Source organism: Mya arenaria, chromosome 4 (assembly GCF_026914265.1).
Source record: "Mya arenaria isolate MELC-2E11 chromosome 4, ASM2691426v1".
NCBI classification, from domain to species: Eukaryota; Metazoa; Mollusca; class Bivalvia; order Myida; family Myidae; genus Mya; species Mya arenaria.
In genome coordinates this window covers 56,895,853-56,967,941 of record NC_069125.1, presented here as the reverse complement: position 1 = coordinate 56,967,941, position 72,089 = coordinate 56,895,853, and the positions used below count along the sequence as shown (strand labels likewise).

The following is a 72,089-nucleotide window of genomic DNA, read 5'->3' as shown; positions in this document are numbered from 1 at the left end:
GCTCAATTTAGGCGAAATTGGTCTGAAAATTGCGACCACCTAGCTTGCATTGTTTGTAATAACATGAAATTAACATATTCTGTGTGCACTTGAAATACTGGTTTGGCCGACAAAAATGTTAACTTGGTGCCATTTGGGAGGGAAAAGGCCATACTTATAAATAAATTGGTTCATTTCAATGGGGATTTTTTTATTAATTTATAGAATTTTGCTGGCTTCCTTATTTTAAGAACATAGAATTATTCAATATAATCATAGCATGGGACTTATATCAACTTTGTAACGTTCGAAGACAAACAAGTGATGCTGACAGATTCTATTTGGATATTATAGTATTTGAGTTAAAGATTGGTTGCATTTCTTCGTGTGTTCATACTATTTATTTTCGGACATTTGGATGCATGCCGTCCTGTTTTCATACATGAGTACACGAATTAATGATGTGATAACTTATAATAAGTAAAGATCACAATTCAAAATTTAGTAGACTCTTCTGTAAATGAGTATTTGTTGTTAAAGAAATGTTACCGTCAAAAGTCGTTTGTATAAAGAATAGCCGAACTTTGTAATTGTGTATATGATTGGTTGAATGACTCTGCGCTTATCCAATCAGAGCGCTAATCAAAAACGATCGCAATATAATGAAAAGGCAGAGACGTCATCGACGCTTGCGGTGAACAAAATGTTTATATATATCGTCAGATCTGCTCTTCACGATATGGAGCTGCAGTAAATAGGGTAAATCTTCGACTGTCATTGGCCCGCAAATATGTGCGAAAACCAATGAATTATGAACAAAACAATACAAAGATACAAACATTAAAGTGTGATTTATTTTCATCTGTGTTAAGAAAAAGTGTTTTGAAATGATTTTTTAATTTGTTGGGATTTCTTCTAGATTACCACCAGATGGATTGGATTGTATTGCTTGAATAATCTCTATACTACAGAACTGAACTATGGTTATGATAATAAGCTGATTCATTGTCAGTTGTGCGACATAATGTCCATATCATCATGTGCAATATTCGTATACTAACACGTGGGCTAAATTTTTTAAACACGGAAGACGAATGACACCCAGATTAATTGCTACCTGATTTCCCGCTGCATCAAATGCTTATTTAAACTTGATGACAAACACAAACAAATTATGCAATGTGACTGCTGAGTGTTGCAATGCGTGTAATAATGTGTTTCGAGAGTTATAAACACCAGTAAATTTTATTTGCATTCATCCATAAGGATATACATTATTCGGTGGTAATTAGGAACTGGGTACTCTTAATGGCACTTTTAAAGGTAAGGGGTCTTTCCACTTTTCAATATTGAATTATTTTTTAACCCATATATTGTGTTTCCTAGCCAATATATAAGCACAAAGCTACAGAAACATGCTCAGTAGCAACATGTTTAAACGGTTTAGTGGCAATTGGTAAACGCCAACGACATAGAACACAAAATCACAACAAGAAACATAGAACAGCACAAAACTCTACAAACAGCACAGTGCATAAATAATATATATATATATATATATATATATATATATATATATATATATATATATATATATATATATATATATATATATATATTTGGTACGTTTATCAAGAATTGTTAGGTACCGCCTTGGAACGGTCAGTAAAATGTAAATTTACTGAGGGTTTAAACCAGTTTAAGTGCACAAACCTCACTCTTATCCCAACACTCCTTAATAAAGATAAAACCAGTCTTAATTCAGTTATGTGCAAATTTTGAGCACGTTTTATTTATTTTTTTATGTATAACGTCGAAATCTTCTACCTAATTTGAATTTGCGATCCATATTGGAAATACGCAATTAATAAAATTCGTTTCATATCATTAAAGTGGCTAATGGAAAGCCAAACAGGGTTATTTTATAAAGCATTGGTCACAAACATCTATTTACGGGCTCTAGTGGGCGTATCAATGAAGGTGCTTTATAATGTAATTTATATCATTTTCATGGACATTTCATTTATTCAAACAGTGAGTACAAAGTATATGCATATCAAGCAAAGTAACATTTATCCGTACCCATTTCATATATAATGTATATAGTTCTACTTTCTAAGTAATAAAAAATAAAAGGATCTATTTTATAGTCATTAAAAATAAACATATGTGGCTCTACTACAGTCCAGTTGAAAAAAATAGACAAAACAACAATGTATGTTTTATCAATTCTAAGTTTATGATCTTAAGTTAAGTGATTTGTAATTTGAGCGATTTAGCCTCACTCGATAGTTAAACATTTTATATTATATCGCTTTGAACGCGAAGAAATATCCATGATTTCAATTGATTTCAATGAAATGAAAAATAATAATAATAATAATAATAATAATAATAATAATAATAATAATAATAATAATAATAATACAACATGCAAGTATATCACATATTGTCGATGTAAGTTATACATAGAATTATAATTCTAGTAAAACTTTATTAGAAATGTAGTAACAATAGATAATGTTCTACAACTGTCTGTTTAGACTTTCTTAAATCTGATATGTTTGTGTTATTATAAATGCTTAGAGCCAGTCTAAGGCTATTGTTAAACCCTGATACTGTTGGTATTATGTTTGTTTGTTTTCTTTTACAGAGGAAAGTAATTCAAGGAACAATAACAATATATTACGCGTGTCGAATATCTTCGGGAGCGGTATGTATGATGCAAACTGCCTCCTTCGAGGATTGTTTTAGAAATAATTCATTATTATAACGGTACAATTGACACTGATATCATAAAAGCACTAAAAGCAGTGCTGAGCTCAGTATGTTTTAACTTCTAGACAGTTGTGGGCATTCGAAATTAAAGGCCGTAAGAAAAACTTTACCGTCTATTTTATTAAAGGTTACAAGATGTAATTAGCACACGCTCATGTTCCTATTTAAGGTCAACCTTTACCAATCAACAAACAACAAGAACTGTATTCAAACTTGACATAGAGTTATAACATATAACCAACGACACGCAGAAAATGTATTTTATTAAACGTTCGAAATCGGCATGTTAAATATGTATACACAAATAGTGATCATGTTAATTCATTATTTTGAAAGTACTCATGCTTTTTTGGTCTTTCAAACATATCAAAATATCGCCATTTTATTTTCAGTTACTAACATCTATGACGTCGTATTTCCTGTTATTGTCATTTTACAAGTAAGATCCATTTCAGCTTGTTACGGTGTAAATCATCTTATCTGGAAACTCTCACATCCTCATTTGCAATAAACAAGGTATATCGTGTTTCTGGAGAAGTTGAAAAACAGTTGATAGTACTACTTAACATGGCTGTAAGAGCGTAAACAAGTGCTGGCTTATATATTTTCGAATGTGAATGTGTCATAGAACTAAGACAAACACTAATAAACAGATATTACCGTACCGACGTAAATGTTATTAAGTTCAAAGATTTATTACAATCAGAAAGTTGTGTTGTTTTGAAAAAAAATAGCAACAATATTGTCATAAAGCATTTGCTGCAAGAAACTTACTATTTTACAATAAGTAATATATGAGCATAAATATATATACATATGTGCCTTCCTAAAACTTAAACATTGATTTCTGCCTGAAATAATTATTTATTGTATTGCAAGTTACTCTCCTTTCGCTGTATCTTTCTACATGTACATAATACTCATCGCCAACCATATGAATGTATTAACCATTGTATTTGTATACTGTACTCATGGGCTTATGCCTAATGTAAATATGTGTTTCCACAATAAACAATATAAAAAAGGTTTTTAGTTTGCATGACCGAAATGACCCGTATTAAACTTTACCCTTAGACTTACTGTTTTAATCTAACATGATTTTATAAAGATCGGATAGAACATGTTGCTGCCATTGTGAGAACCTCTTTCGACACGGTGTGATACTGCTCCATTTCGTAGACGGGATGAAACAACAGTGGCCCTGCTAAGCTTGTATACACGTACATGTATGGCTGGTTATTATATTACGTACTATTAATCAGTAATTTCTAATTCCTGTACCCGAATACCAATAATTTAACATGCGTATTATATATATCATATTAATGTTGTTGCATACTTTGTTACCTGAATTAGTAAATAAAACGAGTTTTGAGTTGAGTTGAGTTGAGTTGAGACAACGTTATACAGGACTTACCAAAACCTCTGTTCTTAAATCGTTTTACTCTGCACACTTCATAGTATGCTTTGTTTAATCGACCTGAATTTGGGATGTTTTTCTACACAAAAGTACCAAATCAAATTACAATGACATGGTAAAGCATTTAAACCGTATGTCTCTGTTAAAGCATCGGTATAAAACGCGACTAAGTTGTTGAAAATTCAGATTGAGTAAATGTTTATCCTGCTACATAAAATTGCATGAAGCTGATGAATCAACATTGACAAGAACAATGCTATTCGTTATTTGTATTAACATTGAGTCATCGTATTATCCAATCTTTGAGATGAATATGTACACTTACGTTTAAAAAGAACATTTAACACATTTTTGAAGCTTTGGTTATATTTTATTCATACAAATTCTTTCACCGGTTCATAACAATCGATTTAAATGCACCAACGGACCAATTGACCTATTAAAAAATATATCGTTAATCATCTAGATTTCAAAAAATGCTATTTGAACCTCATCCGATAAGTAGTATGTACTACTGAGAGTATGTGTTTATTTGGGATTAATGATTTTGTTAAAAAATGGAAGTGTAAATGATAGACAAAAATGAAAAAAGTCGTTGCAACTATTAATTAAATCAATAAAACACAAAGGCCACAGGGTGATTCGAACTTAGAGCCCTGACATTCATTTGTAATCAATCGTGCACTCAACCTACTGTACTATTCCGGCCAGTGAGCAAGGTTTTTAATTTAAAAAACTCCGAAAAAAATGTAATCCGAATCAAATATCGGGTAAATCTTAGTCTAGTGCGGCCTCTGATGATCCAAGTTCCTAATGGTAGAGCGTGTATGAGGATATGATTTTAATCATATTGCGGCTCATTTGTATGGAGAATAAGTGGGACTTCCAAGCAATTTTAAATACCTTAGAAACAATTATCGACCATTCGACATTACTATGAATGTTAGAGACCACTTAATAAATTGTCTATATATGTTGAAGTCTATAACCGCGATAAGTAGCCAATGGTCTGAGATGGTATAACCATGCATTAATTCACTGTCATATGTTAATTGAAAGAAATAAGGCACGTAACAATGAGTAAGCACTTCCGAATTGGTGTATTTTACCCTATGGAGCAATATTTCATAGAAGGATTATCTTCTATCATACTTTTTATCAACCTTTAACGCTCTTATGAAAAGAATCCGTCGTTTGTGTTACAAGCGAACTATCATCTGAACGAGAAAATGTATTATAAATATCATTGGAAGAGAACCATGGAATTATCTTAACTACAACTGCACACGGATGTATCATGTCTCGTGTGGATACTATGAATGATATCAGGGTATTTGCATTTCCAGTCAATATTGTTTTGTCTGTTCAACTCTGTAATGCCTATTACTCACACAATTATGTTCTATCGCATGTATTGTTATTACATTTTAAATAAAACAACACTTTATTCAACATACTTTGAGTGCAATTTAAGTACTAGAACAAACGCAATCAACAAAATACCATTTATTTCTGGTAATATGTTTTCACTTTATATTGTATCAAAGGAATTCCTGACGTGTGTTCGACCTTCTCTTTAACTTTCAGATAACTGCAAACAACACAATCAAATGCATGGAGAGGAGTATTGCTTCATTTTGCAAAACCATGTGAATTGTACGTAAATCATATTTAACGACGTCTGAACTTTCTATGAAAGAGTCGTTAAAGTGTACAGAACAAGGGCCTCAAGAGCCTAAACGTATTACTTTTACAGGATTATATTATGTACTTCAGCGGTGGGTATTCATAACACACATGTCGGTGATGCAATTGGATTAGAAACACTACAGGAGTATAAACAGCGAGGTATGTACCAGCGCATTTATCATTTTTAATATCAAAGAGTGCAATGATATAAAAGCGGAAGCCCTCCAATCTTTGAATCATTGTATCTTCTGGCGAATTTAATTGTTATCAATAGCTATCATTTTAAGACTAACCTCACGATTATCTGAAGAATAAATGTGTACAGCCCTGACAGGTGCGGACGATATTATCATACGGTACCCTATCTAAAGTGTCAGTACAAGAATTGCGTTTTGAAAATCATCATATGAAAAGGGTAAGGCCATGGATACAGATGTGGTGATAAGGTACAAGAAATATTTTGCGGTCCATCTCCAGTATTTAAGATGATTTTATACAAAAAAATATAGCAAGTTTAATTAACGATTCGATATGAGCGATGCCAGTCAACGACGCGGTTGTTTTCCAAATGGTATATTAAATCGAATATCTGAGCAAATACTAACTGTTTATGGGTTAAGCAGCCATTGTTGTTCGCATGTTTTTCAAAAGTAGATCATGTTATAAGCTACATGTTTGTTGATACGAAATGATGATATACATGTTACAATTCGTACATTTTACGCTCGAAAACGATAACGACAGCTGTCGACAACATTTGCATGCTTTAACATTTCACATTTGACTGATCACCGAGTTTTAAAAAAACAAAAAACAAATCTCCAATCGTATGTTTTTTGCATTAGTTCAATGTTTAATGAAAACACTTCGCAATATTTGAGAAAACGTACTCCACACATGTGTCTTACTCTTCAAAAACGCTCACACCATTTGCATTGACAAGTAAGCGTGAATGCCTACACAGTATGCTTTGATTTTCTTTTCAGACATTGAGCGGGGTGAAGGTTTCAAAAGATGTGCCGGGATGAGATGGATTGGTACCCTTAGTTATGAGCATGTTTTATATCGTTTGCCGTACAAAAACTATCAAGTTGCTAAGTGAAAGGTTTGATTGTGTGTGTACTTCAAAAGTAACATGTTATGTACAAAATAATACAATGAACAACAGGACAAGCCCAGTGGTAGAAAATTCAAAAATAAATCATTTTTAGGGGCACAAGTCAAGGGCCAAAACGTCAATGAACTATAGACACACCCATTTAAATTATTAACATCGCATTCACAATTGCAACCACCAAAAATAAAACTTACATCACATACATAAATACAAACACAACAAACAACAATGCCCACGTCGAAATTGCTTTACTTGTAAATGGTTGGATTACTGCCTTTGAAAGTCAGCGAAACAAGAGTTCATTGGAACTCAAGTCTGCTGGGGAGCTAAATTTAGTTAACATGGTCATTACCTCACCCGAGCATTCGAACGACACTTTTGTTGATACTACTGGAACAAATTATTGTATTTTGTCACAAAGTTCACATTTAACTGTTTCGACTGAATGAACGGGAAAATATGTATGTGATCACTTTATGTTGAGACATTGGAATATAAAGCATTAAGAGAGAGAACATATTAAAGCAATCAAGTTTAACAAAGTGCAAGGAGTGTCAGTCGTTCATATAAATTCTGCATAAAAAGCGTATATATATGATATATTACATTTAAATGGTACAATGTACCCTCTCATATGATTTAAATGCATTCTAAAGCGTTAACTAATAATGGAGGAAAGAGATTGAGCAGTATTTACGGAATTGTAATGGTAATGTGTAATATTATATAAATAATTCAGAAATCCTCACTCTTCTTCTAAGTTATACATTTTATCCTTAGTAGTATTCTTCACCATGTACTCGCTTACGCTACCATATACATCATAATAACACATGATTTGCATTTATTTCAGTACATAGCTTCTCGTAATTTGTTTTTGTTGCTGTATATATTGCATAATTGTTGCTGTTTCAAATCTTCTATATACGTAAATATATCAGAATCACCCTCATATAGGATTAAAGAGAATATGCAACGTTGATAATATCACAATCATTTTATTGCTAAATGTTTGACAGAATCTTGATAAATGTTTGGCAATACTCACTAATAATTGAGATTCGTATTTCTAACATTTTCGTCTCTGTTACGTTTGAATGGTTGTTGGTTTTATTTCCGGCGCAGACGACACGCTAGCCAGGTATTTTATTTTTCCGTGGAAATAAGATGGCACAATAAACAAGACGAATTTCGATGCAAGTCATCAAAGACGCGACTTGATAGGTTTAAGTGTGAATATATACGAGGGCCATCCATTAAGTGCGTTGACTGCCATGATTAATATTGATAAAAAGATGATATTGAAGTAAAAGTCTTCAAATAAGCAGAATATAATGTTATTAATATATTTCAATAGTAAAATTTTCATATTATTGTCATGTACTTAAAAACATGCAACCTAGGCAACGGATGTCAGGCAGTACGGAGCACTTTGAATAATTCGCAAAGTTTTGTTACATTCATCGCCGTAAACCTGCGAAATCTTTTAAAAAAATAACGGTATTGTCTTCAAAATTCACATGATGTCAATTTAAACTTTCATGACGTTTACCGCCAAATTTCAACGTCATATCAGGTATACTGATATTGTTGTGAAGCAAACACGTAGCACTGTAGTTTCAATGCTCAGCGTCACGGATGGCGACGTCAATATTATAAACAATTATTCGAATCAATGTCAGCAAGATAGATTTAAACATTCTTATAAGTAATTTAAAATGAATTGATAAATAACATATTATTCGAAGAGACCACCATTTTGTTCTAAAAACGGTAAAGAGTCTATATTACATCCCCACCCACACCACACGAATGCTCTTATTTCTATTCACTGTAATGATTTATTATTGATAATTATTGATGAATGAATGATATTTAAATCACCCTCTCTACCATTTGTATTCACATGTTCACTGAATTTCTATCAACATATCTTTATGATACTAGACAGGTTGTAAGTATTTAGTCAATTTAATCGTTCTTCATTTAAATCACGTGTTTGACTTCGACCACTCATACAGTTAAGGAGATAAACTCCAATTGTTTTGTAACATGTCTCAAATGTGACAATGATTTATCTTAAACTCTGAAAATGGCCTCTGAATTGTGCTACAAAATACCAAAATTGTCCCCCAAACGTAATTTGTTTTCTCGACAATTTTGAAACGCAACTTTAAGAGACCGGTATTTTTTTTTTCAGTCACAGCTATGCCAAAATAAGTTTCCATCAAAATGTTCTATTAGAGAGGAGAAACTGCGTTACACAATTTGTGCAGTGCAAAGCGGTTATTTTAGTACTTAATGCACATGTGCACTTTTCCTTTGAAGGTACAGGCAAAGAAGAAAATCAGTTAATCAAGTTTCTTTTCCCCTTAATTTAATGAAAAAACGAAAGTATAAATAAATAAACTAACTGTTCGACCCGTCAAATGAGAAGAAATTCAACAATGCATAAGTCATTGATGCTCCTTGGTGTTTGGGTAGACACAATGGTATGCTGCACACAGAAAAAACATAAACTTAACTTCATACAACAGTTATTGGCCAGCAAAAGTTCAAGCGTTATCAATGAAAAATTCCGAAATGTGTTTGCAATTCGCTGACCAAAATAATTATATTCGGTTTGGGAAGTTCAAATTTATGCGAATAAACCTACGAAAAGAGATATATAATGGACAAAACAACCTTATCCTATGCCAGTGTTGAAATTTTCATAAACTGTTCGAAGCAGGATGCATTTGCTTCAGTATGGCTTATGGTATTTACGCCATTCATCTAAACTGATGCGCCAGATCCATTTAGGTTCAATTTCAGTCGAGGTAAAAATGATTTCTACTGATTATGTAAGTTTACTCAACATTTCCAAATCGTCATGCATAGTCATTCCAAGATCCTTGGACGAGCCACTGACAATGTTACCATTTAGACTCATGTCGGGGATGCTGTTTTACTATTTTTTCATTTGTTTATGTACCTGATATATTAATAATATTTTAAGATGTTTTATATTCAAGCATTGGCAAAGCGTACTATTTTGAACGCTTTACCGTGTAACGATTTGTAGTAAGGATCTGATATGCCCACTATGAATGTTGGCCCTGAAGGGCCTCCGTTCAAAATATGTATGGCGTTGTTTTTTTTTAATTATCGCCTTAATCATTATCTTCTATTGAAGGTATTAAGGGACTTTCATTACTGCATCTTCGTTCATTAAAATCCGAGCTTTCTCCCTAATGAACAGTATTAGGTTAGCCATCAATCTTAATTCGTAAATGAGTACCTTGAAGCACATAGTTAATTATTATTGCGAAGCCACGAAGTTCCGGAAATAATTATATATAATCATAATCAATATTAATTCATGGAGGTATTTTGAAAAGCAATATCGCTATGACTTTCATCTGTCGAAGGAAAATATGATCACATGAACACTCTTTAATAAAAAATCTCAGATCTCAGAATTTCTGCATCGAATAGAGACAAAGAAACCGTTGGCACACTGGATGAGTATGATTTGAAACAAATTTACTTTAATGTGTTATACTAAGCATACTAAGTCATTTACAAAGTCCCACTATTTATCCGAAAAGCTACAGAAACAAGCTCAGTAGCAAAAGGTTTAAACTTCAGCCCGGTTTAATGGCACTGGGTAAACGCCAAAGACATAGAACATAAACTCACAAACAAGAAACATGGAAGAACAGCACTAAACTCCACAAGCAGCAAAGTACATACTATATATTAAAAACTAGGTATGTTTATCAAGGATTGTTAGGTATCGCCTTGGAACGGTCAGTAAAATGTACATTTACTGGGGGTTTAAACCAGGTTATGTGCACACACCTCACTCTTATCCCAACAATCCCAAATAAAGAAAAAAAAGGTAAATCTTATCAAATTATGCATTTACTTGAGGAAACTCAACAATGCAACAAATAATAACGCTTTTTTATAGATTAACACCAAGTACGTCTATGATTAGAGATCCCAACTATATCTGCAGACGAAGGAATACAACTCAGAGCACCAAATGCAAAAACTTTTCAAAGATACGATGCAGTCATTGTTTGAAATTTTTATCATCACACACAGTCTGCCATCAAATAATTGGTTTAAAACTGTGTAATCATAGAGTTTAATAATAAAAAGCATCATTGTACAAACACACCAGTGATTATTGCATTAATGTATTAAACCAAAGTGTACAAGATCATACTAATTATAAAAAAGAAATGCAGATAAAACAGAAATAAAAAGATTGAAATTAAACCGCTTCTCATCAATATACAATACCATCAGCTTTTTAGCTTGGAGGCGTGATACAGGAAACAGGACTATGCGCGTGTTGGTTTCACTCGTGGCTAATCGATTAGTGGTTACAGCCAACTATGCAATCAACATCTTTTACAATACTATTCAATAAAACGACATCAACTAGGTAAGGCAACTATTTGTTTCTGTTGTTGTTGTGATAATAACAAATAATTAGATACATTGATAAATTCATTTATGTTTTATCGACCAAATGGTGGTTCGATGAAATGAAGAATACATTCCAACATATTATCATTAATCTATACTATTTTCGTTTTACACACACTCAAATCACATAATATTTTATATATTTTTGTTTCCAGTTAAAAACAACCGGATTTTTTTATTACATGTGTGTAATAATATCCCTAAACATTTTGTTTGTATTTCTTTAATTGGAAACAACAATTGCTTAATTGAACCATTCAAGCAAGGCATGCGTGTTTCGTCATTTTGCTTTTATAATGAAGATTTTTCAATAAAGCATTTATTTTGCTATTTATGTTCATGAAAATCATTTTTTAAACCATTATCATCTTCTGTACTTAATTAAACAGAAAAATGGCGTCATGAATATTTAACTTCATATAACCGAGTTTGTCGTCATCATTTAAAAGAAGAAATCAGAAAAAAGTGTTTTGGTTTTACAAAAAATAATCTCAGTAATGAATGGATGAAAAAAGAGTTTTAAATTCTTAGGGTACTACATTTTTAAAATGCAAATGGTGTACGGCTCATCTTCAGCGCAGCTGAAACAGGTAGGTCTATTTTGTTATTTATTAAAAAATACTACCTTAAGAATGCATGCGATAAAATGAAGACGACACTCGTCATCATATAATAAACAATTGTATTCAACTCGCACAGGAAAATATTAATATGTAAGAACGGTTAGGTATAACATGATTATTGTACTTGTTCTTGAAATACATGGCATAAAAGTTTAAATGGTACAGCGAAGAGCAGCCAAATTCACACAGAACTAGGGTAGAAATTACGTAGAAACATGCAAACCGATACTTCAAACTTTCACATGAAGAATCAAAATGAAGTTGATAATCAAAGATAGGTAGCCAACACTCGTTCCAGTCCAGTTACACACCCACATTTTATTCAAGTACAGATATTTCCGCATGTAGCTTGTTAACAGTCACAGATTCAAGACGGAATTGTCAGCCCAGCCCTTCTAATGGGACTAGCAAGGTGGTGATGTATTACATGTATCCCTGATATCATTACGGATGTCAGAGATAGGGAACTCGTTAACAGTCACAAACTGATGATGCACCTATTCATTGGTTAATGATGTTTTTCTCTTTTTTGTATATTTGTTTTCTGTTCACGTTTCAGCCCTTGCGCACCGTAATGAATGTCATGATTGACATATGTCCGTTTACATGTCTTTCCGTGGGGGGAATTAATCATAGTGTCTCTTTCAATTAGTCGTATTCTCTTAACAACCTACGGCGTTTTCCACCTACTTTGGTCCAAACATACATTACTTAAATGCCTTGTATATGTTGCTATGTTTTCTTATAGGTATTTTAATCATTAATTGCAACTTGAAGTTCAACTGATGTTTGTTAATGTCTTACCAGTGAATTGATTTAACTCGCACATTCAGTCGGATGTTCCCGGTTAAACTAAATGAAAGGACAGTACCATATAGGCGTTTTATGCTTACCTCCCTATCGTGAATAAATTCTCAAACAGGGTTTGAAAGTCGATACGAAAAACTAACATAATAAATCAAAGATCAAACGTCTTTAAGACAGCCAAAACTATACATAGAGTTAAACACGATTACTTAAGTGTCATATTTAAAAACATAATTGGTTGGTTGTTGTTTTCGTTAAAAGAATCACGGATATCTAAAATGTAGTTGATTTAAATGGATTTATAATTTTATTTCTGTTTGTTTATCTAAAATATAATGTATGCTTAAAGTCTGTATTGCCAAATAAGAAAGGCTAAGGTATTATGGACTTACTGTTGACGATTGCATGATAACAAATCGTTGAAAGATCTATAAAAGACTAATCAAACAATTAGTACCTTTAAGATACGAGTGTTCGCTAAGACGTTACGAAACGACATCATACAGTATCACGCGAAAACACCTCATTTGTCTTAAATATGTTTGCGTTTCTGACCTATTCATGAGTGTTATATTAAATACTAATGAATTAATTAACATCCCTTTCTAGCAATTACAAGATATATTTACTAAAGAAAATTGCTTTTCTACGAACAAAAGAAATTACTCGCTAAGGGTTTAGCTGATTAGTTGTTCCTGTTGCGAACTGCATTTTTTATGATTTGATGAACATTCCCGACAAAAATTTGCTCCGTCTACATTCTAATAAGTATTGTTATTGTTCTCGGCACGGCAAGCATTTATGAATGCGATTGGTATTTTTTTTTAAATAAGGCATGTGAACCAATGATGGACATGTCAGAAAACATTAAAGCTAAATGTACCTATTGTTATTGCGTCACCAGTATATTAAACCATTTGTTTCTGGTAGCTGACTAACATGAAATAAAAAGTCAACCAAGGTTTTGATATGTTATCCTATTATATTGTGAAGGTATACTGACCAATTTTCTCTTAAAATCCCAAGCCAGTCCACCCTTATTCCCGATAAGGCGATGTAAATCAGACAAGGTGGGTTTTTAAATAAAGTTTATCGTGAAGTGTGTGCCGTAATACGCAAAGCATGTAATTACCAATGCAAGTGTTAAAGCACGTTTTCCGCTTAGGTACCTGTGCCTGTGTCATTTGCATTTGGGTTTTATTTTCATGCAAAATTTACCATACGTACTTGTGGGTTCCACGTGCAGGATACGATTTCAATGAGTCCATTTTCCTCGTTGTACAGGGAAAATAAGACGTCATCTTCATCCTACCACGCCCTACATCGGTAAAGCTTCCTAAGCTTTGAATCAAAAACACAGACTACATCCTAGAATTCTCAATAGTAGTTTCGAGGATTGATCTGTCCATTGACAGTTCCTCAAGTGAAATATTACCTACGGCAAATATAACCCTTGCACCATCAAGTAGCATTCAGTCATTGTAAACGTATGTATTTTGCAAAACAAGGAACATATGATAAGCGGTTCGGCGCAATGGAAATTAGCTTCAAGTCCTGATTCATTGTGTTGGCGCCACAGGTTACGGCGTTCTCTTTATAATGAGATGTTTCTCGTAAATACCTTTATTACGCCTTCTCATTACAACACTGCTGTTATATCTGGGGGTGGTGTGCTTTTTTGGTGCCGCACCTACAAAATCATCATCTTCAAATTCATAATTGATTATAAATGATAAAAAAAACATTTTACTGTGAAAACCCAGTGTACACATTTGTCATTTCATGTTCTTTGAATAGGATGTGGTATAACTAAAAACCTTTCTGGTATATTTTCTTCTTTAATTGCAGTTTACCAAATAATAAAGGAAAAGGACATATTTTCATCAGTTCAAGAACAAGAAAAAATCGGTTAAACATAGCCTGAGCCCAACCGCAAACAAAATTCCACCTGTTTAAGCGGAACCGCCCACTTTCTGGTATCCGTCATTAATAATTATAAGTATCTTTTTTTGGTCAATGGGGCAGATCGACATATTCGACCAGAGGGCCAAGTAGAAGCCAATAATGCGGTTTGCTGTGATAACTGCTAAGGTATTAGGCATAGTCTGCATACCACACACAGGTATTAGGCATATTCTACATACCACACACAAGTATTAGGCATATTCCGCATACCACACACAGGTATTAGGCATATTCCGCATACCACACACAGGTATTAGGCATATACACCACACACAGGTATTAGGCATATTCTGCATACCACACACAGGTATTAGGCATATTCCGCCTACCACACACAGGTATTAGGCATATTCTGCATATCACACACAGGTATTAGGCATATTCCGCATACCACACACAGATACTAGGCATATTCCGCATACCACACACAGGTATTAGGCATATTCCGCATACCACACACAGGTATTCGGCATATTCCGCATACCAGACACAGGTATTAGGCATATTCCGCACACCCCACACAGGTATTATGCATATTCCGCATACCACACACAGCTTTAGGCAAATTCCGCATACCACACACAGGTATTAGGCATATTCCGCATACCACACACAGGTATAAGGCATATTCCGCATACCACACACAGGTATTAGGCATATTCCACATACCATATTCCGCATACCACACACAGGTATTAGGCATGTTCCGCATACCACACACAGGTATTAGGCATATTCTGCATACCACACACAAGTATTAGGCATATTCAGCATACCACACACAGGTATTAGGCATATTCCGCATACCACACACAGGTATAAGGCATATTCCGCATACCACACACAAGTATTAGGCATATTCCGCATACCACACACAGGTATTAGGCATATTCCGCATACCACACACAGGTATTCGGCATATTCCGCATACCACACACAGGTATTAGGCATATTCCGCATACCACACACAGGTATTAGGCATATTCCACATACCACACACAGGTATTCGGCATATTCCGCATATCACACACAGGTATTCGGCATATTCCGCATACCACACACAGGTATTAAGCATATTCCGCATACCACACACCATACCACACACAGGTATTATGCATATTCTGCATACCACACACAAGTATTAGGCATATTCTGCATACTACTCACAGGTATTAGGAATATTCTGCATACCACACACAGGTATTAGGCATATTCCACATACCACACACAGGTATTAGGCATATTCCGCATACCACACACAGGTATTAGGCATATTCTGCATACCACACACAGGTATTAGGCATATTCCGCATACCACACACAGGTATTAGGCATATTCCGCATACCACACACAAGTATAAGGCATATTCCGCATACCACACACAGGTATTAGACATATTCCACATACCATATTCCGCATACCACACACAGGTATTAGGCATATTCCGCATACCACACACAGGTATTAGGCATATTCCGCATACCACACACAGGTATTAGGCATATTCCGCATATCACACACAGGTATTCGGAAAATTCCGCATACCACACACAGGTATAAGGCATATTCCGCATACCACACACAGGTATTAGGCATATTCCGCATATCACACACAGGTATTCGGCATATTCCGCATACCACACACAGGTATAAGGCATATTCCGCATACCACACACAGGTATTAGGCATATTCCGCATACCACACACAGGTATTAGGCAAATTCTACATACCACACACCATACCACACACAGGTATTATGCATATTCTGCATACCACACACAAGTATTCGGCATATTCTGCATACTACTCACAGGTATTAGGCATATTCTGCATACCACACACAGGTATTAGGCATATTCTGCATACCACACACGTGTATTAGGCATATTCCACATACCACACACAGGTATTAGGCATATTCTACATACCACACACAGGTATTAGGCATATTCCGCCTACCACACACAGGTATTAGGCATATTCCGCATACCACACACAGGTATTAGGCATATTCTGCATACCACAAACAGGTATTTACTGTGTTGTTGTTCATGCAATTTAATCAAAAGCAACAAGAAATTAACTCTTACTGCGATCGTACTTACCGACACAAGGTCACAAGCCAATTCTAAATCGATAAAAACAAGAGACGCATAGAGCACACACTGTCCACATAACTTTCACAAACATTGCTCACGATTTGAAAGTGACATACAATGCAGGTATGAATAAATATTACAAATGTTCGCGAATCTTAAATGGCTTGAGTTTAAAACATTGCAGAGTAATCTATTTACCGTTGCCTTTATTGAAAAGTATTTGGCAACGTTCTTGTCCTGTAGCTTATTAAGTATGATAAAACAGATATAAACATACCAAAAATACGAATGAGTATGTCACAAGTCAGGACAAGTTCACAATACTTGAAGCCTAAACGAGCACTCGCAATTCTATCAAACGATACGCTGCTTCAATATTTAACGATATATGTGTTTTTTTATTGCAAATATATATTTGCAGTAATTTCGACTTTGAGGTATCACTTCAATTACAAATGGATTTTTTTAACAAAACATACATTGATTGACTGTATCAATTCCTTTTGTCTTTGTGATCATAAAGACAAGCTTACTTAGTGTAACTAACATAATAATGGCAATTATGGCTCGGAATTAAAATTAATGTACTACAGTTATGGTTTGTATTACCTTTTCCGTAATGCTTTTTTGAACTCGATTCCTCAACATTCAAATCAGATTGTTCAAAGAACGGTCAGGTATGTTTGTAAACTAACTGAAATTGATTAATCTCAAAACTAAATAAAAAAAATGAATTGAGATACGTTTTCATTTTTAGCCTTCCCAACCAACAGTTGCACGGTGGAAGGCCCTGCAAATATAAATGAATTACACATCGAGGCAAGACGGTTTGCATGAACGTACAGAACAGGTGAAATTTATCAACACTGTGATTATAATTGATGAGGACATTTTTATGGATGAGCTGCATTGCAGTATTGACTGAAAAATATGTTCAAAATGAGTGTATTAAAACCGATCATGACATTGTTTTGCAATTACAAACAAACACTCCACTTGAGACACACAAAGACACAAAACAACGAGCGCATTTCATAAATACCATCATCAAAAACTTGTTTTAAGTAACTGCTGGGGTAACAACCTTGGTAGGAAGCAAAAGGGGATTACGGTCGTCAAATAATAATCATATACAAAAGCTTCACTAGGTTTAAGACACTAATTCTAAAGATTGCTTGTTGTAATGTCCTTGTACTCATTACACTTTTGTCACGTGTAGACACGAATACATAAATGCATTTATTAACACGATGTATTGTTGTAAACCTTAATAAAGTATATTATGCTCTGTTATTTTCTTTTCTTACATTAAATTTTGGATTGCGAATCGTTATGTTAGATATAATTCATTAATTTATTAAATTGGCTTATAAATTACACTTTAACATATTTTATCGTTTCTGCAATACTAGTATCAGCTTAAATGCAGTGGAAATTGTGGTTGCAGTGAAATGTATATTAGTAAACGAATACAAATGATACTTGATACTTGTCATCTACATGTATATAAGTAACTTAATGACACCAATTCTACTTATCTATTAAGTGTGTACGCTGAGTATCTTTTCAAATAAGTCAACTACCATTTTTCTGAAATAAAAATAACGGAATGCCGTCCCATATGAATATATAAGGTACGTTCAACATAGTCCTGAATTTTTACGATGGTAATGATAAAGTTATAAGACAATTGGTATCTCTAAGTGTTTCAAATGATCATACGATCATATATAAGCATTTCTTATACTATATTCTGCAAAAAACATATTAAAAGCATGGTGAAGATAAGTGATATTCATCTCTTTTAGCATTTGATATTGTTTTGGTGGTAAAGATCTGAGGCTCTTGTCATTCAAAAATGAGGGCTAAACCAACAATTTCTTAAACATTGATCTGATGATAAATAAATCTGGAAATATTCTTGTAAATAATATTGAATATAACTATCATTTCAATCGCATTAGAACGAAAAGTTATGACGAAATAACGAATTCGTGAGGATACATGTTATGTCGTGTCCAGACAGAATTTGAAAGTCGGGTCCTTTAGATTCGATATTCTTAAACCAAGTTATGCACGCAAGATAACATACATTAAGGTCATTGGAATGCATTCCAATATTCTCAGGCTGTAAATTGCAACTCTCCTAATTACACTGGCTAGACTAAAAGTCTCTTAACAAGTACATATTGATTATTTCACTCATTTACTTTATGGATTTGAAATGAGATACCCATCAGTTTCAATCACAAACGAAGTCTGAGACTATTCATGCGAGTTTCCTTTAAAGTGCATCTTTTCTCCCACCTCAGATAAGTAGATCCAATAATTTAACCATGCTAGATATTCTAACTTGCCCACGGGCGAAGATAAAATGCCCGTATGGAACTCCTTTTAAATGGTCACCACATTGCAATTACCTCCCTTGTTGAAGACCGTCGTCAGTTGCATCAATGAAATCTTGTCTTATGGTAATATTTAGAATGCAGATTAATTATTTCTCGCTTCAAATGTCACCATAAAACAGTTTTCACGCACCATTCAAGAAATAATGCTTCATTCTCCTTAGAACTATTTAAAAAGTCCGATTTGAATATTAACATTAACTGGATCACTGCGCGGATATCCATGACAACCACGTGCTATCGCATATCCATACGCAATTATTTTCACTAAGCACAAAAGAGTTCCAGCAAAAAATACATTTTTACTTAATTTTGTTTAATAGAGGTGGGAGAAAAAGCATCTACCGTAGCCGCTCGTGTAAGATAGGTTCATCCCGACCCTCGCGCAGGGGTCAATATTTTTTTATTGGTTTTCTGTTGTTTTATATGATGTTTTTTGTGTGTGTTTTAAAACGCTGCAATACATGGGGATACCGTTTGTTTTGCTGTGAATTATCGTAGTTAAATTACTGCTTTGAATGTATTTACAGCCAAATTGAATTATAATGCTAAATTGTACAAATTCGAAATTCGAAAGAGCTTCAAATCCTTTTTTTTCTATTTTTAAAACAATTGATGTTTAATTATCGGACTTCCTTGCTAATGCCATTATCATTGAAAGTAAAAACTTGTTATTCTGTATGAATTTTCATTGGTTGCCGGATCTTGGAAAGGTATAAAAAAGATTTCGTTTTGAACGCGCTTTATTTGAGTAAAGTCGGGCGAAAATCTGGTTCCCATTGGCTTTACCAACATTAGCAAATCATACCGGCATTTGAAAGAAGAAGTCGTCTCCATTTATCCTACATACATTTGGACCGTATGATTGATATTTTAGCCGCAAGCTTCGATTCTAGCCTGGAGTGGTACAGTTCTGTATTGCTGTGACTGTATCGCTTTGATAGCATTGATTACCTTATGCTGATCTGCAACCGGGCTTATTATCTGAGTTGAAGCCATAATGCAATTGTTTAGTCAGTCTACCGGTTGCAACGAAATATTAGATAAATACCTTACAGGTTGTTGTTTTTCAAGCTGCGCCTAGTATCCGGTTTTGATATAAACATTCAACTCATTTCTTCTTAGCGCATGTATGAATTAGGTTATCGCCCTTGGTTAATGGCGGGCACGTGCTTTTTGCACTAAGCAAATTTTCAACTACTTAGTGTACAACAGGATTATTCTAGTTTTTGTGTGTGTGGATTTATAACACAATGGCCAGCACTTCTAATAGGTTTTCTCCTTTGTGGCAAAATGAAAAGAAGCGCAAACGTAGAGGGACAAGTGCTTCATCATGTCCGGACACGTGTCCGGATATCGGCCAGTATGATGGCCAGCGTGGTTATCATGGCGGACGTGGCACCTCGTCTGTATTCTCTGAGACGGCACCACCGCGTAGGGAGTTTACTTGTATGTCGTTGGACAACAAACTCGACTGTTTATTTGACCTCATTACTTACACAAGTCCAATTTACAATAAACTGGATAATATTGAGCAATGTTTGTTTCATACAAAGGCTACCACCAATGTCATTGAGAGCCGCCTTCGCCTTTTGGAGTACAAAAGTATAGATAACGAGGCCAGGATGTTGAAAGGGAACTTAATTTTCAATGGCATTGCCGACCCCAACGGGGCCGAGAACTGTGTTGACACCATCCGTAAGTTCTTTAGTGAACGATTGTTTGAGGACGTTTCTAAAATCGGAATAGTGCAGGCGAACAGAATCGGCCGCCGCCGTGGTGGCCCGGGATCTCGTCCAAGAGGTGTGCATGTAACATTTTCAGACCTCTGTGATGTCAATTTCATTATGAGCAACGTTGGGAAACTCAAGGGCTCCCCCTACAGTGTTATACGGGACTACCCGCTTGAAATTCGCACTGCCAGGCAGCAGCTTTGGCCGGATTTTAAGGACGCACAGAAAATATGTGGTCCTAGAAATGTCCAATTGCTTTTTCCTGCCACTCTTAAGGTCAATGGAGATGTTGTTCGTGATTTATTTCCTGGCTGGTACGATATTCTTCGTGGATCGAGGAATGCCAACAATGTTGCTCGTGTCGGTGAGCGTCTGTCCGCCCTCAAGATCGAGTCTGTGCAGCGACAAGTCAGGTTGGCGACATCGTATGCGTCCCAGCCCACCCCTAAACCGCCGATGGAGTCTTCACGAGTGACATCCGATGTGGACAGCAGTTCAGGCGACGAATCAGGATGCGATATCGACCTTGACCCGCAGGGAGGTACTACTGGACGTGCGATGCCTCGCAACGGCACGGGTCCTGTCCTTACAGCCCCCGGCTATCTCCTTAATGTCCATCCAGCCATGGACACACAGGGGAGCAAAGAGTCCACGTCGCATGTATCCAACCCCACGGAGACGTGCCTCAAATGTGGAGGACCAAGCATCACTTCCGGTTCGAACCCCAATTGCTCCCCCGATCTCGAGTTGGCTCAACCTAACAGTATTCCTCATACGGAGAGCTCCAAGCTCTAGGGTTGCGCGGGGAGTGTGGCATTCTGTGACGTTTGTGTAACACGCCCGTGCTCATCTTCGAAACTCCATTGTGCCCTATCTCTTCTGAAGAATTCAAATCTTTGATTAATTCCCATAACGAATCGAGGAAAAGTGATTCTCGTAGTATACAGCATCCTGAAAATAGAAATAATAATTTGTCGAATGACCTCTGTTATGATGCTTTAGATTTAAATATTGGTTCACTCAACGTGTGTGGCCTAAAGACAAGGCTTAACTACCCAGAATTTGTTGATCTAATTAAGAATTTTCATATTTTCTGTGTCCAGGAGACTAAAATTGACAATTTTGATATCATAAGTTTGGATAATTATCACTTTTATTCTAAACCAAGGTCACAAAAGTATCTCCGGAAATCCGGGAATCTCGGTTTCTTTGTTAACAATAGTTTAAATCATAAAGTGGAAATTATTCAATCTTATAATGAATATGTTCATTTGCTAAAGTTAAGCTTATCAAATAACGATTGTATAGTAATAGGCAACATCTATGTCCCACCCGATCAGTTTAGTTTTTTTAACGAAGACGAATTTTTAGAATTTCAAAATGATGTCTCTGACAAGTGTATAATATACAAAAAGATTTTTCTGACAGGAGACTGTAATGCATACACATCTAATATGCCCGATTTTGAAGATTTTGATGATTTTCTATCAAAGCACTTCAGATTAGACGAAGAAACATTAAGTTCTCTTAATACATCACGAGTTTTAACTGACCTGAATCTGCCATTGTCACGCAATTCACAATGTCGTAAAATTAACAACCATAGATATAAGTTGTAAAATATATGTAAGTCCAACAATATTTATTTTTATTAAATGGACGTCTTGGTAACGATGCCCACTCTGGAAATTACACATTTCGTAATAGTTCTGTTATCGACTATAGTATTGCATCATCTCATTTACTCTGTTCTGTGAATGATTTCGAAATAATTGAAGTCGATCCACTTTTTTCGGATGGTCATAGCTTACTGTCAACAATTTTCACTATCGATATTTCCACAATATATATATACACAAACAAATGTAAACATTACCTCTAGCTCGCGAAATACAACCCGTCATCCTAAATGGCAGCAGGAAAAACACGAGGAATTCGTGTTCAACCTGAACAGTACCGACAAAGAATCTATTGATAACCGGTTTCGTAATCCCCCACGGTCAAATACGCGATTATTTTTCAATATAATTACAGAAGATATTGCTAATCTGTTCAAAGAATCGGCTTTTAAAACATTCTCCCAAAAAATAAGTAGTAACACCTATCCAATAAAATATACATATAGCACGAAAAGGCCGTGGTTTGGCCTACAGTGCAAGAAGGCGCGGTCGCTATACAATAAAGCACGGAAACCTTATAATATGAATAAATCGACTTCGAACAAAAAGAAAAATTACATACTGCGAGTAAGCATTATAAAGTTACAATGAATACGTATGTCGCAAAACACAAGCATACAGCAGAAAACGAGAACTCCATTCAAAACATCCTAAAGATTACTGGAACCACTTGAACAAGGTTACCAACGTATCTAAACATAAGTCACCCGCTATAGACGAATTTTATCATCATTTCAAAAAAATCAATGACGTCGTTGACGCGAATGATCATATATCGGATAATAACCACCCGAGCTTCTCTAGCGCCGAAACCGATCTGTTAAATAGGCCAATAGAACATGACGAAATTAACAAAATGATACTGAAAAGTAAGAATGGTAAAACATCGTCGCAGTTTGATAATATTATCAATGAATACTTTAAAGCCTCGCGCGCCAATATGGTCCCAACCTTCTGTACACTTTTCAATATAATTCTTGACACTGATATTCTCCCGGATGTATGGCTAATCGGGACAATAAAGCCAATTTTTAAAAACAAGGGTTCTCCTACCGACCCCCAAAATTATAGGCCGATTACCATTCTTAGTTGTTTAGGCAAATTATTCACGTCTATCCTCAATGAACGCATCAACACATTCCTCTATAATAATAACTTATTAAACGAGAACCAAGCCGGATTTCGCGCAAATTATTCAACCTGCGATCATATTCTTACATTGCATTTCCTTATAAGTAAACTAAGGGCCTAGAAAAAGAAACTGTTTTGCTCATTTATTGATTTTTCTGCCGCATTTGACTCTGTCTGGCGAGCTGGCTTGTGGCATAAGCTAACGCAAACTGACTTACAAGGTAAAATTCTCACAGTCATAACAACATGTATAATGATATAAAATCATGCGTTTCCATCAATGGGCATCTGTCTCCTATGTTCCCAAGCCTTTGTGGAGTTCGTCAGGGAGAAAATCTTTCTCCGATTTTATTTTCTATTTACCTAAACGATATAGAAGAATTCCTTAAAAGAACATGTTCTAGTGTTTCTATAGAAGTAGATGCTAATGAGACAATTATGTACCTTCAGTAACTCATTCTCTTGTATGCCGATGACACTGTACTCTTTGCAGACAATGAACGTGATTTTCAAAAAAGTCTTAACTGTTTCCAAGACTACTGTTTGCAATGGAAACTAAATATTAACCTCTCAAAGACTAAAATAATTGTCTTTGGTGCCAGAAATCTGAAGAAATTTAACTTTAGCATTGCTAACCAAGCGCTAGAGATAGTCAAGGAATATAAATACCTAGGTGTATATTTCTCGTCCACCGGTAGTTTTTTATACTGCCGTAAATATTTAATAAGCCAGGCTAACAAAGCAATGTATGCTCTATTTCTTAGAATTAATAACCTAGACTTGCCTTTAGACATACAACTGAAGCTTTTTGATTATACCATTGTCCCGATTCTAACGTACGGATGTGAAGTCTGGGGTTCTGAAAACCTTGATCTGTTGGAGCAACTTCACTGCACTAGTAATCATAAATTCCCTATTCGAAGTAGGTAGATGGAGACAAAATGCTGTACCACATGTCAATAGAAAGTGTACGTTTTGTAATCTAAACGATATCGGTGACGAACTGCACTATTTACTTACATGTCCATTTTTTAATCCTACCAGAAAAAAATACATAAGTAATCGTTTTTACTCAAGACCTAATGTCTTACACTTTAGTGAAGTTTTAAATTGTAAGAACCCGGATACCGTAAGGAAAACAGCAATTTTTGTTAAAATCTTAGTTAATCACTTTAAATGAATCTGATCATGTATTTTATAGTTTTTCATTTGATATCTCATAACTATATCGATTATATTGTATCCTAATTCAAATAAATGAATTTGTTTTGTCATAAAAAAATAATACTATTTAAGCTAACCACATTCCCCTTACTAATTATATTTGTTTTGTATAATGATAAACTCTAAACCTGTTGTGAAGCCGCCATTAACCCACATATTTATACCTGTGTTAACATATATATATTGCGTTTTCACATGCTTTTACTTAAATGTAAACTGTGATATAATAAAAGAATATTGAGTTGAGTTGAGTTGAGTGCAACATTGGTCTGTTTCTATTGGTCCGAACAAAAAATTCTGGATATCATTATCTGTAAAAATGTTATTGGAAAAAAATGCTCTATAAGACGGTACACATTATAAGCATGACCTGTGCCAGTACTTTAAATATCCCGTATGTGATGGCTCTAGTTACGTTTATCGTACCCCTGCTTGTATTTTATTTGTTATTTTACGTTTGATATTCAATCTTAATAGAATCTGATGTTTAATTTGAACGTATTTTCATATGAAGATTGCGTTTGTCTAGCCTATATAGCATTGCAATTGTAAAACAAGGTAGTAAGGTTGATAACTGTTGCTTTTTTACAAAATTTTGATTTTGCAAAATTTTGATTGGATAAAAAAGGAATCTCTGAGATATTAAAATAGAGACATTTAGATTATAACCACATTTGGTACATTCAGAGCAAGGAGTTGGCAAATTTCGTTTGTAATCTGTATATAAAGACTTAGTAAAATAAGTGTAATTCTGTATCATGTTTAAAAGCGTTACAGATAAAATATTATTTTGCTATATAATAAACAATGATTACAGGACAAGTTTTAGGCAAAACGGTAAATTTAATCACAACTCAAAGCTTGTTTCAAAAATGAACTTCAGTAAAGTACAGGACAGGCATACATCTTGCAGATCAACATTATATAATAGATTTAGACGTCAAGACATGTTAGCGCAATAAGAATGACATGATATTCGACCACATACACTACTAAAAGCTGTAATGATTCTCAACGCTGCGTTCCATTAGCTTCAATTTTATGCAAAGATATGCAATAAAGAGTTTTAGCATGCAAAGACAATAATGGCCGAGAATATTATTAACTTGCATCCATTTTGGAGAAGAAAGGCGTAGTTACAAATATATTGGTTCAATTCACAAGGGACCTTTCAACCATTTACAGCATTTAGGAACAAACTGATTGGATCAAGTAGAATTTCTACTGCTTCCTTATCACTAGACAGAAACATTGAATAAATAATGCGATACAAATCATATTTGCATAGAATTATTTTGAAAGATAATGAAAATGTCACACTGTTTTGTGTTATATCTGTAATGAAGTAATATGTTAATAGATATGTGCAATTTTCTTTTTGGACACGTTTTCCTTGTAAATTTTATGGGACATCAATTGTAGCTTGCAAGGAAAGTCATTCATTGCTTTGGTTATGTAAACTGTTTCGTTGTAACGACACGCAAAAAATATGTTTCTAGTTCTTACTGCCAATTTGATGATACCTGGTTCAAATCAAATAGTACGGCAACATCACATGCTCTTAACAAACCAGTGAAATCTATACCACAATTATGTCTTTGTTTTTAATGAACAAGCTTTGCCTGAAACGCTTAAAATCAATTATTTAGTTATCGTATTGGATTTTGCATTTTTTAAACGAAAGCAGTATATATTATAAATGCTACCAAATTTGAATTTGATTACCAGCTTCTTAGTCCTTTAATTTGATCAGTATTGTAAGCTGTGGGTTTTAAGTGTCAAATGAATAGATTCTTTATTTTGTGGTTCAACCGCCATCTAAATGCCTCCAAAATCATTGTTTTCTTACGGTGCACAAGAACCAAACATTTGCAAGTCTAGCGTTTAAAATAATAATAAAGCGATGAGGTCAAAGGGGGCGCTGTTTCCGAGGATAGTGTTCATCAAGCTAATGACAGGAACAGAAAGTTGTACCACAACCTTCATGCTGCTTAAGTGGCTGTCAAGAGTGCATTGTGACGCACAATTATCAGTCAAGTTCATGATGTAGGGGTAACACCGTGCAAGTTTTTGCATATAATTCACTGGTTGTTCATTGGATGATTTGTAGCACCATTTTATCCATGTCGGGTTTTTACACCTTTTTGCTGCAGAACAAATATAAGATGCTCTATGGTAACTGTTATGCCTTTCACTGCGTGTTCGCATTTGCTACGTAAACAAAGTTTTTATATATTTACTTACCAAAGCAGCTGTATAGACATTAATAACCTTGGTTGCTTGTGTTAACATTCTTTATCTCGAGAGTTTTACTGCAATAGCGACAGTTTTATAGCTGCTATAGAAACCTGATATCTTATTACCGGTAAAACGTGTAGACAATTTTTATTTTATGTACATTAAGTAATAATGTACAGTACTATGTTAAAACAAATGATTGTCCCGTCAATTTTGCAAGTTTTAGCCAAGTTCTAGGGAGATATTTACTTCCAAACTTTCATTAACGAAACCCCTGAATAGTATAAACTTCCTGCGGCTCACCGTGATTTATGATTTCCCATGTCATCGTGGCGATATATATTTTCCAGTTTTTGCGCTGTGATTTCCCTTTCCCACGTCTATCGTGGCGTTATACACATCCCAATGCCTTCACAGTGATATACACTACCAACAGTTTTTTAAAGGGTAAAAGCCTTACAAACGATCCTTCTTGTTTTAGTGTGCGAATCTGACCGGTTGAGCCAGCAGGTCTTGGCCAATAGTACTTAAGACATTTTTAATCAGTGTCTTTAGTTCTGAATGGTTGAGCCAGCAGACCTTGGGCAATTATACGCAAGACTTTCATGATCTGTTGTGTTCGGTTCTGAATGGTTGAATTAGTAGATTTTGAACATTCTCACTTTTATATAGGTATTATGTAAGTGGTAACTACATTTGTATTTGTTTCGTACTACTATTTGTTCGTATTTGATGTGAGCTTTTGTTATACATTCATAGCAATTACGTTCCCATTTAATAATGAAAATTATTTATTTCGCCAGTTAACATGTACCGTGCTAGATATGTGAATTCTGCTAAGATAAATGCGTATACTTTCCTGCTGCATTATGCAGTATTCAGATTGGTTGAGCCAACTAACAAGAAACTTCAATCGCTCAGCTTGATTTCAATACGGGGTAGTCAGAAACAATTGTCATTGTATTTATTTGTTTTCTCAATATACCTTTACGAATTATTTCTTAGTGCATATGAATTTTAAAGAGCTGTTTCTATGTGTTTCTATCCTTGGCAACTTCAAAGCACAAACTCATCAAGTGCAAGCGGTTTATCATAGAATGACTGCTAACTCCCCTTTTCAACGTTTTTGTAGTGATATACACTCCCGTTTTTTATCGTTCTTTTTTCTAGTTAAATTATTAAACTTTCTTACGATATCGTGGCGATATACACTTACCCGTTTTGATTTTCCCGATGAATTACCCTTCCCAAACCAAACAGCTCTCCAATTACAAATAAATGGTTCCTGAAATGTTAACTTTTACCGTGTTTGCTATTTTAAGTTCTTCTTAGATAAATGTTGAATATTCCCTGATGCATTATACAGTGCTCAGAACGGTTGAACCAAACGACACGAAACTTGAATCGCTTAGTTTCAGCGGGTAGTCAGAAACAAGTGTCACTGCATGAATATCTTTACACAATATACTTTACAAGATTATTCTTAGTGCATATTTCATTTTATATCGTGCTGGATTTGTTTCAATTTAGTTATTTTATTTTGCCGTCATCAACTGTTCCATGTTTCTACAACTGAAGTATGTAGTTGTAGCGGTAGGCCTCTTGTACTTTCTACATGTAGCTAAGCAAATCAAATACTTGTACAACAAATTTCATATATGTATATATAACAGTGTCTCATGATTTTCAAATGCACTTTTGTCTTAAGCGCACAACAGTTTATTAACGTACAGAAAGTATCCTTTTCTTTCAGTAGCATTCTCAGATGACAATATATTAACATCATCATTCCATTTTTGTTAGTAATGTTCAGCAATCCTTGTCTTTAAAATGATCCATAAATAAATCCTAATGTATAGTATACAGTGGAAACAACAGGTCAGATGTCGAACATTGAACGGTAGTAACCAGGTGTAGAGGAACATGGTTCAATGCGTAATGGGCACAACATCAGAAACGCACAACGTCGGAATATGACAAAACAGATAACGTATATGCACTTAAATAAATGATATATATTTGAGTTACCGCCTATACTACTTGTTTATGGAAGCAGCACCTCAATGTTTGTTTACATTCTGACTCAAACAAACTGTATGCAATTCAAAACAACATTTAAGACATGGGTACCTCGTGTCTTATCTCTTTTTGGCTAAAACTGAGTGAGTTAATTTGTATCCAAACGTTTGCCTTAGTAATTGACTGTTGTCCAGGACAATACGTTTGTTCACGTTTTAGACACGTTGTTCCATGTGTGTAACGTTGTAGCACGCACATACGTCCTGCTTCATTTCCCATCGTACAAATATATATATGGTGGCCAAAAAGTAACACCATGCCGTAAATGTAGGTACACTTATTCGGCGAGTTGTTTGAATCTTGTGCAATTGCAAACTATATGTTAAGTATAAAGAGAGATGTTTTGCAAACATTATGACCCGCTTAGCGCCATGTTTTTGGAAATATTTGGACAATTGAATGAATTATTAATAGACCGAAATGCCAGCTGATTTTCACATTGGATTCATAGGAGTCAGATTTCAGACTATGTTCAATTTTTATTTATATTTTGAGGATACAGTAGGTACGGTTACGTTAAGAAGATGACAACATTTAAACAATATTCTCTATGACCTTGACCTTTGACCACACGAACTCAAAATCAATCACGGTCATCTGTTTGTCATCACCTGGTCAAGCCCAGCCTCCATGTCAAGTTTAAGGTATACATGTCCGTGAATTGTCAAGTCATCACGTTGACAAGCTTTCCGCGTTCAAAGTCACTGTGACTTATTTCATTACCTGATGACCTCAATTTCAAAAAGGATTATCCACTGGTCAAGCTCACATGTAAAGATCAATGTCCATAGTCCTTGTCAAATAATCACCGGGACAAGGTTTTCGCATTCAAGGTTAAAGTGACGTTCACAAATGACCTAATGATATCAACAAAGAGGGTTCATCAACTTGTATAACCTAACCTTGATGTGAAGGTTGATAACCATAGGAGTATGCATTGTTGCGTTATCACTCGGACCAGCCTTTCGTGTTTAAGGTCACTTTGACCTTGACCTTTGATCCAATGACCTCAAACTTATTATTGGTCATGTTTTGGTCATGCAAACTTTCAAGTCGTTAGGTCAATATTTATGCGAAAAACTACAGAAACAAGCTCAGTAGCAAAATGTTTTAACATAACCAATATCACTTAGGAATTATAACTCGAACCAGCTTTGGTCTACCAATGGACTGTCCGACCGGCATTTTCAAAGCAATATACCGCCTCTCCGTCAACGAGAGGGGGGATACAAGTTAGGGACTTTAAAACGTGTTACGCAACTGTTTTGCAATTATGACGACATGTTTTGAATAATTTATGGAATATTTAGTGTAAATAACATCAGTCAAGTTAGTAAAATGTGTCTGCTTTTGCCGCCTTTTTTAAAAACCATGGGCATGTATCACACCAATTTAAGATAAAACGATCAGTTTATGACTATCAATGTCCTTATGGTTTTGGTTTGGTATGGCAGTTTGTAAGGCGGCTTTGACATCGCTCTTTTTGGGGGGACGGGGGGTGTAGGGTGTGAGGGAGGCGATCTGAGTGCGTAATGAGGCTAGCCGAGATACTGGTCATGCAGCGTGCTCAATAGGCTGATTGTTATTTTCTGAACTATTTATTTCTTGAATACCTATCTCTATATCTATTTTAGTACATTTCACTACACAGCAAGTGCGACGACATTTACTAACGTCATGATGAGTTGTAATGTAAGGTTATTTTCGTAAGTATTTTATTAACATGAAATCATGACAATGTCATTTCAAATTAGTTAAATTAAACATATGTGTTCGCAAGAATCAAAAATACAATATAAAAATAATACTTTTCTAAAAAGCGATGTTTTAGAAGATTTTTTAACATAAATAATGACTTAAAATCCCCACGCATCATAATGTCCGTAACCAACGTCGCATGTGCTTTTCCGTGATTGGTACCATAATGCGTTTCCTATATCATGTTAATACTTTTTTGGGGGAAATTTAAGATAATGCAAAAAATCATCAATCGTTTGTACCCATATAGTCCAGTGACCCTGTGATTGAAAATGTAAATAAAGGGAAAAAAAATGCACAGAAATTATTTTTGCATATTTGTGTTGTTTGATATCTGCTGTGTGTGGAAAAAAATATAGAAAACTCTAACGGTGCAAAATGTGATTTTTGGGGTAAAATGTTAAATTTTTTAAACAAAAGTATAAATTTCTGGAATTTGTCTATGCATATGCTAATGTGGAGTAAGCAGATGTTAATGTGAAGTCTGAAAGTGTTGGAGGTTTGACAAGGGGTCGGGGTATGAATAAGATTTAAAATGCTATTTGGATTCTGTCGCAACCTACATGCTCTGACATAAACGAAGATGGAAGCTTGTTACACTGCACTTGCAAGAAAGATAATGTGAAGTAGATACGAAGAGTGTAACCAGTGGTATTGCAACATATGTCAGAGAGTAATATTATTAATATGAAAGAATTCGCGTTTAGAGAGAAAAACACCGTTGTGCTTATGAATGACAATGCTGGGGTCAGTGATGATGAAGTACTATGTGTTAAGTAATTCAGTTTACGGGTATTTCTTCAAGTTCAGGGCTGGAAAGGACACACTGTTTTGAACCCGGTAGAAAGGGGTTGGGAATTAGTGAGTAACAAACTACTATATCCAGTGACAACTGAAACAGCACCAGCTCATGCTCATATTATGAAAGTTGTACAGTGCGCTTGTCAAATTGTTTGCCATACAAAAGCATGCAGCTGTAAGCTGGTTTTGATTATTTACGGCCTGCTCCGCATGCAAAAAAGTTACATATACATTGTTTGTGGTCAAATTCCATAAATCCAACATTTTCGTTTATGCTTTCAGAACTTTTTATCTCAATATCACATGTCTTGTTTGATCTGATAGCATGAAGTTTTCCAATGTTATTTTCCATGAAATGTAGCTCATGTCAGTTCTGCTAAATAGTCAGTTTTGTGAAATAATTGTTCAGTCGTTGATCCAGGTATAGGCAAATACCAGAAATTCGCAAATATATTTCTTCTATTTTTCATTTTTTTTTGGTTAATATTTTACATAATATTCAGCCATATAAGCTGTTTCTATACACTCAAGTAAATTATTTTTCAATATATGGCAATTGAACATGTAAGTGATTGATTCCAAATATTCCATGTTTTGTAATTCTTTACCCCAAAAATCGCACTGTTTAAATCACCACGTTTCCATACTTCAGTTATGTTATACTAATAAAAATAACTATTAAATACAGTAATTATGCTAATTTTGTTGCAAATTTGACCAAGTTATTGACAAAATCCAGAAATTCTCATTTTTATCTAATGTCTCAAACCTTTTACTGCAAAATTCACCTGTCACACAATACGATGTTTCTATACTTAAGATTTGCTATACTATTATATAAAACCTATTAAATAAGTAATTCTGGCAGTATTCGTGCAAAATTTGGCTAAATCATTGGCAAATTCCAGAAATTTTCCCTTTTATTTAATTTTTCAAACATTTTACCCCGTAAATCTCATTTCTCACCCTACAATGTTTCTATACTTAAGGTTTGTTGTACTGTACTATAATATACATTAGTTACAGTAATTATGGAAAATTGTATTGCAACAATTGACACAATTCTTGGCAACTCGGAAACTCTCATTTTTATTTAATTTTTCACAAAAACTCACATTTCACACAAAATGTAGTTTCTAAACATATGGTATGTAATACTGTAGTATAAATTCTATTAATTACAATAATTCTGGTAATTTTATTGCAAAATTTGACAAAGTAATCGGCAAATTCCAGAAATTCTCATTTTCATTCAATTTTTCAAACATTTTAACCCAAAAATCACATTTCACAAATTTACGTAGTTTCTATACTGTAGGTATACTATAATATAATATGCTATCATATATGCTATTATATACAACAATTCTGGCGATTTTATTGCCAACTTTGACAAAGTTATTAGCAAATTCCAGAAATTTTCAGTGTTATTTAATTTTTCAAACAATTTAACCAAAAAACATATTTCATAAATAATGTGTTATTTTTTAATTTTCGGTATATTAAACTGAATTATAATATCCATTAAATATAGTAATTCTGGTTGTTTCAGTGCATAATTGGATACAGTTATTTGCAAATTCCAGAAATTCCCATTTTCATTTCATTTTCCAAACATTTCACCCCAAAAATAACTTTTCACAAAATTACGTAGTTTCTATACTTTAAGTATGTTTTACAGTACTATAATATCTATTCAATACAGCAATTCTGGTCATTTTGTTGCAAAAATTGACAATATTATTCCAGAAATCCTTATTTTCGTTTATTTTTTCAAACATTTTACCCCAAAACTCATCTTTCTCAAAATAAGATATTCCTTTACTTTCGGTATATTAAACTGTTTTACAATATCTATTACATACAGTAATTTTGGTTATTTTATTGCAAAATTGGACACAGTTATTGGCAGATTCCAGAAATTCACACTTTTATTTATATTTTCCAACATTTTACCCCAAAAACCACAGTTTTCACCATGTGATTGTTCTATACTTTTAGTATGTTAAATGTGATGCCAGATATTACAGAAATCCACCAAAAGAAATTCTGTACATTTTTTCCCCAATTTTTTTATTTTCCCTGGACTAATACCGGATCGTAAAACTCGACCTTCAAGCATACTGCGTGGCCAGTAGCTCGGCAAGCACTGTTCATGAGGTCAGTTGTTGCTATCCGAACCGAAAACTCAAGTTTGACACGGCAAGTTATAAATAAACTTAACTGCATATATATGATGAATCGTTACGATGGCATTCTGGTCGTGACGAGCTTATCATACAACTTGTCTAAATTTAAAAGCATACGTACAACATTAATCATTGTCGTTAATAACCTCTTCTTCTTCAAATAAGTCTACTTGCATCTGACAATATAAATCTTCAGTTTGGTATTTCCGTCAGATTCAAAGAGACAAACGTATACCATTTTCACTAAACCATACTCTAACGAACAGCCTTAGCGATAATTATAGCATTTATATCATGGGATTGCAGGCCAGTTCGTTGATTGTGGCATTTATTAGCATAGGAAAGGTAATGAGACCACTTAAGTGTTGAAAATGATTGTACGATATTTAAATAACTTCTATATTTTAGCTGACATAACTAAACACAAGAACTTGAAGGAAAAATGATAAATATTTTATTAAAATTCATTATTATTCGATGGAAAATCTTGCCTCTGCAAGGACAACAAAATATTTGAACACTTAACCTTATAACCTAGACGCTGATACCAATTAAATACAAGCTTTCTGACGAATTTTTATTAGATTTAATAAACATTCGTTTAATTTCGCCCTGTTAATTTCGTTACCATTAATTAGACCAAAACTATACCATTCTCAAACTTACTGTTATTGTTTAAGAGTTTATAAAGGTTTGACCGCGCTTTTATGCTGCATCAAGGCTTTGCCCCGCCTATCACGTCTTCAAGTGCACCGTAAGATAAATATTAAAAAGTAAGAAAATGCTGATAATTTAACTCAAAACTCGATCATTTTATCACATATCCTGTTAAAATATATCTGGCCATGGTTTAAATGTATAAATAAAGCAGTCTGTGTGGGTATTTTAAGCTGTATCTACTATATTTATAGGTATGAATAATGTCATTACATAAACGCCGTTCTGCTCATTCTAAGTGGGCTGTCTTGGGTTAAAGTTCCACAGCATAACTGTTTGTTTTAGTGTATGATCGTGGTTGAGATATATTGCTATCTTACACTGAAGCAAACAATGTTTCTTCTAATCATATGCATACATTTTGAATTAAAGTTATTCAATTAAACTTGTTTGAAACAGTGAAGTATCAATTTTATTTCTCTGATAAGTCACCGAAAAGCATATAATAATTTGCATTACACATGGGAATGATATTATATAATGGATCTCCTTTGCTTACCTTACTTTAAACCGATATGCGTTTTATAAGAAAGGAAAAGGAAGAGACAATAGTCACAATACCCCGCCTTCAAATCTACATTGGTCCTTGATGAACGACAAACTGTTAAATAATTGCGCGACAAGCAATAGTACGTACAGGTAGAGATAGGACTTGTTGACCAAGCGAGATGTAGAGTTGCCGCCTTTTAGAACTCCTTTCTTTACACTTAAGTCGAATGTGGACATGTTTACTTGTTAAGGACGCTTTTTTCATGCCCAGTGTGTCTATAAATTTCATAACTAAATCAATACAACAGTAATTACTCCTATTTCAAGTCATTTCACCATTATCTTCTGTCTTCATCATCATTACATTTTAACGTTACGTCTCTAAGAAAACTGAAAATGGAATTAACGTCAGTGTATTTGGGCTAACTCCATGAAAATAATTATGTTATTAAGTATTTACGAAAAGATTAACTGAAACCACATAGATTATAACTCCTACAGACGGGTGATGTCAGTGTTTTCCCCGTATTCTTTCCCAATTACTTACAATAAAAATCTCTTCCTAGTGTCAATAAATCGAGATATACACCCCATCACCAGTGAATAACTGTACAGAATACGTTTGATCAAGCAATTCAAACAAACTAACACTCGCCTTATATTTTGAAATATCAGTAATTGTATAGTCTTTAATAAAAGTGTTACGGAAAGACTGAAGAAATAAATTTATACTAACCAAAGCTGATGGTTGAACACAAATACAAAAGGATCTGAAAGTTTTTGATTCCATGATATGAAAACGATTGTAGTTCAAAGGCAGTTGAAACATTTTACGAAAAACGACAAGCGACATTGACGTTAACTGGTCATGGCATTATGGTTTGCGTTGGTTATAGTTATACGATTGACTGATATCTCAGAAATTACAGAAATTACAGAACCAAGATTTGTAAAAGTTAAGTTAATTTGTAACTGTTCATAACATTGTTTTACACCGCATTAAAGTAAGCTTTAAATATATCATCAATTGAGTGGTTTAATGTATATGTAAGCTAGTTGGTCATAACAAAAAAGCTCAGATAACTTATAATTTAGCTTGGTTTCACACACATCAAATACATTGAAACTCTAGAGCTATATTGGTCCCTCAAATCTAAAGCATAACTGGACATTTTTTGTTTTAAATTTAGATGTTTTGTCTGGAATTATGTTACATAATTATTAATGTTTAATGTATTTTTTTGTACGCTGCATTCACCTTTACCTCATCTCAAATATATTGTGATGCTTTTTAGTATGCAACTCTATGATCACACAGTTTTAAACCTTTTATTTTATAAGTCAGACTGTGTGTGATGTTTATAGTTTCAAACAATGACTGCATCGTATCTTTGAAAAGTTTTTGCATTAGGTGCTCTGAATTGTATTCCTCCGAGTTGGGATCTCTAATCATAGAAGCACTTGGGGTTTACCTATACGTTTATTTTTATTTGTTTTATTGTTAAGATTCCTCAAGATAGTGCATACTTTGATAAGATTTACCTTTTGTGTTTTATCTTTATTGAGGATTGTTGGGATAAGAGTGAGGTTTGTGCACTTAATCTGGTTTAAACTCCCAGTAAATTTACATTTTACTGACCGTTCCAATGCGGCACCTAACAATCCTTGATAAACATACAATTTTTTATATAAAGTATGTATGGACTGTGCTGCTTGTATAGTTTTGTGCTGTTGTTCCATGTTTCTTGTTTGTGATTTTATGTTATATGTCTTTGGCGTTTACCAAGTGCCATTAAACCGTGTTTATGTTTAAACTTTTTACTACTGAGCTTGTTTCTGTAGCTTTTTGCATAAATATAAAAAGAAATTAAATACAAGTTATTTAATTAGAATTACAATTTCTTATATCATGTTTAATGGAATATATCAATATTTGCAGATTTCAGTGGCTCCAGTATGGGGCAGAAACATTGTTAGCAGCGGTACCGTTTATCAGCTATTTCAGTGCATTGATGTTTGTAAGTTATGGATTATGTGAGAATTCAAGTTGTGCATGAATATATCAATTAACTTTAAATTCATGTTTAAATCGTTATGTGTGAGCAGCCGAACAAATTTTATGTTCTCATATTTTTTTTTATAAATTCATACGAACAGGAACATTTCTGTAACAGTTAATGTTATAATTATAAATGTAAATAATTAATTTTTATAATTGATTTGAGCGCAACTATACAACTGAAACGAAATACCATTGCTTCTCGAAAACACATTAATTCATTAACTGTTTAGCATAGGACTTCTTGAAATACGTTTGTTCTTTATTTATCTAGAAAAAGATATGATACCACGAAATATACCCAGATAATTTCAAACAACAACATTCGGAACACAGACGGGGGTACAGATTTATTTTGCATAAAAATTCGAATTATCCGTAAATCATTTTAACGACCTGTCTGAGCTTTGATTAAATTGTTTAAGATAACTGAGCAAAAGAAACGGTGAAGACTTGAAAGGTTTAAAGGAATTATTTTTACAAAGTTTTATCATTAGTTTTGTTATTGATGCTGCCACTAGATCCACAGACTAAATGAATAACATCAGCCAGGCATACGATATGTTTTAAGGGAGTGCAGTTAGAGCTCTTAGATCGTTATTACAAGTGTGGATTTAGTGGTAATCAAGAACTGTATTTTTATAAAAAATATCCAAAGATAATCTGAGGAGTAAATTTCAAAGTTGAATAAACAGTTTTTTAAGTGTAAGTATTGAGTGTAAATTAGAAAGAGATGGCACATAAACTAGCTTTTAAGTACACGTCAACCGCCTAAAATTATTTAAGGAATGCATGTGTATTAGGTTTGCTATTTGTTCGCCTTTATTTAATAAAAAAAGTTTTAGTTAAAGTTAGAAACATAACCTTAATTCATTATTCAATAAACGTCTAGTTTGAAGTAAAATATATCGATAAATGAAGAATGCACTATTGGAGCAGTCCTCATGACTACTACTGTCATTGTTCGTCTGTAAATTTGCGCTACCCTTAAGTTTATCTTATGCTTTGGCCTTTATTGTCCTAACTTAGTCCAACAAGGGGTGTGGAATTGTTTAAACGTATGATGGATAATTTAACCTTGAAACAGAAATATTATGATTTCATTTCTGCTTTGCAGATATATTTCTTAAATAAGCGTTATGCATTACTCGTAATTGTATTTGAGTTTACGTTTTTACTTGTTTTCTGTTCTGTGTCATTGGTGTTGACCCTATATATTTGAGAACACAGCCATCAACAATGATACCTCTACAACTAGAATGTAATACATTTGTCAACAAATATCATAAATGTATTGATGATCCCATATTTGCATTGTGTATATCAATCCAAAATTAGTTGCAGGCTCCACGTGCAGAATACGAGTCTACAAGGCCATGTTCCTCGTCACATTGGAAATCAAGTGTTACCAACTGATCTTCATCCTGTCATGCCTTAAATCGGTACAGATTCGGGACTCAGAATGAATGGATTCTGAAAGGAAAATTCTTTGAAGCACAGACCACATCCTAGATATGACTACAGCAGTGTTGTGTTGGGTTTTTGTATGTGCATTGACGATAGTGAAATATGCAACACTTTCTTTTTAATTTTGAAAGCAATGGATTGTTCTTAGGACTCTTTAAACAAAATATACATTATATTTCTCCATAACGTTTTTCTTTGCGATCATAAAGACAAACCTACTGACTGTAACTAATGAATCAATGGCTCGAAGGAATAATAAGGTCGTTACTGTTATGGTTCTTTTTTACTTTCCGTAATGGTTTTTGAACAAAATTCGGTATATCATTAGAATTCCGTCGATTGTTCACATAACGTTCACATCTGTTTTAAAACTAATTGAAATTGATTGATCTGGTGCTTTTAGGAATCACAATCATTGCCGGAAGATGACGAAACTCAATTATTCTTTAGAAACGAGAATTTATCCGAGCCATTTGCATTCAAAGTCTGTAAAACAGTTTAAGATGGCACGCTGTTGTTTGGTGCTGTTTAAAATATACATGTATTATATATCGAGCTTAGATAGTTTTGCGTGAAAGTAACGATCAAGTGAAAATGATCTGCACTGTGATATTAATTAATGGCCGGCTCTTATGGATAGATTGCAGTTTCACTGAAACATGTATTCACTTTACGTGTATTAAAACCGATGGACGCATCATTTGGCCCGTACAAAAAAAGCACGAGAATCGACTGTCTGGTCTGTTCTATTCTGTTCTGTTATGCACTTGAATCTTAGATGTACATATGGTTATTTGCGATATATAGAGTATATATTATTAATTCACGAGTGTCATAGAAAAACATAAATTGGCTGTTGAAAAGTGATGGGTTTGGATTTGATCAAAGGTTACTGATATAACTTCATATTTCAACGAAAACCATAAATGATCAAAGCACTGAAAGTGCTGAGGGACGGTACTGCTTAAAGCTGGCAGCAGGAGAGTTACAACTGGTTGTATGAATGTCTCATGTGTGGAAAGAGGAGATTGAATCAGACAGTACATCACTCCTAGTCTGGTATTGTTTTGTAGAAGAAAGTTTCTTAAGTGGGAATTCAGGAAAAAAGGGCAGGGTGCAAGGTCAGACTGTGATCTTCTGATGTGCATTGAAAGAGCGCTAATGGGGCATTTGCAAGGGTCAAAAGATATTGTGCATGTGTTGTTACTACTCTCAATACCAATACAAATGGTAAGGGTTGCTTTTATCTCAAATAAGTATCACAATTATGTGTCTGTATTTTTTTTAAACGTTTTTTGAATTGACGTTTTGAATATCAAATATAATTCATAATTATTGATGGAAGCTCTGTCTAACAAAAGGGCACAGTGGGGAATAGTAATACAGCAACGAGTCGGGAAAGGGAAGCAGGTCACTGCCTTCTGCTTTTTAGGCCTAGCTTAAGCAGGGCAATGTTAAAAAATTGGGTAACAACTAATAGGCTATGACAACAACTATTTTGGATTTGGTAAGAAGGAAACCACAAAACATGAACACTGAAGTGCATACAGATATAAATTTTATTGAAAAGTTGTAAATGTTTTTAATGAATTTCAAAGGAAAAATGTAATCCAAAATAGATTAAAACAATAAAATGTTGAATATGATTTATAAATGGCAGCTAATATAAGAGTATAGCTATTGGAGGTTCTTCATTAGCTGTAGCAGTTAAAATACTGACAGTGGTTTATGCATATAATGTAGCTGGTTAAATTTACATATCAACAGTCAACAACACCTGTCATAGACCAATGCCTTAACACCAGTAGTTCAATTTCAGAAAAAAAGAACAAGGTATATGAAAAGGAAACATTTTTTTTTGTGCGTTTTTATAGTTGGTCTATGATTTAATAAAAGTTATTATGCAGTATTTTATTTCACAATCTGAATATGTCTGTAGTTGAGTCCAATTAATATTACTTATAAAGTATGTCTTTATTTCTCCATAATTATCAATATTATACCAGGGTTTATTAGATCAACTGGGGGTGAACCAAAAGTATCAAAATCAGCAAGTTCAATTTTTCCTTAAAACAGACTGAACTTATGAATTAGGGCTAGTATGAGGTAAAAAAATGCAATATTGTCAATAAAAAAATAAATATTTCTATCCCTGTCTCAGCTATGTGTATACACTAAAGAATAGCATGTAGGGGTCCTGTGATTTTTACAAGACACACTCAGAAGCTTTTTTTTAAATAAATGGAATTTACTCAGTCCAAAAACTCAATTAAAATGTACACTAAGATATGAATTACATAAGTTTTGGACAGTTATTTTTCGTTTTGCAATGGTATCATCTGGTAACTAGTCCCTTGAAATGTATTTCAACCATGCCTGAATGACAAAAATGCAAGGTAAAGCTCTAGGAAACAATGGTGTAATATGAAGGCTATATCAAAGGATGGATTTCTTTTAAAAGAATTGAAAAATTGTTTACCATTACAGTTAACCAGTCTGTAGTGTTATATGAATCTATAATGAACTACTTTGGCGAAATGATAATGTACAGGATATTTGGCTTATCAAAATAACCCCTGTTCTAATAGCAACAACATAAAACCACCACACATACTATTAAATCTGAGGCAAAGTGAAAGTAATGCAATTCATGGAAGATGACGCAGCTGACAATTATCAAATAACATGAATGACAGGAAGGGTATATCCATTATCACACTCTTTTGAGCAGCATTTGTCATTATTTACAATTGAACAAAAAGAACTTTACATAAAATGAGATAAGCACTGAATCATGAGTGAAGTAATAATGTGAAAACAATGAATCTAAATGATACACATGAAAACGCTATAACATTGTAGCAGAAAAAAATATGCAATGAGTGAAAATGATTACAATATGTCAATAAGAGCCGTCGTAAGACAGCGCGCTCGACTACACTGCTTTGACTTAGAATACAATAACGATGTAATAATACCAAGTTTGGCCTCTTTATGTCAAACCTACCTGAAATTATTCGATACATAAGTTGACTTTGATGCTGCCCTCCCACCAGCCCGCTCAAACAATGACGCAAATCATTTAAATAACTTGATTTCCCATTATGAAAATGTGGTTAAGAAGGAAATTAGACAAAAATAAAAATATAAAAAAGGGCCATAATTTGTATTAAGGCTTAAAATGGAGTTATGTTTCTTGTTGTAAGATGGTCTTAAATAATTTTGAATTTTATTAAGTGCATTTAATGAACGGTATAGAAGTTTTTTTATTAAAATCCCAACTTGCCCTTAACTTTTACTTGCCTAAAACTTTAACCTAAGTCAATCAGGGGCCATAACTTGTATTTAGGATATAGAGTTATGTAACCTCATTGGGTGATGGTCCTAAACAATTGTGTGAAGTATTAAGTCAATTGAATGAAGGGTATAGAAGTTATTAAACAATATCCTAACCTGCTCTAAAACTTTAACCTAAGTTCCATAGTCAATCAGGGGCCATAATCTGTGTCAAGAATAATATGGAGTTATCTAACCTCATTATGTGATGGCTCTGAACAACTGTGTGAAGTATTAAGTCAATTGAATGAATGGTATTTCAGTGAAAATCCCAACTTGCCCTAAAACTTAACCTGCCCTAAAACTTTTACCTAAATCAATCAGGGGCCATAACTTGTATTTAGGATAATATGGAGTTATGTAACCTCATTGTGTGATGGTCCTGAACAACTGTGTGAAGTATTAAGTCATTTGAACAAAGGATATAGAAGTTATTAATAAATATTCCAACTTGCCCTAAAACTTTAACCTAAGTTCCATAGTCAATCAGGGGCCATAATCTGTTTAAAGAATAATATGGAGTTAACTAACCTCATCATGTGATGGCCCTGAAAAACTTCATGAAGTATTAAGTCAATTGAATGTAGGGTATTGGACTTATAAGTGAAAATCCCAACTTGCCCTAAAACTTTAACCGGACGCCGTCGCTGGAGCGAGTAGTATAGCCCACCTATTCTTCGAATAGTCGAGCTAAAAATCATTTATTTATAGGTTAAGCAGTGCATTTGGTTGGGGGAAAATCTGGTTTTGTTTAAGGCTGTAAACTGCAAAAAGGTTTGTCCAAAAATAATTTCATAGCTGTTAATGAATGTTTGGAATATGTTTCCATAAGGGCATTAGGTTATTGTTATTTTAATTAATTATCAATTTGGAAGACATTTCTAGGCAGCCATAAGTAGAGCCTGTTTTTTAACAGTGATTAGACTTCAAACTTAGAAATGAAAAATATATAGACAATTCAAAGCAGAAATGTCAAGAGGCTTATTGCTGAGTTATTATCGGAAATAAGACATTGACTGCCTTGTATATAATGAAGTGTACTAACTATATGATATGAAAATGTTCATAGACAACAGTTGTAGAAATAAATAAAAACAAATTCATCTAGATTATCTGTTAGTGACACTGGCAACAGAAATTGAAGTATGTGAACATCAATACAGAGTGAAAAATCGCATCTAAGATCTTAATAAAATCATAGTTAACTTCAAGTACAATATCGATACATAGAGCACTGTCAGATAAGACACAAGTAATAAATGCAATAAATTTGGCACTGTCTGTACATACTGGTCATCTCAAGTTGCAGCAGAATTTATAACACAGGAGTTTATCATTCTTCATTTAGTATGATTGCCTTTCAGACCTTTCTAGTAATGTTTGAATATGAGGAAATGGTAGTTGAAGTAGTATACTGTTCAAGCTGATGGTCCAGGTACACAGATAGTTTGTGTTAATGAAGGAAGTTGGTGTAATTTCAATCTGTTCAGTTACATTTTATCTTGACAAATTGGTGGCATTAAAACTGAATTGTTTAAAATAAAAGTGAAGACTTCCTTCTGTTGCCTGTAGGAAGCAAAATCAGCTGGGTGGAAACAGTCAGCATTGTGTCATCTGAAACTCCACCATCCAATCCTCTCTTGGCCTCTTTCACAAAGGTAGCTCAGATTTTCTGCAAATGTTCACATATGCTAATTATAAATTCAAACCTTGAATACTTCAAAATACCTATCAACTAACATATTTTAAAAAATCAATAAGAAATACAGCTGAAATTAGAGACAAAATAAAGAATGTATTGTATTTGGCAATGAGTGTTGTTTTTTCTTTAAAATGTATGATGTATCATCTAGACAAACACAAATCTTAAGCTGAATGAAACAAAAATGAAAAAAAGTTTTCAAACAGCATTGATGCTTGTTGTTTTAAGTATGATTATTGATCTGACAAAAGATCATAGGCTTTTGGACCAAATAAATGACACAGCTTAAATTTTCTAGATATCTGATGGTTATTCTAAAATTATATTCACCTGCATTATCAGTACATTGTTCGTTGTGGTAGTTGTAGTGAATGGTTTGTAGGTGTTGGCAACAACATCAGTAAAGCATAACATCAGTATGTCTCCCGGCCAGACATCTTTCTCCACAGCTTTGAGCCTGATGGTCACAACCTCATTGCGTCTTGAACAGTAAGACCTGGGGTTCTTCCTGCATTAGAAGACAAGAAGAAAATGCTTAATAAACTCAGTGATTTACATTAACAGAGAAACACAAAAAATATGTACTAGCACTATACAAAAGCAAAGTTATATACATGTAAGTGGTGGCTGTGTGAAAGAGTTTAGGGCAAACTTAGAAACTGATATATCAGCAAGTTGATAGTTAGATATTTTTCAGTAGTTAAATTTTTATTTGAAGGTTAAATGGATTGAAAAAATGTATGATATATGAAAGATTCCATACCTGGATTATTTTGCTGGAAACTGACATCCTTGTTATCCTAAAGGAAGACAGTGGCAGCCCCTGCATGTTAACAAACCAGCACCGGATGCATTTGCTGTTCATGCACAACCAAACCGCTATTACATGTAGTGGAATTTCTTGTTCCTAGTCTGCCAAATACTGTCTGTGGATGGTAAAGAGCACTTTTGACCTGCTGAATTTGGTAAGAAATGTTATTCCATCATGGAATGCCATCTGACCTCCTGTGGTACACCACATTCCCACAGGCAAAGACTGGGGTATGGCCCTCTTTTTCATTGACGGAATTCATCTGCAAATACATATGTTTCATTTTAAAATGGCGATGTCTATTTTATGAATTGATCAGCTTAATGATTTTTTTATATGGAAATTGAAGAATAAGGTTCATTTGTAGTGCGTCAATACTGTGCTACAGATGCTGGAAAAAATTAAAACAACTCCAATCAATAATTCAAAATGATGATTAAAAATGATAAAATAACGGTTGAATTAATAGTGTTGCTATACAGTGATAAATGTTGAGACCAGGGCCAGTATTCAGTATTGATCTTAGCCTTATCCTTGTCATCGAAATTAGACTTTTGGATGAACAAGCCCGAATTCTTATGCTATTGCATGGAATCATATTTTTGAACAAGCCGTGCTATATAAAATTCAGAATTTGAGCAAGCCCGGAAGTCATTTTACCAGTGCAGGGCTTGTGGGCTGGTGCTAATTTCGACCACTGGCTTCAATGTCAGGGGTGTTAAATATTCATACAGACTTCTCAGGGTTGTGATTGACATGGCAGCCGGAGGTCTGAAACATTTTGGCCATGGGTTTATGGGGCGCTCTTTCGGTCAAAAGCGCACTGCTGTAGAAGAAAAATGGCTTTTTAGAAGCTCTTTTGAGGGCTCTCCTGACTTTAAATTTGAAGCAAACTTGAATATTAACTTAAACAACTGAAAGCTACCAAATATTTTTTTTCCGGGTAAATTTTTTTTTTATTTGTTTTCTTTTTTTTGGGGGGGGGGAGGGGTCTCTGGGGCCATAAGATCCGCGGAATTCCACGAATCCGCGGACAAATCGCATCCCTGACTTCTTAATGTGGTATTGTGTAAACACCTAGTTATCATATTAGTCAGGCAGGTGCATTGTTACCTTTGTGAGCACTATTTCAGTCAAAGAAGCATAGTTCGTAACTTACTATCAATCATATTATAGCATTTAACTAAAATTTAGTCTACTTTCAGTACAGGTACAATGGTATGTAATCAGAGAAGTATGATTCTAGAGTGCCGTAAGATCTTAAACAAGTTGAATCCAAGTTTGTGTATATATGGTATTAATATGAGCCATAATCAGTCGTAACTGAATCTATTAACTGGCGTAGATTGAAATTGGTATGATATAAGTGTGCAATAGAAGCCCTTTCATTTTGATCATAATTGAAATCTCCCAATAAAGCGATCTTGACCTGTAATAGCTTTTTTGAGTTCTTGGAAAAGAACTGAATTATTTGAAAGTGTTGCTTCCTTTGGTGGGCAATAAGGCCTAAAAAAAAATGTTTGGTTAGGGTTACATCCTTTTAAAAAAATAGGTAGGGTATTTATCTTTTTTTATTTATTTATTTTATTAGGCTTTATATAGGAATGTCATTTTCATCATTGGAGAATGGTGTTAAAGTTATCTTCTGTATAAGCATTTAAGGTTTTAAACTACTGTAACGTGTGACGCCAATGAAACACCAACAGATCCCTTCAGAGAAAAGCATGATCGACCCTTAAGGGGTCCACTGGTCTTTATATACACTAACTTCTCTATTCTAACAGATACCGGGTTTTGCTAATTTGCATATTACCAACCAAGTTTACATACGTATACCGAACGTACTTCCGTTTTATACGGAATATTATTATGAACGCACATCCGCCCCCTACTGCGGACCGTTACACTATGAACGCACATCAGTTTTCTTTTTTTTTTCAAACTGACTATAAAAACGGTAGGGTCGGCGCCTATACCGTACGTAGGGTCGGGTAACCCGAGCCAAATGTATTTTTTTCAGGCCTAAACAAAACAAAAGAATAAATTGTTTCTGAGCTGTGTAATTGCACACTCGATACTTGCAACACCATGAATTTTTAGCATTTGCAATAAAAACAGTTTATACACAAATCAAACCTAAATTAACTGTAATAGTTAGGCAGTCTATTGAGTAACCCTACTTTAACCTACTTTCTACGTCTATTTTTAGACTTGGATGTAAACAACAACTATATTGCACAGTTTTGTTTAAATGCAGTTACATACAGACCGACAGGCTATACAAAGCTGATGCACAATAATTTCACGTTTTAGATGGCAAAAATAATACTCACTATACATATAGACGTTAGAGTCAGTCGCATTCATAGTCCTTGTTTTGTTCTGTGACAGCGTGTGTAGGACTCCTGTCAATAGGAAGAATTTCGTGAACGAAAATAATAACAGCAACAAAACTTCTAATTTCCTACAAAGTAAGATATCTATAGCTTAATAACTGACCGAACTAATTTTTCAACTGTATGTGCTCCTACATATCATTTTCAAAATATCAGAACAATATACCAAAATAAAGAACAAACTAAATTCGTTCGAAAACTCTATTGTAAGTAGTCACTCACCGAAATTTGCCGGCCGATGATTGGAAGATGCTTGGAACGATGTGTATTCATACATCATTTGAAACATATCAATCAAATTCCTTGAATACTAAAAGGCAGACCTAAGGGCTGAACAATGGATATGGAGGAAAAGGCTGACCAAAAAATGAATGAAAATATGTATGGGTCGCCGAGTTTTGAAATTTATTTAATGTACGTGGTGTGGCCTAGATCTAGATTGATACTTTTCTACAAATGATTAAAAAGTCATCCATCTTTAACTAAACGCTCTTATAAATTATACAAATATTTATAATAAATCAGGTATAATACATTCAATAGTACAAGGAAATCAAAATAACCCATAAAAATTAATTCAACAGAAATAATTCAATTTTCAATTTTCTGGCCAGCGTTTTCCCTCTTCATTTATATGGTCAGCTCTCGGGTCAGCATTTTAGCACAAGACAACGCGCACCTGCTAAGATAGTTCCAAATGGCTATGTTTTGTTGAAAGAAGCCGATCTAAATACGTTTTTCATAAAACACTAGTGTCATAAGAGAAAGGTATAACCTACAAACAATTCATGTGTAACCATTGTGTTTTTATTTAACAACGCACTGTGAATATTGTGGAGTTACAGTCGAAGAATATATTTTACAATATGAATCAGCCGCCTTTGGGCGCTACTTGACTCGCGTACTTATGAATAGCGGACAAAAGGTTTATTTTATTTGGCCGTGCACTTCCGTTTAAAACTGGTTCCTGGACGCTTCTGTTTGAGGTATGAAGCCGGGGACCAAATGATGCATGCATGTCGAAAAGTAGCATGATACCTATGAACGGCACTGCTTCGCAGTACCGTCCAAAAATGTATCAAGTTGGCTTTGATATTACATTTGATCATAATAATATCGTTTCTGTTATAAATAGTTAGTGTAATAAAAATTCAAGACAATTACAAGTATAAACTACATGTTTGGGCTTTATGATTCAGAGTTAAGCTAAAGAGTTTTAAGGAATATACGCCCGTTTAATTTGTGGTTATATTAATTTGTTTACTGGTAAATGAAAACAGTTATTACGTATACTATATAAAAGTAAACAACAATTTGTAACTGTAATTAAGTGCAATTGACATCGGCTCTACCTATCTATCAACGAGTGTTCCCAGTTAGTTCGTCATCTTACACTATTTAAAAAAACGGAAACAATTCTACATCAAGAATTCAGTCGTGTATGGATAAGTTATGGCTGTGCAACATATTGCAGAATTTTAATTACGGTGTCCTGAAAATTATAAAATGATTTGAAACTTTAAAACGATAACCAAAAAAAGGTGCAAAATTGCATGTTCACATTTAAATGAAATTAATTGCTATAGAAGCATTTTAATCTGATGTTTTGACAAAAAACAAATTCAGTATTTTGTACTGATGAAAATTGTTTATCACTTAGAACACATGACAATGAAAAAGAAAGATGGCTAAAATTCAAGGTTAATAAAGTTTGTCCCCCTACCGTTGATGGCATTTTCATCAAACAATCATGCGAGCTAAAACAAACAGTCTGTTTTATATTGATCTAATAAGAAGAAATGCTGTAAATATTCTGAAGTATAAGTACCAACGCATTATAACGAATGTTATGACGAAAAACAAATTCGTTCGGATAAATGTAATGTTGTGTCCAGACAGAATTTGGAGCCAGGTCCTTCAAATTTAATGTTCTCAATCCGAATTATGAACAAATACATTAAGGTCATTAAAAAGCCTTCATATATTATTAAGATAAAAACTTCACCTCTCTTGATAACAATGGTTAGACTAAGAGTCTCATACAAGTTCACACTTATTATTGTACTCAATTATTTAATGGATTTGAAATGAAAAAATCTTCAGTTACGGTCGGAACCAATGTCTGAATCTTTTCACGCGCGTTTCTATTAAAGGGTTAATGCGCACAAATGAATTTTAATGATAAACACAATAAAAGCTATGGTTTAGCTAGAAAATAAAATAATCGTCATCAATGTTTTTCTTTAATCAATAGCTACGTGGCCACAAATTCCCCAGTAAAAAACATCAAAATATCGCTACAATGTAATATATTTATTTTTTATTTTTACTTATTTGGTTAGTCAAATGAGTTAATGCATTAAAATTAGAATAAAAGAACTTACATCAACCTATATTGTGTGCCATTAAAACAATATCTGATCTCTGAGTCAAATTATTAAAAGGTTTGTTGACAAAATAATTATATGGCAAATGATAACTCAGAGACCAGCATTAGTTGCATGAAAAGAAATGTGGTTATTGGTTTATAGCAACAAAACAATATAATTCTAGCATGTGTAATCATGTGTTAGCACCTAACGGTATTAAAAATGAGTAACTAGAGCCTAAACCATCTAAATGTTTCAATGACTTATCGCAACATTGGTCTTTATTAAATTTTAACAAAAAAAATAGTTATTACCAGCGCCTGTTTAATTTGTCCCAACTGGCATATATACAACCCATCTATTTAAATATTCGAGTCCAGTACTGTACATGATAAATTGTCCATTTTTGAGTCAGGAATGTTTACAGTCAAGTTGTTGTTTTATCATGTAGTCGATTGTGCGTTATTGAATTCAACACGTGTTCGCACTGAACAGGCACACTAAGAAAAAATATTAATAACGAAACACAAATGTGAAATGTGTTGTACATAATTATCGTACTTTTTTCAATATTTAATGAAATAAAACTTGATGTAAAATGATGCCAATCGTCATATGATTTTTGAAAACGAATTTGTTTGGAAAAACAGTAAGTACTTTTAACATTATACGCCTTAGTATCTCTTCCAAACGACTCATTTTTACGTTAACGAGATACTTAATGCGTGCTTTAACGAGATACTAAGTCGTTTTAAAAAAACGAAGTCGTTATAACGAAATATTAAGCCGTTTCACTAGACTAAGTCGTTGTAAGGAGATACAAGACGCTAAGCTGTTATATCCAGAAACTCGTTTGAAAGAGATAATTACAATATACTTCGAGTGAAAGATGATTTTAACAGAATCTAGTTTATAAATATGTTTTAACAGTGCTAATCAGGGGTATTATGTTAACGTTGGTGTTACGTAGCGAAACAATAATTATATTGATAATGTCCCTGTATTTAAAACAAAATTGGATTGAAATGATCCAAATAAGTGTTGCTTAATTATAAGACTTATTAGGCCATGGCAAATGACAATTTCGAAAATCAAGTAATTCCGTATGATTTTTATCGGCTGTCGAACCTTGAAAATTTACCATTGTTTCTCCCGCCTTGAACGAGCTTTATTAGCTTCCATTGTATGCCGATACATGCAATTAACGCTTTCTGTAGGCAAAATAAAATGCCAACAATATTGTTAACTTGCAGCCATTTTGGAGGAGAAAGGCCGTACTTGCAAATATATTGGTTCATTCCCGAGGGACCTTTTTATCAATTTAGAGCATTAAGGAACAAATTGATTGTATCAAGTTGAATTTCTACTGGCTTCCTCAATATTAAACGAAGCCTGGAATAAATGATTCGGTACAAATCATATTTGCATAAAATTATGTTGAAAGATAATGAATATGTCATTCTGTTTTGTGTTATATCTGTATTGAATAATGCTATTATTATAATGGATATTTGCAGTTCATTTAGACATATTTTATCTTACAATATGAAAACACGAGCGCACAAATATGATTGCAGCGAAAGGCCCCAGGTCCATTATGCTTTTAAGAAAGCAAATAAAACAAGTGTCTTCAGGTTTATGAAACCGTGTCTATTTATTTACGAATTAACTATTAACTCTTAAGATGGCAGTTGCGTAACATACGAAAGTAATGTAAAATATAGGCTACCTTGTTTTATACAGATTACAAGAAAGGAAGAGATAACAGGAGATACTTTGCATTTAACTCAACATCTGCACTTTGCATTTAACTCAACATTTAACTCAACATCTGCACTTTGCATTTAACTCAACATCTGCCCGTTGCATTTAACTCAACATCTGCACTTTGCATTTAACTCAACATCTGCCCTTTGCATTTAACTCAACATCTGCCCTTTGCATTTAACTCAACATCTGCCCGTTGCATTTAACTCAACATCTGCACTTTGAATTTAACCCAACATCTGCCCTTTGCATTTAACTCAACATCTGCCCTTTGCATTTAACTCAACATCTGCCCTTTGAATTTAACTCAAAATCTGCCCTTTGCATTTAACTCAACATCTGCCCTTTGCATTTAACTCAACATCTGCCCTTTGCATTTAACTCAACATCTGCCTTCCTTTATAATGTTTTGATTAATGTTTAAATGTAGCAGGAAGTGTGTGTATGTAAAGAATGAAACTTTGATCCAATGAATTATTGTTCAGGCGAGTCTTGAATATACCGCTGAATGTTCACACTAGGTTAAACTGAGAATATGTATACCTTTTCGGATGCTATGTTCATGGCCAGTGTATTCACATATCAAAATGGAAAATTAATATTTAAGTAATTGCAAATATTGCAGGTCATTCTGCCATTTTTACTGTGTTTATTATTATTTCCTTTTGATGTTACTTCAATGATAAAATAAGCGACCGAAAGTAGAAATAACATCATTGTCGTCATTTGGTAAGCTTAGTGTTTTTGGGTGCACTCCTTAAAATTGCGATGTTAAAAAAATATTTAGGAGGATGTTTACTAGAAGCAAAAACAACTTACATACTGGTGATATCGGTATTATTACATATTTTGTATTCACTATAACCAAAGCTCATTTCTTTTTAAAATGGTTTCTTTCTGCTACTTCTATTATTCTAAGAACTATTTCTACTAAAATATTTACTAGACCACATCATTACCATGCTTGTTTATTCCCACTGGCTTCCCGCAAACATGCTTAAAAATGGTACCGTTTATCAGCACTTCAGTGCTAAGCTTTGTGTATGATGTCATTACTGTTGAGTTTGATACTGTAACAATTGTTTCAAGTTGCGAATAACTATATTATTGAACTTAAAGTCATGGTCAATATATCTATGTGTAGGCAGCCTACATTTATTGTCATTGTAATTGTTTTGAGAGCAATTGTACTTCTAAAACGAAATACCATTGGTTCTTGGTAACATATTTCTTTATTTACTTTGTTGAGCATAGGAATTCCTGAAATGTTTTGTTCTTTATTTCTTTTGGAAAGAGATATGATACCACATAGTAAGCCAAGATAACTACAAACAACAAAGCTCGGAACACAGACGGGGGTAATAGACTCATTTTGCAATAAAGTGTGAATTATACGTAAATCATTTTAAGGATCTGTCTGAACTTTGTACAACATGAAGATATAAATAAATAGAGCAGAAAGTACTTTGTAAAACTTGAAGGGTTAAAAGGTATTACTTTTACAACGTTTTATTATATTCTCCAGCGGTGGGTATTCATCACACACCTGTCGATGATGCCACTTCATCAATAGACAACATGAGTGCCATCAGCGAGGCATTAGATGGCTTTTTAAAAGTATATCAAGGAGTGCAGTTGGTGCTCCTCGCTCGTTTCAACATGTGTGGATTTACTGTTAGTCAATAACTATTTTTCAAAAGTTATCTCCAAAGATAATCTGAGGATTAAATGTGTTAATGTTTTACCTGACAGGTGAGAATGATATGTTTTCTGCCCAACGATTACCACAGTGCCGTTCCAAGAAATGCGATTTGACAGATCAGTAAATGAAAAGAGTAATGTCATAGATACAGATCTGAGGTTAAAAGGTACAAGAAGGATAGGAGATCCGTTCTTTATGACCAGGATTGTTCAGTAGACGGGTTCGAACTATTTAAAGTTTATAAAACGTTGCAAAATGGAAGAAGTTATGCAAAGAAATAAATGCCACTCATCTTTGATATTTGTGTCAAATGGTAAAGTAACGACCATGTCCAAAATACAATTTACTGAAACCAAATAAAATCAAATGTGTACATAAATCTGTCCAAACATTTACAGAGAGGATAACTGTTTGTTTCAGAAACAGATTGGAATATATTTCACCGTCTAAGAACCAAAATATGTTGTATTGAAAGAGCAACGAAAGTCGGTATATAATTGAAACATCAATCACTTAAGGCTGATTTTATCCTACTTCTTTTTTTTTTCTTATCAAATGTCTTTTCAATTTGCACCGATACCATGGCAACGGAAAAAGTATGTGGCTCTTGGATTAACAACATACCAATTTCATTATTTCCAATCTGATATTCTAGTTTCATGCTTTATAATTGTAAGTCTTCTCTGACATATATGGACATCTCCCATCATAAACGGTAACATCTATTTATAGGTCGATCTTACATTTTTTTGCAAAATGAGAGAATAAAGATATAATATATATACATGTAAGCAAAACATACTTAACGTTCGTCGTTATCGAAATTCAATGACTGCTTTTGATAATTAGCTTGTATTGTAATTCCAACCTTCTTATCATAAGCATCAAAATATTGTAACAAAACAAAATCATGAATGTTGTTCTCCGTAAACTCGAATCCACTTAGCGGCGGGATATGATATCGTTAATTCGTCTCTTTTTAATTGTATGAACATATATTGTATAGCAGACGTTATATCTCGTTGAAATGTTGTTGTTTAACTATCACTCTTGATTGATTTATGAAACACAATATTGGAATTTAGAAATTGAAAATCTCGAAGAGACTAAAATAAACGTGACTGTTTTAATACGGCCTCCTGGTGGTTTAATGAACAACATAAAATTAACCGAAAAAATCTTTTTCTTTTTTATTGCTCTTGATTACAGCCTTTCTGTTGAATCATTGATACCATTCCGACCGAGCGCCACGCCATGCTCAAGACAATGGCGTGTAGAGAGAGAGTATTTATTGGTTGTATTGGCACAGAGCGAGAGAGTTACAGCCGTTCAGTCATTTTTGCCGTCGATCCCGATGTGCCAACCGCCTATTATCTATGATAGGAGTTTTACTCTCATTGTAAACGAATTCATTCTCTTGGCGAAGAACAAGTTCTAATAAATAAATAAGAACTATCCGGGAGTGTATATTTTAGTGATAAGATGATTCATATGATTGTTGTTGCGGTGGATTGTGGTGTTAGTTTGTAAGATAAGATATCTTTCAGGTGGGTAACTGTGCATGTAAATAATATTGTAAAATATTCATTCAATAATTTCAACTTCCTGATTTTACTTTTGCTATGCAATTGCTCTGTTTGTTTGTATTTAAAGAAAATTGTAAAATAACTGTTCTTGAAAAATAGGCCCGGTGTGGGTTCGGAAAGTAACGCTAGTAGTTTTGAAGAAATAAATGTGAATTGTGTAAGTGGTGCTATAAATGCTATATAAAACTTGATCTTAATACTTTACAGATTAATTTTACATTGAAGATGCATTCTTTCATCTAAACTAAATAGATAATTTATTGTGAATATAGAGATGTTTTTCTTGGAGTGGATGTAATCGATAAAACATGATTTTGTTTAGATAGGTATAATTCATTATAAGTTTACGACTTCTTTATCCTTTCTTATACACGGGTATTAATATTTTGGAGTAAATCGGCCCATTAAGTTGGTAAAACGTTTGGAAACATGTTTTTAATATACTATAACATCATCGAACCACATTAATAGGTTGAAGTAAAAAACAGTTTAAACTTGAACCCAACATATTTAAATAATTTTCTGTGAGCGGTTGCTCTCATTATTTGTTTCAGTTATTGTATTTAAACTAACTTATGCAAGCGAGGGAATGCGCTTTTTCTTGATTTTTTTTTAATTTTGGTAACTGTCTTTTTTTTGAGTAACCGAGAAATATTTGTCAAATGTATTGTGTTTCAAATTTCATTTTAAGCTGCACTCTCACAGATTGAACGTTTTGACAACGTTTTTTATTTTTTGTCTTGGAATGAGCCATTTTTTTGCGAAAATTCATGGAAACCAGTTATATAAGACTGCAGACAAAAAATTAGATCGCAGATTTTTATATATAAGTTCAAAAATTGATGTTTTATGGATTTTTCTTAAACCGTTAGTAAATGTTTAAGGCATAAAATATTAATTTTCGAACCGAAATATGAAAATCAACGAACTGATTTTTTGTCAGCAATCTAATATCATTGGTTTGCAGATATTTACGTAAAAAATTGCTCTTTCCAAGACAAAATATAAAAAATGTAAAAAAGGTATATCTATGAGAGTGCAGCTTTAAAAGCGAGACAGACAAGTCGCACATTGTCTAGCATTTAAAGGAAACAATTAAGGAATAAAAGTTAATTTGTGTTGCGATCTGTTCGCCTTAATTAGGCCAAAAAAAAATAATTGTTTGTTAAGGGTAACCTTCCCAAATTTTCTAGGTAGGGATTTTTTTATTTTATTTTTTAAAATCTGTCGTAAATTCAGAGTGTTTTCTTGCACATGGCAGTCTTTCCTACATTACTGTCATTGCCTGACTTTGTTTTATCATATAAACAATAATTCTGATTGAAATCTGCATTTATCCGCCCTTCGTAACTCTCTATTCGCTAACGAATATTTGTTTTGCTCAGAAACGGAAAAAATAGTTAGGGTCGGCGCATGTTTATAGGTAGGTCCTTAATTAAAATCATTTTAATTCAAGTAAGAAACATTACCTATATCAATTATTCAATAGAATTCTAATCTGAAGTAAAATATATCGATATATAAAGAAGGCGCGTTTGATGCAGTTTCCATGATTAATTGTAAACATTGAGCTAACTTAATGTTTATTTTATATTTAAGCCTGTATTACCCTTGATTTTAATTCAAATCAAGAATGATGGGTAGTATAAGTCGTTATGGAGAAATATTCTGATTTGTTCCTGCGTTGTTGATGTGTTTTTTTAATATAAGCGCTTTACTCGTACATTACACATTATGGTATTTAAGTTTTACATCAAATATGTTACACTCGTTTTCTAACGAGCTAAAAACCGGTTCCTGCAAATCAAAAATGCTATAATCAGTGTATAAAGGTAACTTATGTTTCGGTAAACTATGAAAGTTAGGTGTATTAATCCTAGAGTGTATTCCCTGTACTGGATGTAACACGATGGTGGTCTCTGCAGGAAGCACTCCTTGTAATAAAGATATCAGATAAGGATTCTTTATTAATAGAGACGGAAACATGTAAAACGTCCATTTGAATGCGCTAAATACACTGAGAAATGTATGTGATTGCAGCATGCATTTTTGTAAGAAGAAATATTTAAGAGGCAAGTATTGTAAAGATCAAGGATGACACAATCTATTAAGTGTTTAATAGTATTTTAAAATGCAAACTTTGTGAAAAATGACAAACTACTCAACAATACCTTGATATAATTTTGAGCTTGAAAAACATTTACAAGTAAATATTATTTCTATTTCGTAGTCAGTCGGAAGTTTACTTTGGACGTTCCCTAGCGACTGAGATGGTTCTTTAAATACTTGATGGATAAACTTCTTTTTGTGTGGTTTCATTACTAAAAGCTATACTATTTGTCAAAGAGAATACATATAAATACTACTTTTTTAAATAGATAACGTGTATGATATTGATGTTGGCCATGTAGCAAATCATTCGACGGTGTTCGAACACTTATTTCAGTTTCACCTTCAGGTATAAGATTGATGATCACGGTATCTAAGAGCGGCATGCCGATTGTAATGAATAATCAATCACATTATATTCATTCATCATGATAACTATATACCTGTAACCAAACGTTCTAACGTTATGGTGATACTGGGACAAAAAACGGAGGCATTTGTCAAGATAATCAGTGGCTACGGTTAAAACATTGAACAACTAAATGTGTGCCATTAAAATATTGTCAAGAACAAATTTCATTTAAAGAAAACTGGTACTCGCAAGTTATCGCTTGTCGATGTACGAATTGACCAAGTTAAGCATGCGATAAAAAGAGCAGTTGATAACGCGTCTAGCTAATTTACATACGGTCAGTGGTTACTATATGAAACCCAGTTCACCAATGCCGATACACTTGGAAGTGACTTTTATTACTTTGTTTGTGATAATAAACATATAGAGGAATCTTTCCGGAGGATAACTAAGCTAACATGATCTTTTTGTCTCAAATGCGCATTTATAAAGTATTCATATACGTTTCAGAACTAAACCATAAAACTAAAACTTGAATGTATATTTGTTAACAAATACCATACATATTTGTTATAATTAATAATCTCACATTTGAATTTTGTATATAAATACAAAATTATTTTCCCACATTTAAAAACCCGTCAATATCCCAATTGACATAGCAGTTATCACACACTTATGAATAACAATCAAACATATGTTATTTTTCATCTTCCAATCATTATTGGATGTCTCATATTGAAATGTTTTTGTTCCAATAACTCAATAATTATTTTTGAGGAACGAAGACGGATGTTATATTTTGTTTTATGGTAATCACCCAAACATCAACAAACATCTTGCATATTAACTTAGGAATTTTGTTTTCGTCCAAAGTCTTATTTTAATACTGTTAGAACGTAAAGCATAAATGTTTCAACACCTTCCTCCACAAATATCTGAGAAACATATCACCTTAATTACCTACGTCACCCTGACATTAATTGTGTCCTAGACCTTTCCATTCTGTCCTAGACCTTTCCATTCTGTTCTAGACCTTTCCATTCTGTCCTAGACCTTTCCATTCTGTTCTAGACCTTTCCATTCTGTCCTAGACCTTTTCATTCTGTCCTAGACTTTCCATTCTGTCCTAGACCTTTCCATTGTGTTGAGTATTCAAGCAACCAACGCCGTTTCTTTTCATGCTTACATACAAAACAGTTCATCTAAAGTTTCTTATTACGCCATTTAAAACACAATATCACCACTTGTCTGCATTACCCGACCGTCAGGTCTGAATTATTTAGTAAATATCTATCTTCTGTGAGCTTAGGATAAGTATGCATATGTACGGATTTTAATACGTGCCAAACGCGTGGCGTTTCCACCAGCAATTTAATCGTGTAAAATACCACTTAAACGTGCTTTAGTCTTTTAATTGGCAACAGTTTACCCAATTAACCTTGTCCGCTCTATTACTATACAAAATAATCCATATCTTTAGAACAATCTTTGTAACACTGTTTATTGGCATACTATCTGGAATGCAGTTCAGTTGCCAGCCTGATCGCTTCAGTGTCTCGTATTAAATCACGCACAATCTAACTAGTACCTTTTTAAATCTCTTTCCGCACCTGATAATCCAACAATAGATACTGGATACTCTGTATTCGTTTTTATTCCATTTACTTAAGTGTAGAGGACAAAAATCGTTCTATGACCTTTAATGCGAAAACAAAGTTTTAACGATGTAACATCAGCCAGGGGCGTAGCTAGGCCGTTTCGAAGTATACACACAATTGCGGTTGCAATGGGCGGAATGCCCTTATGGGGGTCAGGAGGGCTCCGCCACCTGGAGCTCTCGGTTTTGTCATAGGTCAGAATGGTACTATATTGCAAAATAAATTTCTTAGTACAGGATCATCAGCATGTAACCAACGAATTTTCAATTCAAAAATGTTATGTCTAAAACCGCTTCGTAGGAAATTCAAAAATGGAAATTGTCTTAAATAACGAAAATGCAAATGAACGTTTGTTAAAAGGTTTTCCTAAGCTCATATAACATTTTCAACACGAAACAAACTTCTATAAACGAGGCTCTTACTGAATAAAAAGATTTTTTTTAGATCTCACATATTCAAAAAAGGCGGCCCGCGAACGCTTCACTCCCCTTACCCTTTAGTTTTAATTGCATTTTTGGCCCCAACTATTTTCTGACTTGTGCGACGAATTGTACGCACGGGCGTATTGTGCGTATCGGCAGCTACGCCACTGACAGCACCGTATCATTCCCTGTGTATTTTATACTTTCTTGAAGCATTTAAATTTGCCTCTAAAGGCAACATGACAAATTACAGTGTCATCTTAGTTACCGTCGTCCGTAGTTCTTTCGATATTATTGACATTTTACTAACACAAATAATGATTTCTTTTCGCTGTTAAACATCAACGTCGATAAAACCCGTTTGTTTTAATGTAATTGGTCATGTATAACATATTGGATTGGATAAACTAAGATCAAATTATGAAGCTAATTAATTAAACCTCACACAATGCAAATTTTCTGAGAAAATAATATCACCGATAACAGTGTGTGTATACCATGTGATAAATTGCGTCATAAATGCTACGTCGGAAGGCAATATTTTGCTTCAAATAAACACTTCGAAGAAAGATAACTCGCTATTTCTTCACCATTTTTAATGAAACATTCGATCTTTATCAGAGTTTGATTGAGAGTTCAGTTTCATAAAACACTTCGACAAACCTTTTCACAATACGACCGTCTGACGTAGCACTATCAAAACATTATTTTTGAAAAAGGTTTGTCGAAGTGTTTGATGAACTTAGTGACCTTATCAAACTTCGGTAATAAAACGAAGGCGGGGCCTTTTAAGCCGCAAAGACTGCCCTTTGTTTCATTTAAAATGGTGTATAAGAAAAGTTATCTTTGATTTAAGTCTCTATTTTAAGCAAAATAATGCCTTCCGTCGTAGCATTTATGACGTAATTTATCACGTGGTATATACACACCCTGGATTATGATATTTGGTGACATCTTCAAATGTCTTGGACTTTTGGCTTTTGTGGTCAACATTAAGAAAAAGCTTTTGCCAAATATAATGCCTGTATATAAGGTCGTTTTATATTTAGATTGATTTAATAGTTTTCTGATTATACTCTCATTGTTTCTTTTTTTGTAATGGAGTCAGAGCATTATTTCCGTTGTTCTTATAGCAAATAATTCTCACGTTTGCACTTGCGTATTTTGTTAAGAAACATTATTTTGTATTAATGTGCATGATGAAAAAAAATCAGTGAAAGAATTGAAGCACTCATGGTTAATTAATGAGAAACTGCAGTTAATGCAGCTACATTTCGATATAATCATTCGTTGTCGATCACTCATTTTCAGTGCGTGCTTATTTTTAACATGCACCACGACACATCATATAAATAATTCAATGTATGAATTCGATTAAAGTAAGCGTTGTACAGCGTTACACAGAATCCTTTGAGACATCTTTTAAGCCTGCAATAGTTTAGTTTAAAGTTGTCCGTTTTATTTATAATCAGTGTTGTCAGGTAAAATAAAACATATCGAGCAGTGTAGTAATTATTATTGAAAAAAAACAAACGCATATACAATATTAATGGATTAGTGAATGTATTTCTTTAAAGCTGCTCTCTCACAGATTGAATGTTTTGACAACTTTTTTTTTATTTTTTGTCTTGGGACGAGCCAATTTTTGCGAACATCCATGGAAACCAATCATATAAGACTGCTGACAAAAATTAGATCGCAGATTTTTATATCTAAGTTCAAAAAATGATGTTTAATGCATTCTTATATCGTTGCTTTGCAGATATTTATGCAAATTTTTGCTCTTTCCAATAATATAAGTTGTAAAAATGGTATATCTGTGAGATTGCAGCTTTAAAAGTATATGTTTATGTTTCTCCCCCCCCCCCTCTTGTAACCCTGGCAATGGGTATGTTTTTTATTAATATCTCAGTTTGCGTTTTTCCGGACTCACTTAATATATATGGTTTAAGTATAATGAGAATAAAATAAATAATGCTTTATTTCAATAAATTCAAAACCTCATGATATTATGCAATGTGTGCTTCTATAAATTCATTCGTCTGAACACTAACATTTTAAATAAATTGTGGATTACCAAGGACGATGAGAAAATGCCAAAGTTCCTGAAGTCATTATTAATATATACAAGGAACACTTTTCACTCTTTATTAACCACCGCGTATATCACAGGTGCATTTTATCCAGGAAATTGTAGCTAATGATCCCAAGAGGTGATAGACGCCATTTGTAACATGTCATCGATTAGCAGGCAAGATAATCCAGTATATGTACGGAAGTTTCCTCTAACATGGTGAATAACGTCTGATCTTAACAATGAAATATTGAGCCACTTCACCCAGTTGATCATTTCGTAAAATGTTTTCACTGAAATGCATTTACATGTGGTAACTTGTTGGCGCTGATGGCTGCTATTTGCGTATACATTTAGACGAAATTTTGATTTTAAAATGAGCTTAATTGTATAGAATAGTAAAAACTCAATGAATTTAGATTAATCTACATCGATACAAACGCCTTTTTTTACTCCAGATTACTAGTAGTAGCTTAAAATCTGTGAAGATACTAGTTGTAAACCTGCTATATTTGTGGACATAACAAGTCAAGATTTATTTCCAAAGGCGATAGGCACATGGGAAATGTAACTGCACAGTTCTTTTCTTCTTAATCGCTCGTCAGTATTCCTTTAAGGCGATAAATACGCAAACAGGTGTTACACTATCGTGATTACACTGATTACTTAACACTGCATTAAAATTTCATCAGTGAATATATTTATGTACGCACATACTATTTAAGTTTTAAAGCTGCACTTTCACAATTTGACAGATTTTACAAAAAAACAATTGTCTCAGATTCCACTGATTGTGGCCTTAATGCCTTCAATTAAATCATATATGATATGTCACTATAGAACAGATTTCTATTGTTTGGAAAACTGCCGAAAATTTTATTTTTCTTAAAGCGTTAGTAACTCTTTTAGCCATGAAACATCAATTTTTGAACGAAAGTATTACAAACTGAGATCTGATCTTTTGTCAACAGTCTTATATCACTGGTTTCCAGTTTTTGCTCAACAGATCCTTAGACAAAAAATAAAAATAATTTTCAAAATGGTCAATATGTGAGGGTGCAGCTTTAAGGGAAACAGTAACTATACATCTTTTTTACACAAAGAACCATTTAATCGTATATAAATCGCCAATAGATACGTTATATAAGGAACATTAAGCGCATTGGGGTCGTCAATGTTTGATATTTCAACGAAATGCTGAAAACAAACGCAATATATCTGGGTTCTGTTGTTTGGTTAAAAGGTATTGAACTGAGCCAAAAAATATTTCAGTATATGAGGTATGTTATTTAAAAAATATATAGCACACTATCAATTGTTTAAATGATTTGCCAACGTATATGATCAAAGTAAGCATAAGTCTGTCAACCTGTATAATATAAATTCTACAATGCCAGCAGACAACCAATTTATGAGAATATTTTCACCAGAGTGTCATTTATCTTAGCAATTAACAAAAGCTCGAATTACTAGGATAAAAAAACAACAACATTATTTGTAAGAATTTACAGTATTTTGTTCACGTGTTATGCATCGTTATTTCAACACCTTTCCCGAATCAACTTAATTCACCTTAATTTACAGCAGTTTTTTACAAGTTTAAAGTACACGAAATAATGATTATGCGGCATTATAAATGCATTTAAACGTTTTTACATCATTTTTCAGACTGCGAGGATAAAGCTGTGAGAAATATGACAACAATGGAACCCAACCCTCCTTACCTACCGGACAGCAATTACACACAAGATTTCTACCTCTACAACGAGTCCTACTACAATGAAAGTTTCGACTACGAACACTACTTACATGCACGGAGACAGGCTGCAATTTTTGACACCATGGATTTTGAACGAAGGCGTTTCGTGTATGTGTACCATGCGTTCGCCGGCTGTATTGTTCTTTTCAATCTTCTTGTCGCCGTTGCGATCTTAATTAGTCGTAAGCAACGCAAGCATTTCCACAACTGGCTTATTCTTCACATGACAATACTGCACATCCTGTATGGGGCGATTTCTTTACCTTTTTTAGCACAATTGTTTACGACAACTGGTGCCGGTCTTGGAAGCAATGCTGTGTGTAAGCTGTTAAATTTTATAACAGACGTTTTAAACTACATGGCAAATATTTCAACGGGAATTCTTGGCTTTTATCAGTGCATAACAGTCGTGTCTCCAAGACTGCTTAAGAGCGTTTCAAATGCGCTGTTGGTGTCAATCATGATTATCCTGCCATGGTTTGTGGTTTTCATGTTGACAGCTGTATTACGCCTCACAATGTCCGAGGAGCAGTATGGCCAGTGTTACATTGTGTCGGACAAAACAGCCATCATTCTATGGTTTCTATTCTCAAAAGTGCTGCCAATGACACTGATAAGTGCATGTTTTATTACCATGGTAACAATAGCTTGCTTCAAATATAATCTAAACTCCTCCACGTCACGCAACGAGAGACGTTATGATATAACAGTATTTGTGTCCATTTGTTTAGCTTTGTGTATTGCGATGCGATTGCCCTTTTACATAGTATTTTTTGAGCCCGTAACCTACAAGTGCATAACGTCGTTGGGTAACTTGTTCTGCTCTCGCGTTATCTATGGACTTGACACCGCAAACCTTGCGAGCATGGTTCTCATACCACTGGCATATTTGATTCCAAAGGAAGTTATTAAGAGGTGCAGAAAATTCAAGGCTAGACTTCTTTGCAAAACTGTTGACTGTAGCTCTAACAAAAAGAAACAGCAGACGATGGAAATGGTATCCATTCAGTCAACAGACAGATCACTATTGTAAACGGTGGAAGGTTTTTATTAATAAACACTGACCTTAATGTTATTAAGTTATTGACCTAGTTTGTAAAATAAACAAAGCACTAATCATAAAATATTATTATCTTATGAAGAGCTAAATATATTGGTTATTCTGGCAGTGTATTCTGCTCAGTAGATAATCGACGATTATTAACAGACGATACCTTTATAATACTCTTCTCTTTTTCTTTGTATGTTATTTGAATTAACAGATCCAGGTCGTTTGTAGCTTTGCTGAATACGTTTGAACATATCGATCTGTTCCTTTATGTGCACAAACTGTTTTGAGTCTAACGATCAGTTCACACGGCGAATATATCTTTTTTGTATTATCTAGGTATTGTTTTGTTAAACCTAACCATTGCCAGAAGTGTACATTGGATTCAGCTTATACGACTTAAATCGTTGGTTACGTAAGACTTGTCCATACATCAAATTGTGTTTGGGTGGTTTACCTCTCCATAGTGTAAGATCGCATATCAATTAAATGATATAAAACTAAAAAAATATGTCTAAGACAAGTTCTAGTAGGAGAAACGAAGTCAGTTATGTTAACGGCATGTTCTCAGTTACATGAAATGTGCTATGTTTAGCACAAATACACCACCAATGAATGTTTACTTAAGACGTGGAAAATAAATAATAATAAGACACAACCTCCTACAAGTTCGACAGTGAAAGAGTGTATGATCAATGGAAATAAAAACATGCTAAAACAAATGTCAAATTTATTCAGAAGGACGACTTAAATAACTCTTGCTATAGAATGAATTATTTCCTGATATATTTCAGTAACTAAGTGTATGAAAAATGACATAATCTTTGCAACAAGTATTGTACTGAAAAAACAACAGCATTTTAAGTGCAATAAGTTGAGGTGTCAGAAGAATTAATGGAAAATGGCATGGGAAATAATCGACTGTTGAAAGCAAGTCGAGATGATTTAAGTTTCTATGAAGTATTTAGACAAAAATGTCACAAATTCGGCTGACTTATTTAAAAGAATTCTAAGAATTCGTACGGAATTCACATCGACAATAACATAAAGTCATCTTTGTTTTCAGAAATCACCTTACAAATACTTATGTCAATAAAAACATGTAATCATCTTACTTTTTGTGCTTTCTCGATATGTATACATCAAAACAGTTATGTGTTTCCTATTAACGTGTTATTTATCACAATGTGTTTATATTGACGTTATTTATCTTTTCACGACGAATATAAACATCAACCGATTTGATTGTGTTTTCTTCTTTGACTAAAAGTTGTTTAGCGTTATAGCATAATTAACCGTTGTGTTTAGTGTTCTTATCAAGTATACAATTAAAATTTAGCCTTCAATACCATCATCTTAATGGGCAAAGCCTAACTCGCATATCTAGTATATTTGAAGCTAATTTCAGCCTGTCTATGTCAAGTCTAATCATTCAATAACCCCTGGAACCAAAACTCCTGTTTGAATGCACAAGGCGAATGCCTCACGGACCCTGAACCAGAAACCGCCAGCGTACAAGCAACACAGGTAGACTTTGCATGCATCCAAATATCGTTTGTCTGAAATGTTGGCTAATTTCTACAAAAAGATTTACCGGAACTGCAGCAAAAAAAACTATCGTACAAACAAATAATGGCGAATGTTTATCTTACAAGCAAGTTGTTGTGAAATCCAATTTCTTCATTTAATACAAAATTGACAAGAATGTAAATAGACACAGAAACTAAATACACATAATTATACTTGTAAAACAGCAATGTCCTTCAGCTCAGTATCATATATCAAGGGATCTATAATATTGGCATCAGATTGAAATGTTTTTTCCAATGCTTGATCGTTCATTATGAGTTTAATAATTTATTGAATTCAGCTCAAACAATACCGTTTCTAGAGAGAGTATTGAGTCATGAGTTTGTGAGTTTCAAACTGGAGCGATCAAATGATGTGATGAGGCCCGGATTGATAGTAAATTCGACACGGGCATGCTATGCGCATATATCATATAAACGATAAAAAATCCCTGACAAGTTCCAGGGGAATAGACGGAGTCAGTAATAACGACGACATGTTTTAAGTGTCATTAAATGTACGCAAAATGAAATATACCACCAATAGATATTTACTTTAGAGAAAAAGAAATCACAATAGGGCATCATATCTAACAAGTTCGAGTGTGTATGTACCGTTAAATAAAATACATGTTTTTTTTTTTATTGTAGGGACCAGTCGCCGTTGCGTTTACTATTAAAAAGATATATTGGAAAAAACATCGTGGATCTATATTTGGTATATTACTTGATAAAATTAAACTTTGAATGTAGATGCCTTCGGACCACTGTTAATTTTACTATATGTTTATATAGACACTTATCTTGATGAGTCCCAATTTAAAAGAAACAAGGTACTGGCAGCTATATAAAAACCCAAGACACTACACTTAATCACTTGAAAACATCAAATTTACCATTGACCCAGCTGTCACAATTGAGTAGTTATACATAACCCTAAGTTCATGTAGTTAATCGGCTACAAACAACCAGCTTGACATACTATGATTTGTCCAATATTTACACTGTCTATTATTGTTTTCAATGCCGTGTCAAATTATGTTCTATGCAAAAAGAGTACCTGTTTCTTGTCTTAATTTAAACTTTACTAAAATGTTTATTCTTGAACACAAGCATTATTGTCGGCATTAACACCCTGATCTTGATCACTAGGGGCTGATAACTGTGGTCTTGAGACGGATTGGTAATGTTTACGTGCTTTCATTTGATGAGTCAAAACAATATATGTTTTGCACAACATTATGTTAATACTACATGGCAAAATAAAACGTTTCGAACATTTGTCTAAAAAGATAACTACGTAATGAAAATTGCTACTTGAAAGGTAGTTATTTAGCATTGTTTTGAAATGATACATCAAAAGTAACTGTTTTAAATTTCCACAATGTGTCTACATTCGTAGAATTTCTGCACAAATGTGGGTAAAACTCTTATAATGTGTAATTTGTGGTTCAGGAAATGGAACTTCGTCTATGTGAAGTTTATAGTTAAAACACGATATGATATGAAATACATTGTGGGTATTTGGTATTATGTTCAAACGTTGTAGCGATGTTTACCTGTAATAAATTAATTGCTGCACTGCTGTTAAGTTAGGGCACATTAAATTCGTCATAAGGTGTTGTTATATTAGAATGTTCTTGACTGTGATACAATACCAACATATAACCGACAACATATAACCGACAACATATAACCGACAACATATATAACCGACAACATATAACCGACAACATATATAACCGACAACATATAACCGACAACATATATAACCGACAACATATAACCGACAACATCTAACCATATTAAATGGAATCATATTAAAGCTATGTTTTGGTTAATATATAGTGATAACCTTTAACAATTACCTAAAATTCCATTGGAATCATAATGGACTACACACTAGTACACGGTTTGTTTTGTAGAGAAAATAAAATGAAAAATATAAAGCGTTCAAAGTATCTTGCCCAGGAAATCATTTCCAATGGATTAAATCTCACGTATCGTCTATTTGAAGGTGTGTACTTTGTCTATAACAAGCCTAATAAAATAAGATTATTGTTTACGAATATATTTAAACAATAGATCGTACTGGACTCGCAGCAAAATAAATGAAAGATACATCGTGCAAGAACAAGACTAATACGTTATGATTTATTAAAGGAAATGAAAAATAAATTAACATGTAAAACAGCGGCATTCTTCAGGTCAGTAGCATTTATCAGGAAGTATATTTTGGCATCAGTTTAAATTGTGTTTACACTGTTTGATCGTTTTTTAGTATTCAATAATTTATGAGATAAGGTTATAACAGTGCCAATTCTAAATTTATTATCTTATAATATGTGATTTCAAAATAAGTTTTATCGAAGTAAGAATAGAGAATACTACTTGATGTAATTACGGTTTAGTTGTTACACTATTAAATTGACATAAAGTATAAGATGTTTACACTGATGCTGGCATGCCTCCTCAGAAAACTAAAATCAATGATAATAACAATGCGTTAAAACATAAGAAAACCGTGAGACGGAGAGTACACAATATCATGCAATAATAACCTTCTTATCTTGATTACAGTCACATTGTGGTATTTCTCAGACATGTTGTTCAAGATGTAACAGTATCTCACGTCAATACGAATTCGTACTCATTACGTTAACCAAATCAAATGTTTCAATAATATTTACATACACTTAATTTTCATCAAGTTCCTTCGGAACGAATCTACTGTTTCTTTAGGTAATTCTTTGAATTCAATTAAATGTCAAGGACATAAACACAGAGAAATACTCATTGTATGCAAATACCATAGGAGTAATATAGCATCTGCTGGTGAAATTGAGGCAATAAATCTTAATGATTTCATAAGATATTTTATGATTTAAAAGAAAAACGAAATGTCAAAAAACAGTGACTGTTCGTTTATGCGACAAATACGCTTCCGTTACGTATGATCAAGACCTTTCACAACTATTGACGTAAATTTTGATGACTTTTCAAAACCTTTATCATTTGTTCAAAAAGGAATGGTTAAAGATTTAACATTTTCAAATATAAAATTAATTTGGAAAAAGAAATACCTTCATAACTTTTGACGTACGCATTTGATTCAGGTAACGCAACGAATGAAGTGGATAAAGTAAGACTATTAAACAGAACAGAACATAATTTTATTTGATGTTTACACACAAGGTACATAGTCATTGAATATAAATACAATTGAATAACGTGAATTCAACATGTCACATAATACATATTAGATACATACAATGTTTGTAAGTATATATGAATAGTTTGTCATACGAGATTAAGACATTGTGCTCGGTTCTTTTGGTGTTTTGGAGACTTGTAGCATCGATTTTTTTAATAGCGCATATATCGATTAAACGATAAAAAACTGCAACATGTGTGGCGTCATCAGGTTTCGGTAGGAAAAACGAATCGTGTAATGTTTACTTTATGTTATTGATTCAATTAAATAAGACTCCACCTTCTTCATGTTCGAGATTGCATGTACATTGCAATAAAAATGCTCAAAAACATGATACTTTTATTCCAAAAGGACCAGTTAATAATCCGTGCTGACTAAGACATTTCTGTTGTATCTTTTTAACAAAGTGTTTGAAAAATGCTTGACAGTATCTTCTCTAGAAATTTTAAACTTGAACAAACATTATTGATGCAATTTTGCGCGGCATTAATTAAGGTACCAGACAAAATAAATGAAATTTGCATGGAGAAATATAGGTTTTCGAGGAAGTGGTTTAGACAAATATTGTTACACATCCTGCGAAGTAATCTAAAGGAATTCTAACAATGTGTAGGGGATTCACCTAAAAAATAACATTGGGACGTCTATTTTCAATTAAACTGACTAATCAAATACTCCTGTCAATTAAAAAATAATAAATGATATAGACATATGTGCAGAATAAAAACGCATTTACTCTAATAACAGTTTGAGCATTACTTGCACATATTTACCAAAACAGTTGCTTCTTTCACATACATGATTGTGTACTAGACGAGCAAGAGTTAGTTTTACATTGACTTATTTTTAAAGTTATTTCTTTACAACAAATATTACTACAACTCATTTGCAATCAATTCGATTCTGTGTCTTTAATTACTAGTAGTTTTAATTGAGATTTATATGATAAGCCTTCCGTTAGCTTATATGAGCTTATTGGCGCCGTACTTCAGTTCGTCGCCCCTACTAAATGAGATGTGATTTCTGTACAAAGGAGAAGAGCTATTTTGAAGTTGCTATTCATTGTTTGCTCTCAATGCTTTAACTATTGCAAATATGTTTTGGTTTATAAATAGAAAACTGAAAGTATATTGCATCTGTTAGTTGTTTTTGTTTAACGCACTTTTTGAGAAAAATAAACACAATTCATTTCAACAACGTCTCACTGATTGATTCATTTTCGGTTCCAACAAAATTTATTGGTGGTAGAAAATAGAACCAGTCGCTGCTGTTTTAATGTAAGAACAATACATCGTAGCTGTAATGTTTACCTGTAGTATATTTCCGGCTTCACAGTTGTAAAGTTGAGTCATTGTATGCTAGATTACGTAATTTGGTAAAATAGTATTCACTTAACTAAACATAGCAATGATCGTTTTATTTTACCACAGTTTACAGCTAAGTACTTGTGGAAACACAAATGATAGTTCTATATGGAACAGTGGATTTACGGTGATGGGTTAATGGCGACTAGTTCAAGAGAAATGATTGTTTTTGTGTGTGTTTGTTTCCTTTTATAAGATAGATAATTAGTGGGAAAAAGTGGTTAGTAAGTCATTACATTCGTATGCTTTTAACTGACGTGCTGCACGTACCAACCATTGCAAATCTAAAGAGGCATACAATATGGTGCTGTTTTAGATCTACATATATTTATAATTGGCTTAAACCAACTGCTTATGTTCATTTAATATTGTTTAGCTTTACATGTTAAGATATATTTGAATACATATTAATTGTTTCATTTATTTGTGATTCTTACTTAATACCTAGACTTACAGCATACTGGATTACAAACAATTTCACGTCGCCCTTTGATGCTTAGCATTCAAGTTTTATTTGTAAATAAGAGAAAGAACATAGGCTTGATTGAATAAGCCTCGCATACCCAGTAAGTTTATGGCTGTGAACTGTGTCTATGACATGTCCAAACATTCAAGACTGTTAACTTCTACATTAAGTTTTTAATACTAGGATTTATCTGAAGTGTAGTGCAAAAATCGGCAAACAATCGTAAACTAATTTTAAGACCAATGTTTATTTAATAAGCTGTTTTAAGGCACAATTTCTTGAAATACTTTTCTGAACTGTGAAACAACGTCATCATTTAGCTCAGTAATGTATATAAAGAGAAAAAGTCTATGTCAGTTTTAAATGCTTTTACGCTGTAAGATAATTACTTTTGAGATTTTTTCTTTGATAAGACAATGTGAAATATTTCTGACACTAATTGTGTTAAGTCAATGTGAAACAGATCTGATACTAATTTTAAAGTGATTTAAAGTAGACTGAAATAAGACTATGGAATATCATTATTTGTACTTAGCCGCTCGTAGTTGAACAATTGATTTAAGTGTAAGTAGTACATGCCTATATATGAGACATGTGGCGCCCACACAATGCTCAGTACTTTGCACGATCATATTATAAATATATATATATGTTACAAAAGTACTTTTCCCTTCAATTTGGTTTGCTACCAAGGGTGACATTATGATTGGACATGACAGGACATGACAGGATTCTTTTCCCGAAAAAGTCATAACTAGAAGAAAAATAAAATTAATGATAATAACATCGCGTAATAACATAAAAATAACCTCAGACGTAGACACACTAACACCAAATAATTGATTCCAAAAAAATCCTTGAAGAGCAGTCAACTTCTAGCACTCTACGGATTTATTTTAAGAAGTACTTCTTCGTGTGAAATATGATCGCCGTATCCAATCGAACCCGTTAAGTTAACCGAGGCAACGATGTCAGAAAAGTTTACACACGCTTGATTTTAATGAAATCCCTTCGTTTCATATTGTCACATTATAAATCCAAAGTTCATAAGACTGTTCTGATCTGTTCAAAACAAAGGATTTTAAGGAGGCGAATACTATTTTTAGAACGCGAATAATTCTTCGCTGTCGACGTCGCTATCAACCTGATACCGTATACATAAGGTATCATTGGGAACATGTTATAACTCTGGTACCGTATTCATGAAGCATCGTGGTGAACGTGCTATAAGCGAGGTATCGTATTCGTAAGACATCATGGTGAACGTGTTATAAGCGAAGTACCGTATTCGTAAGACATCATGCTGAACGTGTTATAAGCGAGGTATCGTATTCGTAAGACATCATGCTGAACGTGTTATAAGCGAGGTATCGTATTCGTAAGACATCATGGTGAACGTGTTATAAGCGAAGTACCGTATTCGTAAGACATCATGCTGAACGTGTTATAAGCG

At 33.6% G+C, this 72,089-nt stretch overlaps 1 protein-coding gene and 1 long non-coding RNA gene across 3 annotated transcripts; one reads left to right on the top strand and one right to left on the bottom strand.

Annotated features, from left to right (window-relative positions):
• Positions 1 to 43,476: 43,476 nt before the first annotated feature.
• LOC128232719 (uncharacterized) lies at positions 43,477 to 47,547 on the bottom strand. Its single transcript, XR_008260565.1, has 5 exons — positions 47,398 to 47,547; positions 47,113 to 47,184; positions 44,732 to 45,041; positions 44,299 to 44,476; positions 43,477 to 43,938 (listed from the first exon to the last, which is right to left on the bottom strand). It is a non-coding gene; the product is annotated as an uncharacterized LOC128232719 (long non-coding RNA).
• Positions 47,548 to 52,949: 5,402 nt separating this feature from the next.
• LOC128231857 (uncharacterized) lies at positions 52,950 to 65,225 on the top strand. Of its 2 annotated transcripts, none has more exons than XM_052945094.1 (2): positions 52,950 to 53,063; positions 62,886 to 65,225. In XM_052945094.1, exons 1-2 carry the CDS (start codon positions 53,048 to 53,050, stop codon positions 64,007 to 64,009), a joined length of 1,140 nt encoding a protein of 379 aa, XP_052801054.1. In that variant the 5' UTR covers positions 52,950 to 53,047; the 3' UTR covers positions 64,010 to 65,225. The 2 variants fall into 2 exon arrangements, with proteins under 2 accessions (XP_052801054.1, XP_052801055.1); XM_052945095.1 differs by lacking the exon at positions 52,950 to 53,063 and adding an exon at positions 54,326 to 54,560 and having other exon boundaries at positions 62,886 to 65,224.
• Positions 65,226 to 72,089: the final 6,864 nt, after the last annotated feature.